Source organism: Ambystoma mexicanum, chromosome 9 (assembly GCF_040938575.1).
Source record: "Ambystoma mexicanum isolate Mex_15411 chromosome 9, UKY_AmexF1_1, whole genome shotgun sequence".
NCBI classification, from domain to species: Eukaryota; Metazoa; Chordata; class Amphibia; order Caudata; family Ambystomatidae; genus Ambystoma; species Ambystoma mexicanum.
In genome coordinates this window covers 287,554,702-287,626,790 of record NC_090931.1, presented here as the reverse complement: position 1 = coordinate 287,626,790, position 72,089 = coordinate 287,554,702, and the positions used below count along the sequence as shown (strand labels likewise).

The 72,089-nt window shown below is 44.9% G+C and overlaps 1 protein-coding gene across 1 annotated transcript; it reads right to left on the bottom strand.

Moving 5' to 3' along the window:
* Window positions 1–20,082: 20,082 nt before the first annotated feature.
* Window positions 20,083–66,084, bottom strand: DYNLL2 (dynein light chain LC8-type 2). Its single transcript, XM_069614662.1, has 3 exons — window positions 65,949–66,084; window positions 37,405–37,543; window positions 20,083–21,829 (listed from the first exon to the last, which is right to left on the bottom strand). The coding sequence occupies exons 2-3, from the start codon at window positions 37,534–37,536 to the stop codon at window positions 21,692–21,694; spliced, it is 270 nt and encodes an 89-aa protein (XP_069470763.1). The 5' UTR covers window positions 37,537–37,543; window positions 65,949–66,084; the 3' UTR covers window positions 20,083–21,691.
* Between the last annotated feature and the right edge of the window lie 6,005 nt (window positions 66,085–72,089).

Here is a 72,089-nt window from a genome sequence, read left to right as displayed (position 1 = left end):
GATCTAGCTACAGGAATAACTTACAATAACTTTACCTTCTGTTGTTTTGAGTGTTATAAACGATTCAGCAAAGTAGGCCATACAGAGTCCCTGACCCGATAAGATGGTCCTAGAGTGTGCTTCCAGTCACTCTCAACCTTCAGAGCAGAGGCAGCGTCCTGGAGAACGGACGACAGGGGCTGGATGGCTTGCACTTGTTGGATCAGAGCATTCACTGCTAGGATGGCGTGGGGGCTTGAGGGGGGTGGTCACTATCTGCAGGGGCACAACTGGGGGATGTATGCCGTAAGAGCAGTAGTATGGACTATGCCTAACAGTGGAGTGCAGCAGGTTATAGGCTACTTCCCATGTCCACATGGGAGCACCAGTTGGATTGCAGGGCAAGCTTCTAGCTGGTGCATTCTGTCTGACCATTTCTCTGTGGGTGGTATCCAGAACTTATCACAGGTCTATCCTGAGTACGCCTACACACCTGAGCCCAGAACAGAGAAAAGTACTGAGATCCCATTTCTGAAATGATCTGGTTGGAGAAGCCATGAAACTGGAAGATTTCATGGAAGAATACTCTCGCCATCTGGACCGCAAAAGGGGTCGATGGTAATGGTATGAAGTGAGCAATCTTCGTAAAACAGTCCACCAGGACCGTAAAGCAGGCGTTGCCGTTGGACTGGGTAAGTCAAGGAAGTCTGTGGAAATAGTGTGCCAAGGATATGGGGGTCTTTCCAAAAGCCAGAGCATACCGGCTGGTCTTAGTCTGGGCACAGATCGAACAGGATGTAACTGTCTTTGACCTGCCGAACCAACCCCAGCCAACAGAACTGGTGCCGAATGAGTTCCAGTGTGACCTTTACACCACAATGTCCTGTGATAAGGGAATCATGGAAACCAGATAAGATGGCCAAGGATGCATCCGAAGGGGGTGGGGGGGTGTATAAACAGTCCTGATGGAACAGAAGACCATCAGTAAGGTGAGTTCAAGGCATTTTCAACAAAACAGGTAAGCAAAGTTCTGATGCCTTATCGATTTGTACCTGCTGGAGAGAGGATTTAATGGTGTTGTGGAAATGCTTGATAGGCAAAACTAACATCAACAAGGCCTCTGAAGTTTCTTCATCGGACAGGGAGCGGTAAAGAGCTTTGGCCGTTCTGGGTAGCGGGGATGTATGCAACAGTGAAACTGTACGGGGAGAAACACATCTGCCCATCGTTCTGTTCAGTGGTTTCTGCACTGCAGGGAGCAAAGCTGCACGTTGAGGTGGTCTGTATGGGCTTCTACAGAAAAAGGCTCACCCAGAAGGGGGTGTCTCCATACCTCGAACGCCTCTTCAATTGCCAACAGCTCCTTCGCGATAACGGCGGAATTCCATTTTGTAAGGGTGCAGAAGTAAGGCTCAGACAGAAAGGTGACAATTTTGGTTATATTAAGCAGGAAAAGGGTTAGAAAAACAACCGCTCTGTCCCTAAAGCTACGAGGGATTTCCCTGTCTCAAAGAAATCTAAGGCAAATTACAGGATGTCAAATAAATAGTCACTGTTGTGCCCAAAAACCTTGCTTCTTATCCCAACATTAGTAACTTAAATCTAATGTGCAAGGATGCCATCTTCCAAACTAAAGTGATGAGAACAGTTCTTGCCAACCGAAAGTTCCTAATGTCTCAGGTTGTCAAAACACAAAACAAGTGTTCCTTTTCCACAACGCAACACTCCAATTATCAGGGTTTAGCTCCTTTCCCCTGGAGTCCTTGTTCTACTTGACAAGTTACAAGCTTGTCTCCTCCTTATGTTGTTTCCTTTACCTTGCAAAAACAGTACAAAAGAAAGCGCAATATTCACTCAGCCAGGGGACTTGTCTCCATTTCCCTGGACTTTCCAAGCTTTCCCAAAGATGCACAACACAACTTTCCCGGTAAGACCTCTTCTTTGTTCATGGAGGGTTTATGTCTGGTTCACCTGGTTCACTCTCCTGCCAAATACACCCCAGAAAATTAGAACAGATAGTTTGTCAAACTCTTTCTTTTATCTCTTTGGGTCCCAGACCCTATACTTTCTTGAATGAGCTTCTGCTTATTCTTAAACCTTTATATGGGTGCGAGTCCCAGACTCGCAGTGATGTATTTTACCAGCTTAGTGTACTCTCCTGCCAAGCATATGTTTTCTATTGGTCTGTCTTTTTTGGTTTCAGGGTCCCAGAACCTCTTATTCTCTGCCTCTCATATGGGTGCGGGTCCTGGACTCACAATAAGGTTTCTTGCTTGGTTTACTCTCCTGACAAGCATACAATTGTTTCTTTCTCTCTCCGTTACTTTCAGGGCCATAGTCCCTCTTACCTCGTGCTCTGTAGTTGTTCCCCAAATCCTCCCAGACCTCCAACACATCTTGGACTGCCTGCATACCAGTTTGTCTCTTTCAGGTAATTCCGAGCAGCAGTGCTCAGCTATGAGGCTCTTATACCATTCGGGTGCATTCTCTAGGGTCGGTGGTCTCTCTGCTGGTTACTCCTTTCTCGGGCTGTGGTTTGTCTCCAGGCATGTTTAGTTATCAGCTCTCGTCAGCGGTTGCTTCGCCAGTCACTGCTTCTTTCTCATGCTGCAGTCATTGTCTACAGCAGCTCGTCAGAGTTTGGGAAGCCCAGAGGGTTTCTGGGCCAGCGTTTGGAGTAGTTCCTTTGTCCTGGACTACCTCCATACTACCATTTGCCTCCGTGCACAGCATCTCATGGTGAGTTTCCCTGTTCAACGGGTCGGGGTTTCCTCGTCAGGAGATAGCTCTCCCCATGTTGGTTTTCCTCTGCTATTTTGTATTTCCTTTGACAAATTAAGTGCTGTGAGAGACTAGACCATTCCCGTCTGGTTCTCTAGAGTGATCTTCTTACGCCTGGTCGTCATCTTTACAGTAATTGCATTGGAACTAAATGGAAAGCCAATTTTGTTCTCTGGTCCCTTAGTCGGGTCTAACACACTCGTTGGAAGGAGAGTTTGGCTTTGGGAGGGTGTAACAAAGCAGGAGGTATATTGCATTCTCAGGGGATGATCATCCCTAATCCCAGAATGAGCTTCCTTTCCCATGCAATCCTCCTCCTGTGCACCACGCCCAGGGAAACTATTGTACTGTGGACGCACTGCCCTGGCCCCATGGGAAAGGCCTCCCCTCGGTGGGACAGGAATTCTAAGCAATGGGGTGTTTGATCACGGTAAGCACATTGGTTTGCAGGAGGAGGGCCCCAATGGCCACTGTGGAGGCATCAGCTTCTATGATAAAGGAGCATGAATCAACAGCATGGGCCAGTATAGGTGCAGAAATAAGAGGTTTACTTTAATGTAGTGAAGGCGGTTTCAGCATTTTCGTCCCAAAGAAATCCGTTTAGTGCTAAGCAACCGTGTAATATCCGCAGTTACCTGAACAAAGTTGTTTATAAAACATTTGTAGTAATTTGCGAATCCAAGGAAACGCAAAGCCAATTTAATATCATGGGGTCTTTTCCACTCCGATGGCCTGTATCTTCCTGGGGTCCAAACGTATGCCAGTAGTGCTGACCCCATAACCCAAAAACTCAATATAGGACTGATGAGACATTTTTCACCCTTAGCGTCTAAGTGGTGTTCTTCCAATCGAGCCAGAAACTTTTCCACATCCTGGATATGTTGGTCCAACGATGAGCATACCAAAATGTCATCCAGGTGGCGAGTCTGTTCAGGTCAGCAAAGAAGGTATCAATGAAACATTGGAAAATTGCAGGGGCATTACCATATATTCCAAGTAGCCCAGTGGTGTTTTAAATGCCATTTTCCACTCATCACCCTAATTGATACGGTATGCGCCACGTATATCCAACTTTGTAAAGATGACAGTGGACCGAAGGCATTCCATAATGTCCCTAACAAAGGAAAGGGGGAAGGGTGAATCTCTTTGCAAGTTATTTTGTTCAGCTGGCAGTAGTCACACAGCCGAAGGGTGCCCTTCTTGAGCAGACAAAAGGGCAGGGGCCGAGAAGACACAATATACCCCTTGCGTAAGCAGCCCACATATTGCCATAATTCCTCTAGTTCCTGGGCCATCACGGAATAGATCTTTCCATGGGTAATTGCCTGCCCATGGTTTCATGTTATTTCACAGTCATACAGATGATGCAGAGACAATGGTATATCCTCAAGTACAGAACACCTGCTTGAAATGGTGATGGGCCACCGAAGCAATATGCAAGTAGCAAATACGTTGAGTCAGGATCTCAGATGGCACCAACCACATTTCCATATGGGTATTGCCGACCTTGATGCATTCTCCTGAGCCAAAGTACAGAATCCAGTGGGTCCATTTAATGTACAAGTTGCCATTCCAACCAAAGGAGGCCTACAACAGGGTACATGGTTATTTGCACGCTAGCAATGGTTTAGTGAGGGTTGCCAATTAAAAAGGGAGAGATCCTTGGTCTGGTGTTGAATAGGTTCTGAAGCCAGTGGGATTGTATCAATATAATTCCCCAGAGGCGCCAGAATCAATGAGGGCAACAGTCAGAATCTTCAAGCGGTCTAATCAGAGGACGGTCTCCAAAGTGAAAAGGTTGGTGGGAGAAATCAGTGATACGGGTCTTCTGGGAAGGGTGTGGACTTCAGACGCACTTGCTGACCCCTTTAGGTCCGACAGCAAGAGGTTTAGGAGGTCAGAGACAATTTCCCAGCTAACATCCGGCCCCACCGCAATACGGTCAAACTGCTGCTGTCTACATTGTTTTTCAGCCTCAGACAAGGCCTGTCCCCAACTGCATGGGTTCATCAGTGGCTCCAGGGAGGTGCAGGAGCGACTCCTACTGGAAGAAATGTCTGCTGCGTCACCTCAGGCCACTGTGCAGAGGCCAACTGTCTGAATCTACTGATGTAGGCAATATCCCGATCTTGCTTCATCTCCGCCAGTTGGTTCTGCACACATGCTGTAAGGTTCGGGACTGAAAAAACGTCCACAAATGCCTTCTCAAACTCCAGAAAATTATTTGTATGGGACTATTGTCAATATGTATGAGGCAGCCCTAGCCAGCGCATTGTCCATTAAATTGCAGAGAATAAATAAATCTTGGCTTTGTCTTGATGGAAATGTACAGGGGAAAAAATAAAATTGTATCTTACAGTAGTTCCAGAATTCAACCAGTCTGTGCAGATCTCACTCAGAGTTCATAGATGCTGTGTTGGCCATGGTACTTTCCATGAGGCAACTCCCCCTCTGCTCACAACATCTCGTAACGTGGCGTTTTCCTGCTTCGGATTGGCAACTTCTGCACTCAAGGCCTGGACTTAATTCCTGGACAGCCTCCATGTCAGAGCAGGTGCTTGGGTATCATTCAAGCACAGCATCACACCTTTGCCTTGTACCCGATATTGCAGCAGGCTGTTCCAGGATGAGATTGATGATGCCAGCACCAGGCAAGAGACTATGATGGTGCTGGTGTATTATAAGAGTGAACCTCCATAATTCCCCTATAGGAGAAAATGGTGGGTGTTCAAAGACCCGCTCCCTGCACCAAGTTATGGCATTACCACATTCCAATGGTGAGGGAACAGTGCAAGCATGGAAAGGGAAGCCAGATGTTGGTCTCTCAGGAGGGTGGATTTCAGCTGATGTAGCATGTGGGGCAAAACAGTACCGGAGACAGGATAGACAGCCCTGGACCAAGGACAGCACGAGACCCCCCCACAGCAGGTGGCTAACCACCCCCACCTCACCTCTGCAGCTGTAGGAGGTACAGAGGGAAACTGCCAGGAAACATTGACACAGAGATGCAGGTCAGCAGACCAGGACACCACAGGTGAGCATAAAAGGGAGAAAATGCAGGCACAGGAAGCAAGAACTGGGCAGACCAGGGACCACAGGTCAATAAACCCTGTGGGACTGCTAAGACACCACGACTGCTTCCAAATCTGGTGGGTTAAATCTCGCCAGCCCAGAAATGCCGCTCTGCGACCATGGGCACATCTCCAAGCCAACAGGGTTGCGTTCCACACTGCACGCACAGATTGAGACGCTGGCTCCTGTACCCTGCCATCAGTATTGCTACAGCCATGAGGAACACCACTGGCACAGGATCCTCCCGCTCCCCCCCATCCACGCCCATTTGAGGATGCTGCAGAGGCTTCAGAATGATTAGGACGAGATTGTGGATAGGAATCACATTCCAGGAGTCAGAATAGGGGAGAGCCATAGGAAGAGATGTATAATCAGTAGTAGGAAGAGTTGAGTTGTCCGGAATGTTAAGTAACTCATATTGAGACAGGATAATGTCTAAATGAGATATGTGGGGTCATTTTGTAAATTATGTTAACTAAGGGCCCACCAAGAATTGGCAACATTGTCCGTATCGATACCCATACTACTGTAGTCACATTAAGATGACCACCGCTTTTCTCATACAACGGTCCAGCCTTTTCCAGGCTGTTGTCAGGACAGTGGCATATACAAAAAATTGACATGGGACACCCATCCGGTTTCTCCAGTCTGCTGTTCATGCCAGGAACTCGAGAACACATGTGATCTAAATGTCGGCATTCTTGAACATGCAGCACATTGCTTAGCGAACTGATGGGATGGTCTGTCCCCTCAACTTCGCCTGCATGTGGAAACTACATACACATTGAGAAACCTGTGAAAGAACTTTGGCCTACTTAAAGCTGGAGGATAACGATCCAAGCACTATGGAATTTTCTGTTTCAAGCCTCCCTTTTGTTTAGGGAGATGGAGTAACGATGATCTGGACTAGAGGTTAGCGTCCGGGTGATCTGCTAATTTCTAAATGCATTGTGACAGAATGATAGAAGGAATCGTTTTTTTCCTTATCGGCAACGATGTCTGTGGAGCAAATTTGAAAGCAACATTATAACCCCTGGTGAAGAAAGCGCTATGATATCTGAAACGCATCTGCAAGAATAAAGAGTCAGGGCGCATTAACCATGTGTATTAAAAAATAAAGTCTGAAAGCATTGTAAATACTTCTGCGTTTGAAAAACATTTGGGTTTATAAAATATGCAATAAATGCAACTTTTATTTTGGTCGAGATTAACCATAGATGTATCCACTGAAAAATAAATGCTAGAGTTTATGCATCAACATTTAATGTACCTTTATAACATTAAATAAATAATAAGTAGGGGATTCCCCCTTAGAAAGTGCATCAGGATTACCTGTTGGCAAACAGGTTTGGTGTGAGCCACCACAGGAGTGCCCAGCCCCTCCGTCTCTCATTGCTGACAGCGCAGGTACACAGAAGCAGCACATCCGCAGGCGCACATAATGACGCAACCAAGTCATCTACAAGGGTGTAGATGGCATGTATTCCAGCACCCACCATGAGGTCTGGAACTTCATTGGATAGATCAGGGCCTTGTGACCTTGGGTGCTCAAGAGCCAAGCATGCAGCTGAAGGCTGCCGATCCAAATAGAACACACTGCCTACTTGCCAATTTAGCTCCCCTCATTCATTGTTTAGGCATCGCTGATCAAGAACAGGCCTCCATTTTCCAAGGTCCCTTTTGGGGATTAGAAGATATCTGGAGTGTTCGATTCAATCAGGCACCTTTTCTGGAGTATTATTTTCACCTCTTAGCGGGACTCGGTTTAGTAAAGCTCCCGACTCTTTCAGACAGCAACCTGGGGGAAGGGCATCAAGATGTGATGTGGGACCTACATCACTAACCCTTTTCCACAATCTGATGTGCATCAAAACTTCATGCCCCCCTTCGCCCACTCCCTCCCCTGAAACACTACCAGCAGGGCTCTTGACTATCACCTAAATTATAAGATTCCTCAGTGTGTTTCTGCAGTGTGGATATCATACCAAGACACTGCTGAACCAATCTGCTCTGTCAATTTTAGCATAGCAAGGGACCCAAGTACCAGGCAGTATAGATTCCTTGAATTTCCAGAGTATGTTCAGCCTTGTGCCCAATTAGCTCAATTTCAGCCCGGATTCACCTGCATATTAGGCGAGAATGCCAACAGACATCCATCGTTTTGTGGAACATTTGGCTTTTTCCTCAGAGGTTTCCTCTCGAGGCCGCTAGCACGTCGGAGCGCCTTCCGATTCGTCAAAAACCTTGCAAAGTCATAATTGCATGTCATTTCTGCAAATGGTGCTGCTGCTATATGTATGCTATGGCTTGCAAACAGGTCACCTTTTGTTGGATAAAGCCAACCAATGTCTGCCCTTTCTGGGAGAGCCATTAGGTTATTCACCACACTGCTACTTTGCTGGAAATTACCCTGCAGAGAAACAAGCTAGTTGGATCTGGTCTGAATTACATGCTGCAAACAACAACCTCCTACCCCGTACATAGACGACAGTAAAACATGTATGACTAATACCACCATTGCAGAAATGTCACTGGTGTAAATTCGGTTAGGTATTCACAGCCGTACATGGTGTATATATCAAGCGCGCTCATAGGAAAAGGGAACATTGCGTCATGCAACAGTTGGGAAGAAAATCCACACTGCAGGTGGTCACTGTTCCCTTGGCAAATGCTGGTTAAGCAGTTTGTCAATTCAAAGAAAGAAAACTGTTGCTCATAGCAGGCCAGTACTATCCTGTCATACTTTTGGCAATTCCATAATACAGGATTAGTTTCAGTATAAAAACACTTGTCCCCTTTAAGGTCAGTGCAGTGCTATACAAGCGCCACCACCCATACCCCACTTGTAGCCACACCCTCCGGTCTTTCCAACCGCCAACATGTCCCAAACTTTGATAGCAAAGTATATTTGAGGCAAATTAAGGTCGGACATCTGGAGGAAAGGTAAATTGAAACTCGACTAGAAGCACAGTGATAACATTTTCTAACTCCTATGTCCAGTCCTAGTCATACTCATGGGATATTCCAAAAGCCATTCTAGTTGAGGTTGGAGGACTGATTGTCCAAATTGAGCATCCATTCTCAAGCTCATCTGGACAAAGCAGGAGAAACCCCGCTTGCTGTTCTCGTAATGAGCGAAGGACATTTCCAGAAGAAAACTGAAGCCGCTTTGCCCCTCACAAGGTGGGTATGAGTCCACTTCAGTTTGGGCAAACCCTAGGAAGAATAGCTTTAGAGGATGCACACGCTGACCCATCTTTATTTTTTTTCCATTTGTACAGCGCCTAAACCCTCAGGCACTGTTGCACATCAGTTACATTTATACACAAGCTTGATTCATAACCAGGGTATAACAGTGTTACATTGGGTGAAGACATTGTTAGGAGGGAGGAGTTTAGGCCATTCGGGACATGGCATGCATGCAGGGTGACATCCTGGTCAGCAATAGTTTAACAAAGAGCTAGGTGTATTTGAAAGGTCCAGTACGAGTCATCTGCTCTTATTCTGTTGGGAGAGAGTTCCAGTGGTTAACTGACTGTTGGGCATCTGGGACTGGGATCTAAATTCCATCTATCAGGAAGGATGTGCATTGCAGGCTGAGTTTGTAGTCCGGGATGGGGGGCTATCAGTAGGATCTCAGTCTGGTCACTGTTTAGACAAGTAATTAGATGGCATCCAGGACTGGATTATGAGAAATATACTCTGTTCAGCATTAATGTATGTCGTAAGATCCTGTTAAGGGGAGAAGGACTTGGGTATCACCGGCATAGTTTGTGTAGGATATGCTGAGTTTGTCTAAGGAGGTCAAATAAGGGTTTGGCGAATATGTCAGAGGGATGGGGAAACAATCCTTGGGGAACACCACATGGGATGGGGATGGGCAAGGCGCTGTCCATGACAGAGAAACACTAATGGTTTTCCTTCTAGGAAGGAGGCGTTCCAGATCGTGGCTTCCTCTGAGAAGTTGGCTGCGGCCGTGAGGCAATGGCAGAGTTTTGATGTTTACGAGGACAAACAGGTGTACGAGTGCTGTTTGCTCTCATCCTTAAAGGCATCCATATGGATGTCAAGTAATGCAGTCTGTGCCATGGCCAGGACAGAAACCAGATGGTCACATCCCTAGGATGCGATTTGATTCTAGGTAATGTTGCATCCAAATATAGGCTGTTCGGTGTAGGCTCTTTAGCAGGAAGGGTACTGCTGTGATGGGGTGGTAGTTGGGCAGTGGTGTGTGGGTTTTCTTCAGCACTGGGAGGACCCCCAATTCTTTGAGCTCTGTTGGGACAGGATTCATGACAAATGAGGCATTGAAGAATGGACTAGTGCTGAACATCATTAGGATTGATGCTGGGCAAATGCATTTGGTTGGCTTCAGGTTTGGGGATATTGTCCGTTTCCAGTTCTGTGACTTCTCTAAAGCAAAAGGAGGGTGTGATGTGAGAAGTGGCAGTGTGGGAGAGTTAATGGGACTATTGATTAGTTGATCTTCGATTTCTGGAGTAAGCAGATTTTGGCACACATGGCATTCTGTTGTGCACCACGTTTCATCTTTGTTGAGGGTTGTGAATGAGGGTTCTCACGTTTTCTCAGCAGTATGAACATTTCTTGCAAATTGGAGTTCACTTTGGCTAGTCCGACATTGTAGATTGCCGCTTTAGCTGTTGCGATGGCTTGCTTATATTCATATCTTGTTGAAGGTCAGTCTGAGGTGTTCTGCTCAGTTTTCCAGAGAGCTTCTGCTCGTCTTTTCTGAGGTCAAAGTTCTTGGAGTTCAGGGGTGAACCAGGGGGTTGTAGTGGTCTGTAGGTTTTGTTTTTTCTGGGAAGGAGTGGGGCTACGGTCTTTGGCTAAGCCAAATTAGTGACATTTGGGAACGGTCATGAATAGTCCAGAACTCTGTTGTCCCTCCCTTGTAGATCCAATTAAGGCTCTTGGTCCGAGTAGTGGAGTACTCTTCCTTCCTCTTATATTGGAGGAAAACCGCAACACCATTTTCTTGTTAATGGAAATCTAAGAAATGTCATTACACCTTTTTTTAATGAGTGCAGGAGGAGACGAATACGTCTATACCAATCACTATGCCACACATCAGTTTAGAATTGAGAGAAAACCGAACTTCATCTCTATGATGGTTTCCCTGCCTCAACTAAAAACAAAGGGGTCAGTCTGAATGTCCTTGTAAACTAAGGAGTCCACCAGCACATGCCACAAGCTCCAATTCTGTCCCTTAAGGTTGTGTCAATTTTCTTGGTCCAGGAGAAGTAACTTCCTTCTCCTGGACTGGGTGGCACAGCTGATTGCAATTTCTTAACCAGCAAATTAACCAGGGGAATTACTCCTTCCCCTGGCCCCAATACTTCAAAGGACTGCCAATGACACTATCAGAAAATGTACTGCTTATTCCAGCGCAGGGGGGGGGTGGGGTAGAGGGGGAGGGGTTAGAAAATCACATGTTCCCAACACTACTTATTTGCCAGGTGAATGACTACCTTCCCCAGGACTCAAGATTCTTTACACGGTTCTCAAATGTTAGAATTACTCCCTTCTGTTGGTGGCTTTTGTCCAACCTGGGGGAAATGACTCCCTTCCCCAGGCATTGCGGTGTTTCCCCATGGATGCAGCACTACCTTTCAGTCACTTCACCTTCAGCGATACTCAAGGGGGACGACTCCCTTCACCAGATCCTGGTTTCACAGTTTTCCTCAACAGTTCATATACTACAAGTATAGCACACTTGATCTCCAAATTATATCGTGGTTTGGGTGCAGGTCCGAGACCCATATTTCCACATCATGTAACTGATGTGCCTGCCAAACACTCATGAGGAAGACTACATCATCCCTTTTGTATCCCAGACTGTTATATCGTCCCAGACATATTATACTCACCTGTCAAATACTGTGACAAGATACATATTCTTTTGTTACAGGGGCTTGTTCCCAGTGGCTTCCAGCCTGCCTTTTTCCTCCAGGTGCACAACCAGTTCTTCCTGGGGTCCTTTACTCCATATCTTGGTTGTGCAGAAGGGTCTGCATTTGGGTTCTTTCCCCTTGCAGGCCTATTGCTTTGCACTGGCATCAGTATTGTGCTCTGCTTCCTGCCTTCGGGTCCCAATACCCCATTGATGCCATTGGGGGGAGGGTTTGCTAGCTTTCCTGAATCAGGGAGTGGACTGCTTCCAACCTCAGTCTGGTCTTCTGGTTGGCTGCTGCTCATAGTTGGTCCTTAGTTTTGGTGGGACTAATGAAACATGGCTCCGCAGATGCCTATACCACTGCAGTTCCTTTTGGTCAATCTTAATTGTTTGTGGGTTCCACCTCATCTCAGTAGTTCCCTGGTCAGTACTCAGTATTAGTCTTCTTTGTTTCAGTCATAATAGGGTAACATGGCAGTACTAAGGATTTTTCGATGTGATGGGGTTTGTGGTTTTGATATATTTTATTTACATCACATCCATACAAGTTTTTTCAGGGTGCAACAAGGGAGAAAAAAAAAACAACAATCTTTAGGACAGGACGTTGAGAACGTGCAAGTGCAGGGGAGAGGGATGGTGGAAAGCGCAACATGATCTAAACCGGTAGTGCAGCCAGCTGGTGGCAAGTGCAATAAGGCAGTCTATACGTGCAAGAAGAGGTTGTAGGGTTGCAGATACAGACCCAAGTGCAAGGGTTGCCAGGAAGCAGTGCTGGTATGTGGCTGGGTGGGCATGATCTGGGCCCAAAATCAGTTTAGCCAGGTGCCCAGTGCTGTAACTGCAGAAATCAGCAGGGGAAGAGAAGGCAGAAGCAAACATTAGGGTCTTGAGGTACTTCCGGAACCGAAGATGGTTCTCAAATTTCAGAGCGGCAGGGAGGCTGTTACAGAAGGAGGCTCCCATAAAAGAAAGATCTACCCCCAAGTCGTTGCTTGGAGAAGCAGCTGACCCTAAAGGAGGTGAGGAGCAAAGAGCTCGATTAGAATGGTATTTCCGAAGGGAGAATTGAAGATTTTGCAGACCCAGGCCCCATGAAGCCCTCAGGCGGCCTTGTGTACAATGCAAAATGTCTTGAACTTTATCCTTGCAGCCACTGGGAGCCAATGAAGCAATATTATGGCTAAGATATGGTCCCAGGGCTTGAGGCCAAGGACAAGTCTTGCAGTCCTGTTCTGGATGAGTTGCAGAGAGTAATAGCAGGTGGATTTCGAAAGAGGCTGTTGCAGTATTCCAGCATGGAGAAAACCAAAGCTCTAGAGACACAGCTTCTGGGGGAAGGAGAATAAAGGAAGAATACCTCAGAGGGAGTGCAGTTGGCAGAGACGTCAGATGTATGGAGAAAAGGAAAGCGTGGAGTGAAATGACTCTGAAGTTCTTAGCCTCACAGGTGCAAGCAGGGAGAGGGCCAAGGGAGACCAGCCAGAGAGTGAAAGGAAGGTGAAGGGAGTGCCAATGAGACAGATCCGTCTTACATTAAGTCAGAAGTCGTTGGCTGCACAACACTGGATTGCAGACTCAGGGATTAAAGGGCATGTGGTAGAAGGGAGCCTGAAAACGAGTGCAGGGTCATCCGCATAACATTGAAAATTGGAGGAGAGCGGCAATGCAAGGGGTGCCAGGTATTGGTCGACAAGCCAGGGAGAGCGGCTAGACCCCTGGGACCACCACAAGTTTCGTGAAATAGATGACATGCAGGACCAAAGTTGTCCCTTGGAGGGGGGAAGGTCAGCCAGGCCAGGGCCTCAGTGATACTCAGGTTATCAGGGAAGCAGATGAACATGATGGCATGGTTGACCTTGTCAAGGGGAGAAGCGAGATCAAGTTGGACGAGGACAGAGGGGAGATTAGAACAGGTCTTCAGAGATGTTCAGGAGAGCAGTTTCCATGCTTCTGGCTGCTCTGAAACAAGACTGATGGTCATGGAAACAGCTAACAGTGTTAAGATCAAGCTGGAAGATAGCCAGGAGTTAGTCCAGGAAAGGAGGGATAGAGAGTGGGCTATAGTTAGCTGTATCTTGCGAAGAGGGTGCACAAGAGTACTTCAGAGGAGGGGGGGGCTCCAGAGGCGAATGAGTGGTTGCAGAAGTCAGCCAGGACAGTAGCAAAGGTGTCAATATGGTTGACCCTACTTAGACGTTTGTCCTTAACCACAAATGGGGAGTCTCTCCCCATTAGAGCCTCCCACTGTACCACCCCCAGGGGGCCTGTTCGATAGCAGCCTCTTCGCTTCATGCGAAGGGGCTCCCCCTGGGGCATTCACAGTGCACAATACTACTGAAGAGATTGCAATAAGAAAGACTCCCATCCAGGATATCCACCATCGCCATTGGCTTGAACAAATTCAAGCAAGGACCACAAACCAAAGTGTCACACCCCATCAAAATGACCTGGATTAGAGATCAAATAAGCCCTGGTTACTGTTACATCGCACAATATAGCAACAGCACTCTTTGAACTGCCTGTATGTCACGTTGTTGCGAGATTACATTTATGACTTCAATGTACCTGCGTGCACAGCCAGTATATGCATTGCCGACACTTCACTGCTTGAAATGTACCCAAATATTTACCATGTCATAGTCAGCAACAGACTCCCATAGTGGCCACTATCTTCACTTTACCATCACTTGGATTAGTATGCCCTCACCCTGCACATCATGCTAATTGTCTCATATTACCAATCAGCTTAACAAACCATTTTGCAGACCACATATGCACCTCCCGGACCTCAAGTGTATTCCTGCTCTAATGTGTGCAATAATCGGACCTCACTACATTAACTGTTATCACATGATCATTTGGTGATCACATTAAAATGTTGGACTGCTAATCAATGTGAACTCTTGCAATCTTGAACTCCAACCTCTTGCAACTTAAACCATGTGCTTGCCAACCTTGGTTCTGTAAACCCTATGCTAAGCGGCACCAAAATCTATAATCTGTGTGTTCCCGTATGCTCCAACCACACGACAGCCTCTTAACTATGTATGGGCTACATCACATTTACTATGTATTCCTCCTGACCATATCCTCAATCTCTAAACTAACATTGCACGCACCTTGCATTTCTACACACAATCCCTCATCCCAAACTGGCATAGTCACTCCGGCTGCACTTAACCCTCCTCACTGAACTGCGCCCCTACATTTAAATCATACATTCCCACGCTGCATAGATTCCAGCCGAAGTACATTACACCCTGGATCAATCCATACTTGAACTCACCAGCCCTATGGCTCGAACAATTGCGCACAAACCCACGCCCATCCAACCATGTGCACTCAACCTTAGTAACCCAAGACTAGGCTCCATATTTAGCAAATCAAGCCAACTCTCCCCTCTATCTGAAAGTAAAACCCCCTTGACTACAACCCTATCTAACAGAACATATAACTCCACCTCTACCCTTTCAAAAAAGAACCACCAGCCACGCGAAAAGCTCGCCCTAGGTAAAAGATACCACGATTAAAGGGGCCCTTGTCAACACCAGATCACTCCCAGCGCATGTGCGCGACATCGCCGACGTCTACTTCCTAGCCGTCACCGAGACATGGCTGCAAGAGGCATCCGGACCATCATTGGCTTTAGCAATACCAGATAACTATGCCATCATTAGATGCAACAGGTACACTAACCAGTCAAAGGTGGAGGCGTTGCATTAATCTTTAAAAACTCAACCAATACTAGTTCAGCAGAAGGAATCTGGTTAAGTTACCTCTATCTCCTAATCAAACCACCACAGTGCATCTCATTTATCGCCCACCAGGACCCATCTCCTTTGCTGAAGATATATCAAACACCAAACCTAATTCTTAAATTAGACTTCGAGGACCTCAATCTTGGTTTCCAAGAACCGAATTACCTCAAAGCCCTGGACTTTTGCCAGCTCTCTGCACAATTTAGGTTTTGACCACCACATCCATGAGCCTACACACAAAGGGAGAACCCTCGATTGGATCTTAACTGCAGTATTAACCTGATTTCTATCACACCTTGCGTATGGTCTGATCATAAAATAACCTTCACTGTCAAAGCATCACCTTCAAATCCTAAACCTAGTATTGCACCTTCCACCCAAACCCACAATAAGAAGGACATAATGAAGGAGAAACTACCACTAATCCTTCCCCTTCTCAACACTGCTGTATCCTGCTCTGATCCAACAGTATTGATATCTACAACCAAACGATCCAAAAAGCATTAAACTCTATGTATTGTCCCTCTAAAACATGTGCCCAGCTCAACTCGTGGTTCACACCAAAGCTGAGAGATTTACGCAAAGCAAAAAGAAATGCAGAATCACAATGGAAAAAGTCATGCACCAATAAAAGTACGCCAATTACCACCTCTTCCAACTAAAAAGGAAGTGATACTCCGATACTCACAGCAAAGGATGTTTACAATAAACGCATCCTGCAGGCAGAATTTAATACTAAAGAGCTCTTCAAGATTTTTAAAGAGCTTCAATCTCCCATAAACCCCATTGTCAATGCACTACAGACACTATGGTACATTTATTGCATTTGATTATACGCCCAAACCCTTGGGCATCACGGTATACATCTTAGTTTGCTAATATCCAAAATGCACCTCGATAAACTACACGGAAGACTAAAATTAAAAAGAATGAGGCCTGCTTGCAGACCCACCCTCTACCACACCCAATCTCAATCACCTTGCACCCACCCATCCTGGCAAACCATTCAGTTTCTCCCCTTTGTCTATTTGGGAAGTGGAAAACCTCATTAAAAAGCTCAAACATACCAACTGTCAAGGCAATTCTTGCCCTGCAACTCATCAAGGAAGCTGCCCATGACCTAGCCCCATTTATTACCGTCATTAATGCCTCATTCAAATCCGGTACTGTCCCGGATAATCTCAAAGATGCGTGCGTCATCCCCTAATCAGAAAACCTACCCTTGATCCAAGCAACACCTCAAACTACAGGCCCATTACCAGTGCCTTTTCTCTTGAAAATCTTAGACCGAGCAGCACATTTACAAATCCAGGACTACCTCGAATCTAACAAACTCCTCAGTCTCCGGCAATCAGGCTTCCACCCCAGACATGGAACAGACTGCCCTCATTGACCTAAAAACACAAATGAGGACCTTAAAGACCATGGCAAGCTAGCCTTACTAGACCTCTGCAGCCTTCAACCTGGTTAACCATTGAATTCTCTGCCATCACCTAAAAACGGCTGCCCACTTCAGACGAAGCCACCTCGTAGATCAGTTCCTTCTTGGCAAACAGAACCATGCAGGTATTCCCCTTCTGCATCCACCAGTCACGTGTGGTCCCGCAAGGATCTTGTGTTTCACCCGCATTGTATAATGTGTTCACAAAACCACTATTTGATATTTGACTATCTGGATGGCACCTACACTAACTATGCAGATGACACCCAGATACTCATTCCAATCACTGGAGACCAGGAAATCGACTCTAAAGCTCTTATTCAGTCATTCAGCTGGATGGCACATCACAGACTATGCTTAAATGATAAGACTGAGCTAATTATCTTAGGTTCCCACCTTAAACTTAACTGGACCCCCCCCCCCATTAAAGCTTTCAGCATTGAAAGGAATACCATTAAGGTTACAAATACCAAAACCATTGGCTTCCATCTGGACTGGACCCTCTCGCTGACTAGACAAGTCGATGCAATGGTCTCAGCATCTGCATACACATGCAAACCCCCCACAGCTTGCAGACCGTTCCCTACTGCCTCAAACAGCATTATCCTTGCAAGAACGCTCCTGGCTAAAGTTGACTACTGCAATGCCCTACTTGGGCACCAGTCACATCAATAAACTACAAGTAACTCAGAATAATGCTATTAGAGCAGCCCTCAATATTCCTAGAGCATCTTATATCTCCGATAAGAGACAGTGTTCACTGGCTCCCGGTTGCACTCAAGCTCACAAAACTCGCACTTTGTTTAGCCAACCAGGCACCCAATTACTTGGCCAACCGCCTCACAGCACACGGCCACCTGACCACTCAGATCTGCACAAGCCCATTCACTTGCCACACCCAGATTTAAATTACAGAAAGCTGGGGGTGCCCCGTTTCCCAGTCCTCCCCTCCAAACTATGGAACACACTGCCTAACACTCAGAGCTGAAACTTACCTTGCTTTCAAGAACAAAGCTAAACTATGGCTCACCGAGCAGGACTTCGCCTCCTCCACCACCTAATGTAAAGATTCTTTAAATTTCTGTAAATACTTTAGCAAAATTGGGACCCGATGTTATAATCTGTCCTACTTTGGCAACTTATTCTCTGTAAATACCTTACATGCCGATATCTTTCTCTAAACACTACAAATGGGTCTGTATAATATATGGAATATATGTACCACTTTGTACCTCCAAGACCTGTATTGATATTATCTGTAACTTTGTAAGAAATGCGCCCAGATGTCCCCAGGCCAGGTGTGCAATATAAATAAAGTAAATACTAACTACTAAATAAGATTGAGTAGTTATGTATGCCCAACACTGTATGGCAGGATGCCACCTACCACCCAAAACAGACTGTCCCCACCCCCAAACCGGGGAATTGTCCTTAGCCAAGCTCCAGTTGCAGAATCTAAGCCACTTGATAGAGTTAATTGCCGATGACCCAGAAGTTCACGTGATAGACCAAGTGACCCAACTTCAGGACCCATGTTGCCAAACTCAAGCAATCAATGGGAGGGGTACAGGAGAAGAGCCTCCTCCTGAGCCAGTAAGAAGTCTTGCTAGGTCTAAAATGGTGTGCAGGCCCATCTTGTTTGCTTTTGGCATAGCAAATCGAAGTGTAGAAAACACGAGGATACTTTAATTGCCTTCATTTGGCCACTCAACCCTCAGAGCAACGTTTCTCTACCCAGAGAGAACCTGGAACATGCTTTAAAAACGGGTGCATACAATGATTTAATAGTGTTGCCTTAGTCACAGCCCAATGGGCCTAGGCTCCCAAGGTAATGCCCTTTGGGGCTGAGGTTTTGCTGTGAATTGAGGAAGTTTCCCAGCTTGAGCTACATGAAAACCTCTGCAGCACCAGTGGAATGTTCCCTGCTAGAGGGATCTCAGGGCCCCCCGGTGAAATTAGCCCCACAGGAGGCCTGTGTATAGTGCTCTTTTAAGCCACAGGAAACCTCAGATTTTCCCGATAGTTTTATCAACCCCTGGCAAGAGGGCTCCTTGGCCTTGCTGGTGTTTGTTTTCCTAGGGATTCTTCTATCACCAGGACCAGTCTTGGAAATCAGCCCCCAGATGCGTTACCTTAAAAAAGGAGTAATTTACTGGTCTCTTGAGTGAATTTTTCTAACAGGTCAGGCAAAGCCTCCCTACACAAAAGCTGGTTACCAAACATGTACCAAGAAGTCATTGCAGTACAACCAGGTGTCAAAAATCAGGACCAAAACATGTGCGACAGCAAGTGGGGTTCAATGCTGCATAGAAATTTGCACAAGCAAGTAACAACCAGGAAAAACCAACTGCAAAGCCCAGGCAAAGGTAATGCGACTAGTGCAAGAAAGAAATCTGCTGGAGCCACGCATCCGATCTAGACCACAGAAAATACCACAGGTAGGTTTGTATTGCAACTAAATTGTTTGTTCCCATCCCATGGAATATCCCAAAGTTGGATGAAAACTGTAAACACAATGTTGGATTAAATCCTAGCTCCTAAAATGCTCAATAGTCAAGAACCTGTCATCACAAAACTAGTTTTCTTCAACCTCTCAATCCACCTGCTTGGAGAATTATTCCCAGGAATATTTTGCACCTGGCTGCCTTGTAAAGATCATTCCATGCTTTCAACAGGATGCAGGCTGGTTTTGGAAACATGAGACATTTATTATCTCCATCGATGGGTGACAAGGGTTTCAGAAGCATTTGATAAGGATAAGCAGCAAGGAGTCATTTTTGGGATACAGTTATCAAATGTCGATTAGGAGGCTATGGTCGAAATCAAGATGTGGTTGTAAACAGTCCTTGTTTAATAGTTGTAGGATTATTGCAAATCTTTTTAGAATGGGGTGCTTTAGTAAAAATTAACACTATTTTAGAAAGTACTGGATGGTGGGTCAGCGAGTTCCATTAGTCATCATACAAAAAGGCAATGCTGTCCTAGTGAAGGTTGAACATAGACCAAGAGCATTTCAGTCACTTTTAAGTAACTTTAGAGCTCCAATGTCATGATTTTATCAGGCACTTGGTAGTGTGCATGGGTGTCAGTAACTGCCAATACAATCCCTTCCCCCACAAACAGCATTTTAACGCAGGTCAAGGAAACCAAATTTTATTCAGCCTGTCACAAAAGAAACTGCTTTACATAAGAAAATAACCAGCATACACGTAACACTCAAACTAGTACAGCTGTTCTTGTGCTATCCGAGTGACTGCAGATACCAAAATGTAGTACAAACAAAAAACAAATACATTCTAGAACACCCAAGAGCTAGTGATGTCACATCAGGTGCAAAAGGTCTAGTCCGCAGGGCAGCAGGCACAAAAATGATTCCCACAGGCACAACAAGAGCAAACTCCTTGGTGACATCTGCCCTTCTACATTAGGCATGCAACTGCCAGGAACTGTACAGAAAAACAATCGACAGTTAAAATAAATACTGATTGACATAAACCTGATTTGAATGAGCACAATAAAATAGAATTTTCCATAATCTGACCAAACTAGTGTACCTACTAGTCTGCAGATTAGAACAAACAGTTAAATGCCTCCAAAGGTTATTGCCTTAGTCCACATTGGCAATGTATTGCCATATCCATTGATCCACAGTGTTTATACCTAGTAGGCATCACAGGACAAAATTACCATGAAAGCAATGGGGCAGTGGGCTACTGTAGTTGAGATTAGTTCAATGAGAATGGTGCAGCACAAATGAAGACATGACAGCAACAAAGATTAGTGATTTGCAGATGGGACACCTTGGCAAGTCAAGGCCGTAAACAAAAGGAGAATGTCATGTAACAATAGCTTGCAAGCACCATTAACCCTGCCCCCCCCCTTCAGTGGCAAAGTTTAAAATTAGCCAACAAGACTCAATACTTGCTGCACATCCTAGTGCTCTAGTCTCATGCAAGCCATACCTTTTGGAAACATTAATATCAAACTGTACATCAAAAATATTAATGAAGGATTTCACTCACATAATTGCCATGTGTACATAATTTCGGACAAATCTAACTGATGAAGACGAGGCAAACCTTTCTGGTCAAACAAACCTACCGGACAAGACAGAAGCAGAAAATGGGTAGTGGGATTGAAGTCTTTAGGCTTTCATCACCAGCTGGCTGGTTCGAAATGGACTCAGTTACCCATCACTTACAAAAGTAGAGTTTGTGAAATGAAGGCTTGGTCTGAAATATATAGACCAGTAGTGAAATTCATAGATGTGCCAAAGACAGACATGTGGAATTCAGTATTAAAACTCCACCCAATTTGTAAAGCAAACTGCAATAAGCAAGTGTCTAAACATGGTAATACTTTACCAACCAATACCAGCTAACAGCGAACGTGCACTGGTTGGGATGACCTAAACAAAGTACAAAAATTCACAACGTGTGTTTAGCTACTTGCTTTGGTATGTCCGAATAGAAATGTTAACAAGGGTTAATGGAGTAACACTTTATTTTCTCACCATTGAAAAGGCCATTGTTGAGCAGTTACATTGTTTCCTAGTGAGATACAACTGAAGAAAGCAACAACCAAAAGGAAAAACAAAATGCTGCCTTCTTTTCAGGCAACATTACAGTCATTGTACTCTACATACACATTAAATTACAGTCCATGCAGCTGCACAGCCATTTTACAGGTGGTTCTGGCTTCAGCCATCAGTGCATCACAGTCCAGGTTTCACTCAGTCCTTGTTGCCTATCCAGATTTGAAGAGCAGAATTGCAACTTGACCCAAATAGAAGTAGATGAAGTGCTTTGTCTCGTGTGTTACGTAACTCCCGAAATTTCTTCCCACTATGCAGTGCCAAGTTGGGTTGTACTTCTTGTCAAATTCCTGAGACAAAAAAAAAGTATATAGTTTGATTGCAGGCAGTTTACATGTTAAAGTAATCTTTGTTCCTGCGAACTAAATAACTAGGAATCAGTAATGATCTAGATTGGTTTCAAGTTTATTTTGCCCATTAACCCACTGCCTTCACCCCCCCCTTCACTTGTTTCTGAACGCATTACCCAGTAACGAATAGCCTTTGTTGCGCTCAATTCAAGTTGTCTCAACATCTGACCTCTACTAGTTTGGATCACGCACGGGTCTGCAACCTGATGTTTTGACAACTGCCCCCCCTCCCCATAACTCCTCAGCATGGACATTTGTCCAAGACTGAGGAGTATTGCTAAATAACTGCAGAATGTACCAGCTATTGGCATGAGCCATTAATGTATAGCAACACCTTATCCACCCAACTGTAATAAAACTAACTCCATTAAGACAAAGGTAGGCAGACAGATTCATACCTGAGCATTTGCTCTTGGGAAGTGTATGCATTTGCTGATCGCAAAAAAAAAGGCAGCTGCAAGAAGTTCATTTTCGTAATGCCATTATTTACATGGAGTAAAGTATGCACCTGTTGTGAGATTACTGGACTAAGTGGATCATGCAGTACATCACACACAGACCTGATATTTGCATAGTGTAGCTAAAGTACTATTCTAAAGCGTGACCACACCATTTGAAGTTCAATTGTAAATGCCGAAACATGTACATTTAACATCGCCATAAGCACCGGAGCAGCAGTCTTGCCAGTCGGTCCCGAGCAGCCAAGGAAAGTCTGCTGCTGGATATTAAAATAAAGGAGAAACTTCTCCCGCTTGCCTTGGTATTAGGCACATGTGGGCATGGCCTTTGTTTTAGTTGGAAGTGTGCACGGCCTATCTGGAAGCCATAGTAAATGGATGGATATTGGTAGCAACAGTAGCTCATACGTTAATCCGAAAAGTAGCCAAATAAAGTTACTGTGAAATAAAAGTCAGACCAAGAGGTTCAGTTTTAACTTGAGATTTTTATTTTCCTTAACATAAATGGCGAGAAACACTTAGTGGGATATTCTGATTTTACATTACAGCCACGTTTTAAGACAATAAATTATGCTATAAAGGCACAAGACCTACTTACTGCAAGACATAGGTGTTCCAGAGGTGCCGACTGCGCGCACTTACGACATGCAACTTTTGCACGCAAATGATCTATACCTGCAAGAAACAGATGAAGGGAAGGTTGACCCCACAAGGTGACCAATAAAATTGATATATTCAAAGGATGTGCAATTAAATATATTTGTGTTACTTGATTCAATTAAACAATTTTTACAAGAGCCATTTCTCTTCAAGAAACAGTCATTTCTTCTTTTAGAAGTCTTTGTCCCAGGCTTACTCGGTGTCGGTAATCAAGGGGGAAATTAGGAACGTTTTGATAACCTGTACCCATCAGGTTAGGAAGCCAATAGCTTGAAAGAATCCAACTACCACGATGACCCAGGACGTTTTTCCCCCCCACCATTGAGGCAGCACCACCAGTCCTCTTCATCATAGCAGCTTAAGTTTCCAAACAAGTGTCCAAGGTGTGTAGAGTGGCCGGCTGATACCCCCAGACAGTGCAATAATAAATTTGACGGATTCCAACGCATTCGAAGGCTTGCAAAATCTGCATGTTTTTTCTTCGGATTGCTTCCTTCTTGACAATAAGAGGTTCAAACACATTCAAGAAATTTGCAGTCTCTTATTCGGACATTTCAGCAGATAAGATGGATTGATTCGTTTTGGTCCAGAAGAGGGGCAAGTCTTGTGTCAATTTAGAGGATGCTGATTTTTCCAGCATATCAATCCAGTCTTTCTCCAGGATATGTTCACTGGATTCTGAATAAGTTCTTCGCTTGAGCTGCCCACCCAATGCAAAATCGTTTGAATCCTTCCCACCCAGTCTTCAAGCATCTTGCAAGATCCTGCTAGTATTTCCCGATGCATTTCTTTCAGGATTAGTGGAGCGCTGGGTAGCAGGATTTTACGATACAGCATGATTTCATTCCATGCCACAATAGATCCAAAGGACTGGAGTGAAGGCTCTCTTCTGATCAGAACAATTGGAAGGGACTGTGGGAGATTAAGGACCTTTCTCCAGTACAGCCCTTTGACTTTCAGCCAGAAATGTATGGGAAGTTCAGGTAAAGCTTCGGCCCCATAGGTTATACTAGGTACAACTTTAGTTTTATAAAAAGTTAGTACTGGGACAGTGAAGTGTCCAAATTTGTTTGACACTGCTCGGGACTGAGAAATTAGGAGGCAAGTTTGTCAGGTTGTCCTGCATTGGCACTTCCTTACTGCTTTTATTCAAGATAATGCTGAGATATTTGAAGTGGTTTACAATTTCCAATTGTTGATTACCCACTGACCAAGTGAATTTCTCAGTGTTCCGGATATTCTTTCCCATTGTCATGATTGATTCATCAGGCGGCGATTTTCTTTCCAGGTATGCATCTAGGTTGTTAATCTGCCTCTGTAGGCCTATCGGCGTGAGGTCCAGGAGAATGATATCACCTGCATACAGCAACCTTGAAATTTTTCTCTCCCAATGTAGTGGGGAAAAGAACGAATTCTGCCCTCACAATCCTTTGATGGGACCAGTGGGCGGCCTCGTTTAACCCCTCTCCTCATGTCTCAAGACAGGGAAAGTTGGACTCGATTGTTCAGGTGGACACAGCGAGGCTTCAGTCTACGGGGCCTTTATTGGGTCCAGGATCTCAGCAGGGATGGTGTAATTTGGCCCACAGGATGGATCTACCTACTCGATCAAAGGCCGTATAGATTTTAGGACGGCCCTCCAGGACTTGGCTTTTAATACTCAGACAGAAGGTTTGTCATCCCGACAAATCCCTCCTGTAGTGGGTCCATCAGGGCAGATGTAGATAGCCAAGTTTGTAGACTGTCCAGGATTAGGGCTCCAAATTGGGCGGTAATGTGAAGGATTGTCTTTAGAGCCTTTCTTAAAGACTAGCACCACGATCGCCTTCTTCCAGGAGGGAGGAATTGCTGATGACTCGTGAAGACCTCCTTTTATGAAAGCGGACCAGGATTCTATGTTTTTTTTCAGGTCGAAGTTAGTGATGCCGTCCGGGCCCACAGCCCTGGATCTGTTGAGTTATTTCCCATTGGATCATTTCCAGGTCAGTCGGAATGGCCCAGGTATTCCTTGATCCAATAGGCTGGGGGTCCGTCCCAATCTCTGGTATACCATAAAGATCTTAGTGTGATTCCCATGTTTGTACCCCAATGGAGTTTGAGCACTTGGTTCATCAATTGCTTTGCCTTTTATAAGAGTCCGGAAGTCTTGAGTGTTTTTTCCACAAATTGTGCAAAGCATTTGCTCTGCGTCTTCCTGCAAGCGTTGGAGTTAGTTTTTTGTATCCAGTTAGATTTTGCAGTGTCCCGTTTTCTCACCCAACTTTTGGCTACCAGTTTGTTGTACATGTGAGCAGGACGATTTGTCTGCACTCTTCATTCCTTTCCTGGGTCTAAATACGGATAACACTTGTGTAATCAGCTACATGTTTGGCCTCAGTAGGTTCTCTGCCCTTTTCCTCCATACACATCCTGGTGAGTTACGATTGCTGTTTCTGGCAATCTTAGCCTCGTGCCACTTTGATTAACTTCCAAGTTAGGGGTGGTATAGCTGGCCTCTGCCCTGTTAGAAGACCAGGTAAGTGACAAGATGTTATGATCGCTATGTTTAGTCCTGGTCATTTCAAAAGATTCCTTTAAGGTCAAGAAGTTGCATGAAATCCGATGTAGATGGTGGCTTTTTGGTTCTCTCCCCCATGTCGGGATTTGTTCCTCTTTGGGCCCAACCTACTGCTCAAGATTCGAAATTTCTCGATTTTTTAAGATTGATCCATCGAGACCCACCATGTGGAGAATGGAGACCCGAGTTATGTCAAGGTTTAAGTCTCCCACGATTATGACATGACTTTCGTCAATTAGAGAGTCCACTTGGTTGATGAAGTCATTGGTCACCCGTTTAGGGTTCCAGTATATTAACAGAATCTCAGCCTGCGGATTGGTTAGCATGGGATTCAGAGTGGTAGCCCAGGCAATGGTTGTTGCCAGAATAAATTCCAATGCTTTGAGTACTTTAGTCAGGTTTAATCTGCTCCCTGATCTTTTGGTGGTAATGAGGCCTGATCTAGGTCTGCCCTTGTTTGCTTTATGGGCTGGTGAATGGGCCAATTGGTCGCCAAAACCGGTTTTTCCATCAGCCATGTTTCTTGTAGACAGTACAGAGCAGGCTTGTCAATAGCTCGGCCAGTCTGCTTGTCCCTTGTGATGGCCATTTCCAATTGCGCTATAGGGACTTTCATCCGGTCCCTTTTTAGATTGTTATTGAAAGACAGCCTTCTTGCCTCTTGATCCTTTCCTGTCTTGCGGTGGATCCACCAATTGGAACCGGTGGATAGAGCAGCGAGTTTCTGCCATTGGAGCTTCCCAGTCTTTCCTTGATTTCCTGTGGTGGTGGGGGGGGGGGGGGGGGGGATCTAGCTAAGTGCTGTGTTTAAATCGAGAAGTGGAGTCAAAATTTCCTGATCTGGGTAATTGTCTATCACTCTTGCGTTGAATACTTCCTCGAAAAGTCCGACCATTGGCGGGCACAATCCTGCCCCTTAAACCTGAATAACTTCCGATTGAGGCGTCCTTTCCGGCTGAGATTTCGAACAGATGTCGCCTAATGTTCTGGTCAGGTCCCATGTTAGTGTCTCTCGCGCTCCATATTTGTTGCTGGATATAGATTGAATCTATGTAGGTAGGAGTCGTCCTTCCTTCCATTAGGGTTTGGCTCTATTGATGTTTCGTAATGTTGATATGCGAAAGGCGATAATGCCCCACGATTCAATACCCAATTGTCCGGCTCTTCTTGGTCCTTTGCTCAACGAGAACTTTAACTTCAATCATTTGCCCCGTATCCCAGTGAGTGCGTCTGAAATTTTCCTCTGAGTGACTGGGTTTGTTCCACAGAGTCATGCACTCTGGATTTATAATGTACTTCTGTTTGTCTTGGCAAACAGCTCCGCTCCTTTGCGTTTTCCTGGTGATTGTTCGATTGAGACTTTTCTTGAATTCCTAATTGACCAAGAGGGGCGTCCCTATGAGGTTTTCCATCATTACTTCGTCGACGCTCCCTCTCATCTCTTGTCTTGAGAAGGTCATTCTGCTTTGTAGGCCGGAGTCCTGATATGAGTGGGACTTTCACACTCTGCTTCTAGATTCCCCTTCATCTACTCTGGCGCATCTGAATAAGATCAAAGCGGTTCTTCTGAAGTTCTATTTTCTTGAGATTCGGTTTTTCCCCTTTGACGACAAGTGGTCGGTATTTCTGATTCTTCCGGTGTAAATACTCATGTTCAATAGGTCTATTGAGCTATCAGAGGCGTTGCACGGCCTGTCCCGACTGGAGAGCTCTCTGGACTTCAGTTTGAATATGCTTTTTTGGAGTGTCTTTTTCGGTCTCGTGTTGCTTTTATTGTCCTGAATTGGAGGGACTGTGTCACTGCAACCCTTGGTGCTCGATTGAGCTTTTTGCATCTTACTTCTCTTTTGCGTTGGTAATGAAGATCCTTTGTGCTGTAAGATTTGGAAAGTCGAAGGGATCTTAAATGTTGGAGTTTGTTTTGAGGCAGGTTGTATTTACACCTCCTCCGGCAAATTACAGATCACTGAGCAGTTTTTTCCAAGGTCTTGGGCTGCGGATCTGATGTTATTTGGCTGTCCTTGGGTTGTCCTTGAGGCAAAGAAATCGGATTATCGAGTGGAGATGTCGCTCGCTGGGATTTTAGGGCCAAGGCCCCAGCCAAAGAGGCTTTTCCCCGATCTAGGATCTCCCTTCATCTGATGTTGATCAGTTGTGAGTTCCTTGCGAGGATACAGAGATCATTTTCAGATCAAATAATCCAGAATCCGGCCCTTTAGAAGTGTAAACTGATCTTGTAGATCCTAGGTGCTCTCGGCCATCGTAACAGCAGGATCGTGATGCAGACACAAAACCTTCCAAGTAATTAGGTTTAGTGTGCATGAATGCAATCAAGGTATTTTGGTCTTTGAGTGTCATTGATGGCTTCATAAAGCTTCCCAAAAGGCGCCAGAGCAATTGTTTGGATAGTCCTAGGATCCAGCTTTTTGTAGGCATGCTGTATCAGCCTTTGCATAATTTTGCTCAATCGTCTCTGCTTCAAAGGAGATCTTACACTACGAGCCAGCCCAGGGTTGTGTCTTTGAAGTTGCCAGATCCATTGGTTGATATTCCATAGTTAATTTTGTTCGCTCGAGGGGTGCTGTTGGGAGTCAAATTGGTTGGTGGAGGAGCATTATTTCCTTACCCCCGCCAGTGGATTGGGGCAAGCAGAGGTCAGTCAACTCGCTAGATGGCGTAATGTCCTTGGACTGCTATTTCAGAGGAAGCGGGACTGGATCCAGAGTATGCTCAGCAGTCTGCCTCTTTAGGCCCTCTTGTGGCCTCGGCAGATGGCATTAACTCTTGGGGGAGCCTACGTTGTTGCATGCACCATTCGCCTCAAGATTAGGCCTTTCTTCAAGGGTGGAACCTTTCTCCAGAGGGCCAATTAACCCTTCTACCACCGTTCCCTCAGTGTCTCCAGGCCCTGGGGGGGGGGGCTTTCCAAAGTGCCATTTTACTGGCCCTATTGATGGACTTAAATAGGGCTTCTTTTTGCTATTAACCTCTACTGGAGGGGAATTCTTAGAAGGTAGAAGTGGGACAAATGAGTCGCTGTTTCTTCCACAATAGCCAGCAACTCGGCATCAGAAAAGTCCTGTTGGCGTTCGCCCTCATGACGTTTTTTTTCCCCAAAAACTCCTTGATTGTATTTAAGGAGATTGAGACATTCGAGTGTGAGAGTCTTTCCCACCCACCATCTTTCTCTTGTATGGCACCTTTGGTCGAACAGATCTTTTAGAGATCTGTTTATGAGGATTACCTGCTACTCGCAGTGAGTAAAGTTGTGCAGGAACACTTGATGCCTTAGGATCCACTTGCTAGGGGCATCTGATAAACTCTTCAAGTTTACCGAAGGACAAGGACTCTGAGATGAGGGTTCGCTAGCTTGCTGTCTCGAGGGGGCGAGGGTAGGGCTGGCTCCCTGTGGCGAGATTGGACTCACCGCCAGTAACCTTAAGAGAAAGCAATTCCTCCCTTGAGGGAGGAGAGGTGGAGGGCGAAGAGCGAGCAGAGGAATGGCAAACCTCCCCTCCCGGCGGAGTCTTCAGGTCTTCCCAACCCCTTATGTTGTGCATCATTGCCACTGCTTCATGGCCGGCACTCGCCAAGAGCAGACAGCTCCTGTGGGGCCTCGTGGGCAGCGCAGCCGCCCGCCATTTCAGCCGAGGGAGGCCGCCACAGGGGATCCACCAAGCCCAACGGTCGTGAAGTAGACACTGCCTCCCAAGTCACACTGGCCTCTGGCTGCAGAACTCCACCCAGAGGGGGCTTCATTTGAGGCAAGATGGGAAGCAGTCCACCCACCCTTTGTTGTCTCTAGGGGTAGGGAAGGTGGGGGCAGTGATTGAGTAGTTTTGTGAGAGCCAGAAGCCCCTTTACTTTTTTGAAAGTTATTTCTGGGATTTAGTCCCACCAGCTCTATTGGGGGAAATTGAAGGCACTCACTGCATGTGGATGCGGTACTCTCCCCTCCGACGGGCTTTACAGCCGGTGAGGATTTTCCTCTTGTGGGGCGTCTGGGAGGCGTCTTGGTCGAGGCCCTCTGAGGAAGCGAGCATGTTGTCAGAGAGGCCCAGCTGGCGCAGTCTTCCACTCCATAGGTTACGCGTTTCCACCGCGTCAGCTGGTGGTTTCCTTTTGAGTGACTCCGGAGCTGCTGCCATAAGCATCAGAGGCTGGAGGCAGGGGACCTCGAAAAAGGACTCCACGCAGTCTGATTTTCCTCAGCTCCGGGCCAATTTCCCAAAGGGAGAGTTCCAGTGGAAGTAGTCTCCCGACACGATCATGCAGGATCGCGGACTGCCGACTGCCTCGTCAGCCAGCTTCGCAGGGGAAAGTGTTCTGAAGCTCAAGGCTAGAGGCTCTGCACACGCCTCCAGAAATAAACTGTAGAAACACTGCGCACAGGTAGCGCTTGCTGCCAGTACTGCTGACTGCCCTTGTCCCCGTCAGCCCCTTGTGCAATTAAATCTGATATCAAGGTCAGACCGGGTCCATTTTGGATACCTTACTTTAAACTGGCTTCTGTTACAGACTACATATCAGTGGTACGGGATATGCAGCGATTGTCAAAATTAAAACCATTTTAACGAACCCAAGTCTAAAAAACTAATTTTTAAAAACTGTCGTTGGGAATGGGAATACTAGTTTTGGGTGGTGGGGAAGTATGAATTAAAAAGGGGGCTTGGTGGATCCCAAAAACAAGCATTTAGACATCAACAAGTCACTGTTGTGATTAATTTAAAAAAAAAAATAAAAAAAATAAAAAAAAAAAAAACACATGTAACCATACTCTTTTCCTTGCCACTGAAGATGGGCTTCTTAGTAGGCCAGACCAAGGAGTTTTTTTTTAAAGCACCCCATTTTTGGTTCTAGGGCGATTCAATTACCCTACAAGGATTGTTGGCAGCTGTGATTTAGCTCTGATTTTGGAGGCAAATCGATTTATACTTTGCTGTGCTTCAATGTTGCCCTCCTACGGGGGGGGCTTCAAGCTGGGAGGGAAGTGCGGGGAAGCCTGGCCGAGTGTTGTGTCGTCACCATACCACCTAATCTTCGTATGTCCTGAGCACATTGTCGTGGAGCTGTTTTTGCCAGCTGCCTCTGTTGCCAAGCTACCTGCATTCTTTGGCTGGGTTACTTGGTTTTCCCGATACCAGTGCTTCTTCCCCTGTGCAACGTGGATTCGATTTGCAGGTCTAGGTTGTAATTCGTCCTGGGTTGATGTCTGGGTACCAATCCCCATGACTGGTTCTGCCGCTAGTACTGAGCTGAATCATGCATGGCTGTCATCCTGGCCCTGGAGGAAATGGCTTGGAGGCCCATCCACCATATCATCGACTCCTTAGTCCCAAATACACCCTTCTCCAACTTCTCAAACCTGAAGCAGGAACCCCCCACTTCGTTTCGCCTCAGGCCAGACAGTAGCTCTTGCTTATGGGAAACTTTTATAGTGTTCCTGGAAACTTCAGATTCAATGAGCAGGAGCTTAAACCAGCTCATGGTTGTCAGGAAAAGCCCAGCAGGCAGGACCTACTGCAGAAGAACCAGGAGAGTACACAGCGACCGCAAAACCAACTTCCACACGAGATACAAACTAATGTTGCCCATAATATACATGTGTCACTTAACACTCAATGTCATATGCATGTTTGTAAGGCACTGGGGAAATTAGCTCCTAGTAACTCTTGGTTTCAAGTGAACCAGATTCTCCTGGCCTAGGAGCAAGAGCTAAATAGCTCCCAGCAACCAGGAATTTAAAACCCCAACTTTCTACTTTATCTGACTTTGGGTTGGCCCACTCGGTATTGTTGAATCATTTAACCCCCTTACCATCCGCGGCTGTTCGCTAGGAATGGATGCAGTCCAACTGGTGTGGGACCAGACATCTTGGTATTAGGTAGCTCACCTTTTAATATAGACCTGTGATACACAGCTCGTTAGTGTGACTGAGCAGCCAGGCTCATCTTAATGGGGTAAGGTGAGCTGTACAATGAAATCTATAAATACAGGTATCCCAAGTAAACACTTACATGTATAAATAATGATATATACACAAAGATATTTAAAGAATTCTTTAAAAACCAGCAACTAATGGTAACATTTATCCCAAGTTAGGATTTAAGTAAAAAAGTGAATAAAGCCAGTGAGCAATTCTTTCATGGGTTATACATCCAGCACATGATGCAATTTGAGGTAGTAAGAACCTTCTGCAGTATTGAGTTTATAGTTCAGAGTATAGTGGGGGTTGCAGGCAGTCTTATCCAGCAATAGTGTTCAACAATTAAAACCTGCAAGTTTTAATATGCACTATAGTCAGTTCAAATAGAAAATCACAGCAACTCAGGAGTAACCTTGAAGCCCAAGCTGAAACGTGAGCGCGAGTGCGTGGAGGTCAACTCTGACGAGGTTAAAATTACACTCCAAGGTAGGAAGCACCACAAGATAAGCCCCACGTGAACTGAAGAATTTGTTCCAGCTGCATGCCTTCTGGTTGTAGGGCAGCAAATCCTTGTGCCTGGTCCTTTGTTGTGGTGATGTCTGGTAAGCTCCTGCAACAGCACGAGAGGGACCCGCAGCAATGGATTCTCTTCGATTCAGCAGCTCCTTGTGGTTTTGGTGCTTTTTTCAGTGCCAGAGGAAGAATGAACAGCTCTGAAGTGACTGGATACCTTGGTCCTGGACTCTGGATTAAGATTTCCTGCTTCTCTAGGATCCTCTGGATGGCCACAACACAAGTTTTTGTTAGATTTGCTGCACTATGATGGTCAGGGGTCCTCGGGTGGTATTCTGCAGCCTTGAAGTCACAGCAAGTTGGTGGTTGCGCCAAAATGGAATTTTGTCTTGAGGCTAGTTGGCACCACCAGCCTAAGGGAGGAAGTCATCCTGTGTGGGTCTTCCCAGTAAGAACGAAAACAGGGTCAGTACAGTTGCAGGGCTTCACCGGGCCCTTCGTGGTCCGGTAGGGTGCTTCTAGCGTCTCTTCACGTCTTTGTTGGCTGCTGTCCCTCCAGTGGTCGACTGCTTCTAGTCCCCAAAACCTTGCCTTTTAAGTTCCCATTCATTTGCAGCTCTAAGCTGTCAATCACCCATCAGGGTGGCAGTCCACCAAGACAGCCAGCCAATCAGAACGGTTTCACTCAGGCACACCTGGAGACATGGAAGTTTTGGGACCCTCCCTCACTTCATGCCTTCCCCAACACACTGGAGCCTGGTGGGCTTCACGGCTGAAGCCTGCCCAAGGATTCAAACAGTAAAAGCCCAAGAAATGGCAAAAAAAGGAACATTTCTGGTCATCCTTAAGTGCTGTACTGCAGCCGAGGATTCAGCCTGCAGATAAATAGCACACGTAGTAAAAAAGAAACCACTTCCAACAGCTCTTCAAGTGAGTTAGTCTATGTTACATGAGAAGTGGGATAATGACCTCTGCCCCCAAAGGTCTCCACATAGGGGGTGGTGTGGAATGGACCCACTAAGGAAAAGACAGGGGTCATCAGTAGTTAACACAAGATAATGTAGTCAAAAATTAAGTCCAAGGGACTTCAGTGTCACTGCACAAAAGGTGCTGTGCGTCAATGCAAAACAGCAGATGCCTATGGAGTTTACCAGACTTCACAGTAAAACAAAATTCCTAGTCAGAAAAACAGTGAGGAAAATTTCCCACTCAGGATTTAAAATTAAAACACCCCGAGTCCAGCAAAAGAGCTGGGGGTCTAAGGTTAAAGGGAATATGCCATTGCTCCTCAGGTGGAGCCTACTTCTCTAGTGAATGCCCAAGCAGTACTACTGCAATGTAACAAGCTAGACTAACTAAAGGCAATAGGCACTTCAGCACATACAAAATTTTAACTGCTTGGCTAGCACAGGCCAAAGACCATTGCTGAACTTGCAGATTGTCAAGCCCAGCAAGAATTCTACTTAAAATCACCATAATCCATGAGCCGATCAGTGGCACTAGACCCATACAAGAGCTGTTCAATTCCTTGAGACACTGGACAACTTGGTTAGCTGACACCAATCAGGTGTGCGAGCTTCAAAAACAGACAGCAGGATATTCCCATGCAGGCCACTTGAAAACCCTTCCCGCAAGAATAGCAGAACAATTACAATTCAGGAAGCTCCTTAAACCACATCATAACCCTTTTGCCACTCCAAGACTGTTCACCCTACCACCCTCCCCCCCCCCCCCATCTGATCAGAGGCAATTTCAGTCCAATACATTTTGGCTGGTACCATCGACTGAAGTCCTGCTTAACAGGGTGCCCTCTCCGTTCAAGACTTGGTAGGATTTTGGCCTTATGCAAACTGTACCATAAAGCAATACACATTGACCAAACTGTTCTTGAAGTTTGCAGATGCCTATGGTAGCAGGCCTGGATCAACAGTTTATACTATTTTCAGGCTGGTTTTTAGCCTGTTGTGGATATATTATTAAGACATCAAGGGGCATACAGACCCCCCTAGGAAGGGTTGAGGGTGCATGTATATACCTACACCAGGGATTAGGTGGACCCTAGCTCAACCACGATCACCTCCACAACATCTAGATGTTCGGTAGACTTTTCTGCTATGCGCTGGGTCTTCAAAGCCTAAAAAGATAAATTGTCTGGACACGAGCCTCAAACTCACCATGCTTATTTTAAGGATCACTTCTGAGCACCCCCACTTTGAGGTCAAGGACAGAATAGTTCTTGAAAGGTTCTTCTACAGTGTATTGCCAGTAGCTTAATGGAAATACATTTGTGAAATTGTTCAAAGTGTGTTGTGGCACGATCCTTGCTATAGGTGGGTTAATCTTGTCTTCATGAAGGGAGAAACCGACTTCCCACAATGGCAGAGTGCAGCAGATTTTCACGACTTCTGCAGTTGGAGCACCAAACCCCCATCTGGAGAGTGCATGTTTTGATTGTATGGCACCCTTCATCTTTTCTAGGCTCTAGTAGACAGGGCAACTTTATAGGTCTGACAAGTCTTACTCCTGGGACATTTCAATTGGTCTCAAGGCAGCCACGGTCACCACTGCCAGATACATTTGTAGGGTTGGGGGCACTTAAGCACAGTGTTTTCCATTGCCTGTGAATACATGTGTATTCCAAATATAAGACAGCTACCCATTAACTGGCAATACCATTTCAGAGATGTAGCTAGCATATTTGTTGGACCCATTGATGCAATATCCTCAGAATGAAAAAGCAAATACCCTTTGACAAATGCAAGGCGAACACCTTAGCAGAATCCAGAGGCAGACATTTTGTTGTAGCCTGACCCATGACAAGTGTCCACTAATGTTTAACATGCGAGTGGCTTGGTCAGGTGTCAGCATAATTAGATTGTGATGTTTGATTGCTTGGACCTGCATTAAAAGTTCTTCCTTTGCAATCTCCGGTCATTCTACTTTGGACAAGTATGCCAGGTTTGTTGACGTAAATTATGCTTTTGCCATTTGGTCACCAAAAGGTTTGTGTAATCTAAATAGTGACATGTCCACTGCTAGGACATGTAGCACACAGATGGCAAAGAAACAGATCTTGATCAAACGCTGGACGTGTATACCCTGCCAAAGAGGAATGCATCATATGTGGTCAGATGTCGGAGATCATTCTAGAGCTTTGGCACCAAAACGCTAAAGGATTGGCCTCTCATGCTGGCATTTACAATTAATTCTAGCAGATCGACTGAGCAGATTGGCAGAAGCCAATCTTAATTGTCTGCTAGGGGTGCACCACGCCAAGCGGTTCCAAATTAAGGCCAGTCCCCTACAGTAAATGTGTTGTACCATCTTAAATTGCATCTTTATTGCCACAGGCAACCAATCCAAGTCTAAGGAAAGAAGAACTAAGAGCCTGCCTGATTAAATAGAATCAAAGTCTGGCAGTGTCCTTCTGGATTAGTTGAAGTTTAGAGCTTTGAGACAAACCAAAACAAATTGCAGTAATCCAACTCTATTTAAAAAGCACTCTTGCTGGAAAGGTAAAATAGTTGAGGAACCTTTATATAGATTTCAAATTAAAGAAACTGCTTATGAGTTTACTCGATTAGTAATAGTCGGGTCCGAGTGAAGCCAAATGCCCAGATTACAGACGTTATAGATGCAGGAAAAGTACCCAAATCAAGAAGCCGGTGCTCTATTGGATTAGGGGGGAAGTCAGATGCATGAATCTGTTTTTGTAGAACATTGGAGTGGAGTGTTTAGTGGCAGCCAATTAAAGACATCCAAGACAAAACTTGCTCCATGCACGATACCCTCCATTGGATTTCGAGTGGTACCATTCCATTCATAGGATAAATGGAGTGGTTGCTGCATACATGTAGAAATTCCTTCCCAGAACAAGTTCCGCCAAAGGTGTCAAATAAAGGAGCGGGCTCATGAGCATCAAGAGGGGATTAAACTGCATCCTTGGCAAATGCCACGACTAGCTTTACATGCCCAAGAACACCATCACCTACTGCTTGCGATCATTAAGCTATGCTTGCAATAGTGATGTGCAATATTGCTTTGGGTACCAAGATTAAGTGCATCACTGCCATTATCTTCATGCCTAGGTTCAGGACTCGTATCATGGGCTTCTGGTAAAAGGGAAATATGAAGCTGCTGTATGATTTACAGGCTATGACCACTTTGTACATGACTGGGCTCACAGAAATGTAGCATCACAAGTAGATCATGGCGTGTCCCCCAACAGCCTTCCTCTGCCAATAGGACAACATATCTATGCATTTCCCTACACATGTGCAGCCATCCAACTGAACACTCGTGTCAATTGGATCCCAAATAGGAGTGCTTCCAGAGAGCACCAACATGTCATGACTAGGGATCATAGGAATGTGATATCAATGGCAGAAAAAAGGCATTTCAGTGCCAACGTCAGCAACCTTTAGAGCTCAAACTGTATGACGGAATGTATTCACACCTTTACATCCTACAGACAACGTGTCCGTCCACAAGGTAAAGCTGGCATGTTTAGGTATCAAGCTCCCAAAACTTGAAAATCCCTTCAGAAGCAGTATGTTTTATTGTATGGACTATGCTCCAAATGGCAGCCACGACCAGTAAGCTGTGCATAGCACACCCAAGCCCCTCCCATATTAAAGTTTCACGTTAGAACATCCTGCTTAGACCCCTTCAGCCATCACTGCGAACCAACAGGTAGGGTGGGTAGCTTTCAAAATACTTTCATCTGAAGCAATAAATGCAGTTACCAGGCATCACCAGATCATGAACAGAACCTGAAGTTGCAAATAGTTAACCATGTCCGAACTACATACTGTATTAAGGTGTCTGCACTGCATTGCGAGAGGGATTCTAAACTAGCTTTGTTTTAATCCTATGCTGCACAGAAAAGGGCAATACTTAAAATCCCTCCAACTTCCTTAAACTCCCAACCAATTTTGCAGAAGACATTCAATGAGAGGCTTATAGGAGAATTTCTGATGTGGCTATTCGTGTGAAAGCAAGGCGCTTGCTGGCATTAACTGAAACTAATACTTTTACACTGCAGTTCTAGAATGTTCAGTGCACAGGCTCAGAACACTGGACAAGGGTCAACAGGTTTACATGGATGGACCAATGCAGGGTTCTGCAACCTGTGGGCTCTGGATGTTTTGGCCTACAACTCCCATGAATTGACTAGCAAAGGGCTAATTGGAGTTGTAGAAAAACATCTGGAGAGCAGAAGGTTGCAGACTACTGAACTAAGACTGATTGGGAGTAAAAGGTACAATAAACGAACAGCCAATAAGTTACAGAAAATGGCAGGCTAGGTTTACATCAGATACTACAGATTTCAGCACATTTTCAAACCCAAGAATGGGAGGAGTGTAGGAACAGGTAGTTGCCTTCAGCACATGGAAAATACCTTCTTGATGTAGGCTGCAATGTCCTTCTCAATGTTGTACTTCTCCATTGCCTGTGTGGCACAGTCGACTGCATCTTGCTGCATGTCCTCAGACATGTCTGCATTCTTGATTACTGCCTTCCTGTCAGACATTGTGACCCTAAAAATACAAACGTTACAGGTCACCTTTGCAGCACTTAACTGTCGAACAATGAGCAGTTGCCAGTTTATGTAGGGCTGAGGCCAGTCCATTACCCTGCTTACATTGTTCAGAAGAGAACTAAAAATGCTAGATTCTGCAGCCAATGAAATTGGAACCACTGTCTGGTCCCTTATGCACCATGCTACCCCGCTGCCAGATATCCAGCAGCTCAATTTACAGCAAGCAGAAGTGCAACATAGCTGATTTGCATAATTCTCTGGGGAGGTTGCAACAGGTGGCTTAAACAGAAAAGGACTACCTCCTGCCTAAAGGTATACAGCTGGACTGCATCAGGCAAAGCAAGTGAGCCTGCCACCCCAACAACATTGCAGTAGTGTTAGCCTAGTGAACATAAACGTCCTTCCCATGCTAAGTAACTCAGCACATGTCTGCTCTGCTGGTGAGGAGTGCAGCAATACATTTGTACATGAATGCTCCCAGAAGCAGCTTTAATGAATCTTGAAGTGAAGAATTGTGATGCATGTTGTACTAAACAATACAGAGTTCTAAATCTCAGAAACAAATTGCAGAACAATCTGAAATCCTGATGGCATGGATAAAGTTCTTTCTGCAGTACAGTTCTTCTAGGACAAAAAAACCATCCCTGATGAAGTGCTGATAATTCTTGGTCATCAATACCAGCATCAACCGTATTGTATGCCTTCTGGACAAACAAACGCAACCATTTGTAAAAAGTAGCCCGTGAAGTGCAGCGCTACTACAGCTAGGACCTTGGCAATATTCAGACTGAGGGGAAAACCATGTACAGTTGATCTCATTGAGATTCACCTTACGAGTGCTCTTGGGTAGGGATGAGAAAGTTAACCTCACGACAAAGACATGCCTTGAATCTTATGTTATTGGTCATTGCAGATTTCACCCGGATGAAGAAATTTAAGTTCATGATGCAGCCTGTTACCTGCACCCACCTTTTGTTCGGCCTATATTGACAGGGGCTGCTCTCGTCAGGACCAAAGGAAAGTGGCTTTGCATGTTACACCCCCACCACATTAGTCAAAACACAACCCTGCCCGCCCATCCTCCCCCAAAACCCCTTCCACTTGCTTCTACCCTCAGTTCAGCTATTGTATTGTTAGTACCAGCAAACCAGTGCCCCAGGAATGTCATTAGTGCATAGCATTTACAAAAACAAAGTTACTTGAACGGATGCTGGGTGTCATTTTACACCCCTAACTTCACTCCAACTTAGTCTCTGGCTCTCCTTAACTGAGGCACAGAACTAGTTGCAGCAAATCGAAAACCCAGTCAGAAGAACCCTCACATTATGCAGCCTACCACCACCAAATAAAACCATGTCCCCCAAAACCAGATCCATAGTTTAGCAACCCAAGGAGATTGCAATGAGTTCTGGAGGGAGAGCCACCGATTAATAATGCCTAAATTGCCATGAAGTAATTTCCATCCAGAGGTTCCACTTCCCAACTTGAGTAAATAGAACAATTTTAAATGCAGGGGCAGCAAGTAAAGGTTATCCATGCTTTCTGATCAAAAGCAACATCTTGCCTTGGAGAAAACAAAGCATGCTTGCAGAACACCTGGGAGTAGCGCAGATATCATACCAACAGATCACTGAAATGGGCATGTGCCGGAGTTACCAATCCTGTCTCAGATCAGGTGGAGTTGTCGGAAAGAATTGCAAGGTGCTAGCCAGCAATAAAAGCAGCCTGCCTCAATTCTACACATGTATGCAGCACACATTTTAGTTGCTACAAGAATCCACTTGACAATGGGTAGTGAGAATTTTGAGTCTGATAGTAGGGTTTACAACTTAGCAATGCATGGCAGTCCATTAGGCAAGAGTGACCTTGGCTGCCTTAAGCCAAGGTCAATGTGGAGTGCTCAAAGGTTCAGACCTGCAAAACAGCAAAGTTCTGACCAAACTGGAAAACCAGGAGGCAGCAGCAAAACAAGTAAATAAAATCAGTGAGGGTTCGGTAGCGGGGATCATTTGTTCCAAATCCCAGTTGTCGGTCATGAATACTGCGGCTCGTATCTTCCTGGTAAACGTAAAGATAGTCTTCCAGAAGAGGTGGTCATGATTACATGAAGCAATGTTTACCTTGATACTCCAAACCCAAGCTAATACTACGTTTCCAACATATATACAGATGAGGGTTTTCAAAGTGTCACCTGATGGGCTTGTTCTGAGAAAGAATTCACATCCAGGTTAAAGTACGCTGCAATAGTCGAGAATGTCTGAAAGCCAAATGCCTCTACTGGCCAAATACAGAAACCAAGAGCATAAAATGGCTCTTCAGATAGGCTTTGGTCACAATGGAAGGGAGGGGTGGATAACCCCCACCCCATCCCAATACCGACATGAAGATCCGTGATGACCCCATTCTATACCACAAGTGCTATGGATAGCTCAGTCATCTGTATGCGTGACATTTGCAATTAATTTCTGTAGCAATCTGTGGAAATACTAGAGGCACTTGACTGGCTAGTGCTCAAGAGAGGCGCCTCAAAGTATTCCAACCTCTTGTATGCTGCATCAAGTATTGGAGGGATCCCACTACTGTATATCTATACCAACTCTTGGTGGAGATTTTCATTGAGAGCGACAGGCAAGTGAGCTAGTCCTCAGTATTTATGTCAAACTGCACCTGACCACCACCACAGGAAGGTGTGCCTGAAAAACAAGCCAAGGTGCACTGCCATCATGCAGGTTGATCAATCGTACCTCCCTCGAAAGTGATGCATGTGCAAGACTATCCCCAGCCCTGCAGGTAACGGTTGCATCTGCCACTATTAATAAATTACTCCAAATACTAGAAATAAGGAGAACTACTCCAACAAAAACTAAGACATGTAGAACCTTGCCCCCTCTTTCACCCACAAAGCTCCAAAGATAGGTCGAACCATTAGTGCATGTAGTACCACAGGAGGAAACTATTCCTGCCTTGGAATTAGTAAACCTTTATATTTTAATGTACATGATTAACTAGGGGCAAACTACTACAAACATTTCTAGTTAAAACAGTTCGACCTGCTTATAAAATACTTCTATTGGAAATTGGATTTACATTCATTTTCCTCCCAAATTAAAATGCTCCCACCTCCAACATCTGGAACACCGACGATCCCTGTACATGAGCTTTTTAACATGATATAGGATATGCTAGGTTATTAAGTGTGGACTTGGGGAATCAAACCTGTGATGCTCCATGTCGTCTTGCTTCCAAGGCAAACACATGCCCCAGAGCTATGCTCCCGAGCATAACACTAGGTCATATCTCCAACCTCACCTCCCCCACTCCTCCCCCCCACACCCCATTTCCCCTCCCCCAACACTTCACCCCATTCCACCACACAAGCGGTTTCAAGAGCTTTGCAGAAACAGTCTTGCCAAATTAGGGTTGTATGTCACTGCTGGGAATTCCCGATCAGACTAAACGGAGGGAGCCCAGATGTCTAAATTTGTGTAGACTAGCTTCTTTGGCCGCCATGACCCTCTCCCACCAAAATACCCCACACCTTCACCCAACAAAGGGGCAATACCGGGCCTTCAGGAGATTTCCAACATTTTGCTATTGTAATCCTGGATGCCAACAAACGCTGGGATATAGGTTTATCCGTTCTCTAGACATCAACCAATGGCACGCCCAAAAGTAGAACCTCTGGGGTCCTGGGACGTTTAGTGGGTGACTGCTTCTATGGCCACTAACACTTCTCAAAATGAGGATGAGCGGGCAGTCCCACCACATATGCAGATATAAGCCCTGCACTTTCCTTTCCACCAGCATATTGACTGCTGAGCTACTTGAAAGTGGTGTAGCTGGACTGGTGGGTAATGCCAACTGAGTTTCAGGGCACATTCGTTATTAGTTCCTAGACCAGGTGTCCAGTCGGTCCTCCAGTGGACCCCCCCCCCCCCAAGTGTTCCACATATATGTGTTGGTTCGCCAGCATGTCCTCCAGATAGTTTAGCTCAGTGGTGCTCAGGTTGCCTCACCAAAGGCAGTTTAGAGTGCTGCAGCTCACCCATAAGAAAACCTAGCCAATTCTGAAAAGGCCTCTTTGCATTAAAGGTATGTGGTTGACCCTCTCAGAGCTTATATGAAGTTTGTAAGCCTCCTCCCCACCCCTTTAAAACTCCCAGGATGCATCCTTGGGGAGAATGCTGGTTATAAAAGATCAGGGAATTGGGATTCAAACCTCTAGGGACCTTTTTCTGCCGGAGTGCCCGCTCCCATGCCTACAGTCATTCTGTTAGAGGTGAGGAATTCTGGGAACCAAGGTTTCAGCGTTGGGGAAAGGACAGCAGGGACCGAAGAGGTATTTGAGTCCAATCTGTTCGATGGTAGCCCATTTGGGAGGGGGGCGGGAGAGGTCCAAGCAAGGTGGTGTGAGGTCTGCCCTGCAACATAACATCTATGGAGATCCGGCACCCCTAGCCCACCCCATTGGGAGACCCCACCCCACACCACCCTTCTAGGAATTCTAGCCTTCTTGCCCTACCAAACAAACCCCAGCACCTTACGCTGCAGACAGTCCATGTGAGAGACAGGTAAGCAAGTTCATCTTAACTGCTGTAATTCATCCCAAGAACAAGATTTCCTGTTTTGCCCATGTTTCCAGCTCTGCCTCCAACCTTTTAAAAAGTGGCAGGAAGTTAACGCCCAACACTATTCAGGTGGAGAGGGGGTAATCTGAATCCCCCAACCCCCCAGTGCTCCATCGACTTAGTCTCCCATCTGATGGGGCAAAGGGACTGCAGGGTGTGCACCTCCCCACCACACAAACCCACCTCTAGTGCTACTGATTCACTAGAATGTATTTCAAAGCAGACTACAAAGGATTTTAGTTCCTCCAACATCTGAGGGAGATTACAAGTAGTAGCACATCATCCACATAGAGGGCTACCTTATGCCGAGAATCCTGAATCTTAACCCCTTCAATGGAGGAGTTGTAATGGAGGCTCTGAGCCAATGGCTCCATGATCAGGGCAAACAATGGGGAAAGAGGGCATCCCTGCCAGGTTCCATGCGTTGGGAGAAGAGTGTGGTGGGTACACAATATTGCTAAGTAGTGGGGCGCTAAGGACTAGCCTTGGATTTCCCAGTGGCAGCAGGGCCTAGATTATTTGAGGTCACTAGGAGCCATATATTGGAGCTGGGGTTGTCGACAAATACCAGGATTTGGGATGCATGGTTGAGCTAAGGGTTTATCGAGGTTACTGTATTGGATGGTGGAGGCCACTAGTATTTCACCAATATCTGTATTCCATGATGCCGACAGTTATGAGGTGTGGAGGAGGATTCATTTGTTAGCATTTGCCCTACTGAATTTTGCTTTGGAAAAAAAGATTCTCATCACCATGTCTTGGTTATTCAGTTTATTATAAAATCAATTTTAGGGAATAAAGGACATGCAATAATGGGAACATTATCAGCAGCTCCTGGGTCACTCAGTTTATAAATTCATCCAAATAGCTGAGCGAGATAGGACCTGCAGAACTCCCCTGCAGAAGAACTCCCCTGAATGTCAGCCCAATTACAGCTGTGAAAACTGCACAAAGTTTGTTAGGGAGAATCAGTTTAGTGCTAAATTCCTCCCACCTTAGAGACCCCCCTGCTCGTGTGCTGAACTTGGGACTTTGAACTTTTAATTATGTGTTTTCTGTGTGTTTTTTTGGTTGTGACACTCCACATGCATCATCTTTTACATGGTGTGACAGCACCTTCAGTGCAGTGACACAGGAAAGTCTGATTTCCAAGGTTTAAAAACCCTCTTGTATAAACTACAAGAGCACTGACACGAGTAACTTTCTAGACCCAGCACACACACAATCTTACAATAGGGTGCTGGAGGGGTTACTTAGTGCTCCCTTTGTCTAGCTTCTCATGTAACATTTGTTACCCTTTCCTCAATGAATGGTTGGTGGCAGTAGTTTACTAACGACTGGTGTGCATTTACTGCAGGCTGCGTTTGCAACTGCAGTAAAGCACCCAAGGGTGCCATTTGTCAAGATGGCCAGTCTTTTTCACCATCTTTGTGGAAAGGTACTTCGAGATTTACTCTATGCACCAAACCAGGTTTGGTCCCTTTGTTCGTTTTGTCTTTGGCAGGATTCATGAGTGAAGCACACCTCTGGCTCCAGGGTGTCTGGCGAGGGAGGTGCTTCTAGGAGACGGCAATGTATTGAATGGCCCGCTAGCCGGCCGGCAAGGACAGTCACCCTGCTGGGTGACTGACAGGACTGACAGCTGGGAAGAAACCTGCAAAAAGGAGAGGCTTTTTAGCTTGGAAGGCAGAGTCGACCACTGGACGAAGGATGCCTGCTGCAACTCCTGAACTGTTAGTTTGCCCAGTGAAGCCCTGCCGCTGTGCTGAAACTCCAAATTTGTAGCCAGTAGAGAAGCCCCTGCAAGGACGACTTCTCCCCTCGAGTTGGTGGGACCAAACAACTCCAAAGTAAGCCACCTGGACATCCTCTCGGAGCTGGTTCAAATTCCACTGCAGTTGCTGCTGGAACCGAATAGCCAGGGAGAGTAACAGATAGTGTGCGTTGCTTTTAAGCAGGCCAAGAGCTCCAAGAAAATCGCCCGGACTCCCAGGAAGCAGGACTGACCAAGCCTGAACCACCTTAACAGAGCGCTGGACCCCAGATGCAAAGCCCATCTTGACAGACAGGAACTGCAGTCTTGCCATTTGCGGTAAACGCGAGGAGCTGAAACACCAAAGTGCCACTTATTTGAAGATTGCCAGTTGTGGTGGCCATCCCATTGCAGTGCAGAGGTCCCCAAACGTCCTCCCTCTTGTCCCCATGACAGACCCAGAACACCAGGATCTTCAGAGCTGCACAGAAACTTAAGTCATCTGTTGCCCTTTTTCTTTAAAGGTACTGTACAGTCCAAGATAATTTAGCTTGTGTAACTGCACTTGTTCTTTGTTGGTGAGACCTGTTGTGGTTGCTCTGTAGAGTTGCCGATAGCTTCTTTACTTCCCAGGTCTAAACAGCTTATGGCAGTGCGTTGAATTCTTTTCTGCAAAGATTGCTAAAACATAGTGCAAGACTTTTACTCACCTACAAAAATGCTTCAGCTCACCTAGACTTTTGCCCAAGTGACTTGGCCTAGCCTGGCTCCCTGAATGACTCTTCTGGCCTCTGACATTGAGTTTAGTCTTCCTTCCAGGAAGGAGTGAACTAACTTTGCATTGGGGTTACCAAAAGGTACTTACCTGCTTCAGAATATTTGTATGATCTCTTGTTCTAATCTTGCTTTGCCGAACTCTTGCATCCGATTCTAAATGCCAACAGTAGTATGTCCAGTGTCCTAGTTACTAAAGTCACCTGAGGGTGTAGGAAGTGTGTGCCATCCCAAAAGGGTACTTACCGATTTAGAAATATTGAGTGGATTTTGGAGTGAATTTGTGTGTTATTATATTGCCAACTTCTGAAGGCTTACTCACGCACAAGGTTTTTTGATTAAACAATTAAATTATGTAAGTTTTTTATTTCTTTATTTGTATTTGGTTATAACAACTTTTACAAGAGAAAAATTTTAAAAAGAATATTCAAGAAAAAAAATCAAAGTATAAATCAAATAACGAATAAGTAACGAACATGAGGTTTATACAAAGCCTAAAAAGTCAATACAAAAGAAAAAACCCAACCGACATAATAGTATTCATTATATACAATAATTTGATATGTTCATGCAGTAAGAGTCTATTGCAAACACTACGCAAGCTAAATTCCGTATCTCAAAAAGGTGCAGCCAATTGACACTACTTTACGAGCCTCATTTTAAGATCTAATGAAGCACACCGAGAAGCTAAAACTAGATTAGAGAATATTCATCAGGCTACTCGCAGAATCCCTTCACTAAGGAGCCGTTCATTATTCCATCCTCGGTCTCCAGAACATGTTAATTTGCACACCTTATTTAAAAATCCAACTACAGCTATCTGCATAGAGGTCCTTTTTCCATGTAACATTTGCCACCACAGGCTATCCAAATTTACATAATTGGACCAATTTTTTAAAACATTCTATATGTTCTTTCAATGCAGTACAATCAATTAGTAAGTGTTCCAGAGTTTCTGTTACTCCACCAATAGCACAAAACCTACAGTGTGAAGCTTTCACTTTCCCGAATCAGTGATCTCTCGTGTTAAGAGCACATTAAATTTAAAACGCATGAACTCTTGCCACATACACTTTTCAGGAAACTGGGTCAAATACGGATCCCCCACATTTACTCTGAAGAGTTGGACTTCCCTAACAGTAATACTCCAGTCCATCCACTCATTTTTCACCTTAACTGGATTAAAAATAAGGATATTAAGGGGCGCTGCAATCTTGTCCAGATATTCCAAACTTTAAAATGGTCAGTACAGTAGCCACTTCCCAGGAGATCGTACAGGGAACCCTTGGGGCCGTAATTAACTTCCTAAAAAGAGAGACCCTTCGCCGCATAAGCGCGTTTCCTATAAGCCTAATTCATAGTGTATTGCGACCAAGGGAACACACTTAAGTAGACAAATGACCGTAAACATGCTTCATACTCCCAAAAAGGGACTAGCTCAAGACCATAGCATAGCTGAGATATTGGGCCTCATTACATGGACGGCGGTAACCATGGCGCTAATGGTTGCCGCCGGTATTTTACCGAGTCTGCCTTGGTGAATGGGGGAATTACCACCCCATTCCAAGGTTGGCGGGGCGGTAATTCCCCAAGGCCCTTCCCCATTCCCATTTGAGCCCCCATAGGGCTCAATGGGAACGGGGGAAAGGAGCAAATAACGGTACTGCTATGTCCCTCAGCGGGTCCCTTCCTTAACGTGTAGTCTGGCCACACGTTAAGGACGGGACCTGCTGAGGGACCTCGTATGGTGCTACGGGATTACCGGTGCCCTTATCGGTCCCGTAACCCCTTAGCGCCATCCGTGTAATGAGGCCCATTGTCTTACTTTTGGAATAGCACAGAGTTGGTGAAAAAGAATTCTGTATTTTATGTCAATTTTTTTCAACTGCACTGATAAACTAACCTTACATTTCAAGTACTGCCGGTAATATTCTTTATCCCCATATATGTGGTAACCTAAATAGTGGAAATAGGAACTAACCACCAATTTAACATGATTCAGATACCACAAGCGTTTCTGAATATATTGTCTCGAATACAGCCATAGGATCACCGTTTTCTTAAGTGTTTATAATTTGCCAATGTATAGTCTCTAAACTTACTCAGTTTTTTGCAGGCCTCACAGGGTTTGGTCGAACAAAATCATCCACGTAGGCTGTCCACCCGATTTTTACTCCCTCCACCACAGGCGGAGCAACTGCACTACCATCAGAAACATACAAATTGAAGATAGTGGGCGCAAATACACAACCTTGTTGAAGTCCATTAGAAGCATTCCAGAATTGTTGGTACACCTAGACCCTTCATGCAGATGGAACATTATTGATAGCAAAGTCGATGGCATGCCAATTTCTTTCAAAGCAGGCTTCTGTCCACCATATCAAATGCCATTGTTAGGTCGATCGCAACATATTGGGACACTTAACATGCAGGAAAAAGCATGGAGGGTTAAAAGTCCTCTGACATCTCTGCCAATGTTCTTTCTGAATCCAAATTGGAACCTGGATAAAATATCATGGTATCCACCCATGTTTGAATATGTTTCAAGACCAGAATGGATAATATCTTGGAATCGGCATCAAGTAGCACTATCAGCCTATAGTGTTTTGACATGACCGATCACCTTTCTTATAGATAGGAACTTTATAGGAAATATGCCAAGATAAGGCATGTTCAGGGTCCTTACTATGTCTTTAAATAAAAGGCTGGAATTGGGACCATAAGTCTGTTTCTTTAACAATAAAATTAGCCAGGCCATTCCGGCCCACAGCCCTTGATGAGGATGCTTCTGTATCAATGCTTTAATGTCACCTGTATTATATCAAGGTGCCAAATCACATCTATGTTAATTGGGAGCAGATCCTTAATCTTTACCTGGGCATATATGGTTCCAAAATGCCCTTCCCACTGATTTTCCAGCCACAGACTACTCTACAGAATTAGGGCAATGCCCAAAACGATCTCAAAGTGTTATTCCCCTAGGGCGGATAGCATATTTTCACCATCCTTCAGATATAACATTGCACGATGCATCTTAAATTTTATTCTTCCATTTGGTTTTTGCCTTTAACAGTACTTTCCCACTAGGTGGTAAATTCATTTTACAACTTTGCTGCATTTCCATAGATCTAAAATTTTTAGAATCTCACTACCACATCATAAATATGCATTTTCTTTTTATTAGGAATGTTTACAACATTGAAAACCTTTAGTCAGAATGAATGCACATTGTGCAAACTAAACATTTAAGTTAAGACTAAACAAAACTTCCACTGAAAATGTCCTAAATCATCTATCAACATTGACATGCGTGTGCATTTTCTAATGTTCCGATGAATTAGATCTAGTTACTCCAGAGCTCTTCTGATCTCATATTTAATGGCACATGTTCAACAGTCCTTCCTGCGTTTTTAGGTCCCATTCTTCCCTTGTGCCAGACGCTTCCAATTTCGCAGCAATTGCAAACAGGAATTTTGCTAGTGCCAACATGTGAGTTTTATCTGCTTCAATTAAATCAGCCACCACGCATTTGCTGACTGATCCATGCTTTGTGATAATGGGTCCCATTTCTACATGTTTGATATTTCTATGATTTACTTCCAATGGGGTTGCTGTATTAATTATGTTTTGTGCAGCGACAAAAGCTGTCAGTGTAGCGTGAATGATTTCCCCAAGATTAGATGCATTAAAATCAGAGAAAATAAAACTGCATTTGTTCTACACATTATCACTATCCCAAACAATTGTTTTAGCTGAATTAAGTGCTGCAGAACATAATCCATAATTTACTGCTCGTCATTCTCCTTCAAAGTTCAACTCAAGTACCTTATGATCACTACTATGTATGTTAATCTATAACCAGTTGCAAGATCCATCAATGGTTGCGAGAGAACAATGTGATCGATTGTACATTTCCCCCTAAACCATGTAGTGTGATAAGTGGTATTACTTAAATCTCTAGCATTATGCATGCCCCATTTGTCAAAAATAGCCAGACGCCAATAAAGATTCGAGAAACCTTTGACAATACGACCCAAGTCCACTCTAATTGCAGTCAGACCACCCCGAAGGTCTACCTCGGGGTCCCTTTGTGGCCAGCACCGAGTAATCCAGGACATCTGGTACAGTTAACCACGTCTCTTGTAGACAGATATCAATTCAGAAGAAGTCATTAAAAACCAGTGACCGCTGGTGTTAAAACGTTTGGTAAATTAACCCTGATATGTTGTAACTGTTGGGTTTTAGTCCCTGAAGCTTGGAAATAGAGTCACACTGAGAGTCAGCCACCTCAGGCTAGGTTCTTTCAAATCACCTTTGTTAATCCTGCCACATAGCCCCCCATATTATTCTAATGACTTTCCCTTAATTTAATTGGTTGTACCAATTACAGATCTACAGCACCCTTACTGGTTCTCATACAGCCGAATCGATGAACTGCCTCAGCTTCTCGAAGAACAGCCTCACAAGTTAAACATGAATGGAAGGCTATCCGTACAAAATCGTAATGTTTGGGGTGCACAAAGTCTACCAGTTTTGCTTCGCCAAATTAAATTAGCAAAAAGGCTCGGAAATGAGGGCCAGAACTCTCCAACAATTCAAGGAAGGCAGACCTCTGTAGGAAAAAAGATACGACACTGGGGTTCTCAGGATAGCATGGATTTCCTCCCCAAAGTCAAAATTTGTATCTGATGTAAAGTTACTAGGTTGTGAATCAGTTTGGGCAGTAATGCGTAATCCATCCTCATAGCACCCACTCAAATGTTCTGGCCCCTAAGGTTTTAGTAGGGGGCTGTTCATATCCAGACTGATTTTTGCATGCCACTGTTTGGTTATCCAGTAAGCTTTCCATCCCTATGATGTTTTGGGTTAAGACTTTCCCCTTAGAGGGCATTAAGTTGGGTACCACAGGATGTTAGTCAAGCATTATCTTCACAACTTTCCTCATAATCCCCATCACTGCCCCCCCACTTTATCCTCCGACTCATGTTTGCTCAGTCCCTCCAACATGCCCCCCTCCTTTCTGACTGCTTTTCATCATCACCACCACATCTTGCCATAGTCATGGTGTCTGATATAACTCACGTGAGACATTTTGAATCTCAATGGCATTATTGGAATTGGGTTCCAGATGCTATAATTTCAACTCCTTTGCTTCCCGTCGAGTCGTAACAATTTTCTTAGGAAAGAAATGTAATAAACTTCCTTTAGCAAAATTGCTCTTCTAGGTTACTAGAAGGCCCCGATTTATTAGGTTTCCCTTTATTCTTTAAATTAGATGTGATGAGTCTGCAGCCAAAGTGCCCGCCCGACTTCACACAGATGCCGCATCATCCATGTCCAAGTTCCCCACCAAATTGGAGGTGACTCTTATGAGGTTTCGCCAATTGTTCTTAGTGCCCTTATTTGGCCCTTTCCCCTGCTTCAATTTTTTGAAGTTATTATTTTGCGCCTCATTTTTTGCATAGGGGCTATGTTCGTTCCCTCATTCATCCCAATCCCATATTCATTGTGTTTCACTTCATCAGAAGTTTTGTATAAGTCAACTGGGGGTTCCAGGGTGATATTGGGTAGATACTATGTTATCAGCAGAGTACCTTTCGTCATTATGAAACTGAAACCGTATTTGTGCCAATGGAGTAACTTATAACTTACCACTGTTTACACATGCACACTTTTGTAGTTCAACTGCATGCACACTTTTGTAGTTCAACTGCAGTAATTAGGTTTTTAAACATTGTGTGCAGCCGAAGTTTTGCCAAGAAGCAACCATTACACCACCGACACCTTGCCATTCATTACTCCGACCTGGGTCCTGTGCCAGTGTTATTTTCCATTGGATACTGTGATAATGCAAGTAAGGAACTGTCAATTTCCAGTGTAGGTGCCCCCATCTCGATTAGATTATCCATATTTTCTTGCACGGGTGGCTCTACACATTTGAAGTGGTTATCCTCTCCGGATTCAATCAACAATGTGGACTCGTCCAGCCTTTCTCCCATTTTAAAATCATTGTGATGTCCATGGAGGAAGGGCGGAGAAGTGCAAGGGCCATTTTCATAGTGCCATGCACCAGGGTAAACACAAGTGGAGCTGCCAAAAAGTCATTGTAAGCCCGAACCCCAGCCATTGTTCCCCTTCTGGTCACTGGACCACTCCTATATGTCTATTGACAGGTTTAGTGTATTCAGTATTCTAATCGCAGCCCCAAACACCACTTTCTCTTCATATAAGCATACCTTTGACAATGCCACTTTCCAACAAACCAAAAATACAATTAATATTCACAGTCTGGTCATCTTTTCAAGCTTTTTCGTGTTACTTGTCAACTTCCAATCTGGAAACCATTCAGCATAGAATAGTTATTGCCGAATTCCCTTACCCGCAGCCCTGCCAGCCAAACACTTTTGGACGCTTCGGTGCGTGCGCCCAGAGGTAATGTAGAGGCTGAGCTTCGGTGGGCGGGCCCACGAGCAGGACTGCAAACAGAAAAGCAGGTCTTAATGTAGAAACTGAACTTAATGCACAAAGCCGACAGTGCTCTGCACGAGTCCCAGTGATGATCACAGATTGAAGAATAAGGACCGTTTACTTGTAGAATGACAGCAGGCTTATCCAGTAGCGTTTCCACTCAGAAGGCTTCCCCGCAACTTCTCCACACCGACAACATTGGAATTTAGGAAAAGGTTTCAGAGTTGCTCAAGCGCTCCAAAAGGGAAGCCAAACAGTAAAACACTACTTGTCACTGTGAATCTCTATGCAACTCCCCTACAGCTCACATTGACCCCTCTTGAAATAAGCCTGGCTGCTCAACACGCTACCAACCTGTGTAGTACAGACTTATACCAACGTTTGGGTTCCATTGCCAGGTGGTCAGGGTTGTTGTAGTGCACCCAAAGGGTACTGCATACAATCCTGCCTAACAAAGTTAAACAAACTTTCACAGAACTGGACAATAGTTGGCAGCACCCAAGCTCGGCAAGTGGAGGACATTCACATGTGTGGATATGATACCAGCAGTCTGTACCATAGTTCAGATAAAATACGACGTCCTTGGTTATTGCCTACACCAACAGCACCATTACTGATGCACATGATGTACAGTGTTCTAACTTTTGGTCCAGCATCAAGGCTCTGAATACAGGGCCCCTTTTGACTTAAAAACCGGACTTATGGCACTTCAGGAAGAGCATGCTAGTTACTATGGTTGCAGGAGTCCAAAGTTGTCAGACAGGCCCTCTGTGCAGTCTTGGCATGGTGCAAGTTTCTTGTGGCCTTTGGATCATGCCTCAATTCTAGACGTGGGCGAGCCCGGCAGGGCTCCAGCCGGCCCTAGCCCCACCTAGGGTTCTGACCTGAACCCCTCTGGCCAGAGACTGCCCAAAGTAGGGGCTGGCCAAGAGCCCCACCCGGGACCCATAATTGCTCAGGGAGCCATGAACGTAGGTCCAAAAACTAAGCCTGGGAAACCGGAAAAGAGTGGCAACTCTGGGCACTTGCAGCAGAACTGGCCAAATGGGCTTTCAGCACTTATGTGCCAAAACACAAACAGCAACCAGTTTCTATCCTAGTGCACAGGGAGGGGGGGGGCTTTAAAGAGGAGTCATCAGGCTAATAATGGAAGCAGCTCACTGGAAGGAGTAGGGTGGTGGGGAATACAGGTTCACCAGCTTGTCTCAGCTGACCCCCAACACCCAGAGAACAAACCGGCCTGCCTCATGCGTTTTCAGAGGAATAAAAGCAAGCGACCGGCCATAGAAATTCTTTCCTCAGCTGTGCCCCTGACAGTGACAAACTGCTCTGAGCTCAAGCTCTTCTGTATTCCGGCCCTTTAACTGCTAGCATCATGAAGGTCGCAGCTTCATTTTTTACCCCGACACAGGCTACCCCTTGTTTTGTGAAGCCATTTCCCGGGCTCAGCCTGTGGTGGCCTCATGACCCAGGCCGGACCCCCAGGTTCGGCCCTATCTGACTCAACACTACTCAATTCCAGCACTGTTGGGCTGAGTGTCAGCTTCCATGGTTAGAAATGTCCAGGTATGGACGCAGCCTTAGGTTAAAGAGGAAATGCGGTAGCTAAGTGCGCAATGCTTCCAATCACAGATTGGAGCCTTGCAAACGTTTGGCAGCCATGAGTCCACATTTCCTGTACTTACTCAAAAGTAATCCATCACATAAATCCAGACATCAGCAGCACTCGCCCTTCCAAGGCAGGCCGAAGCCATAAACAAATCGTGCAACAGTTGCATTTTTGAGAAAACCGCTGCGCGACTCAACCCTCTAAAGCATCACCACAACCAGGGAAAGGTCACCCAGTATACACACTGAAATTTGACTGAGCCTCAGGTTGCACGCCAGAAAAAGGCGTGACCAATGCAACATCTAGATTAAAGCACGCATACAACCATTACACTTTAAAGCTTCACTTTGCCTGCGCACTACGGCACAGTCTGGCTTAACTGCTAGCCTCCATGCACCTTATTAGCCACTGGGAGAGTCCATTTATATTACAGGCAGGTCTTCGAAGGCCAATATTGAACACAGGGGCCCTGGGCATCCTCACCAAAGGTCTAACCTCACCAGCTTTCTAGATTTAGGTTCTCAGCAGATGCAAACTGTCATTTGCTGTCCCTGGCACAAACGTGTACCCTGCAGAGGCAATTCGTGTAGTCTTCCAGACTGGTGGGATTAGCTTGGACAAGGACCAGAGCCTTAAAGTTTAGCATCAGAGAAATGGCATCCTTCAGGGACCAAGCCCAATCAGTTGGCCTTCCACGGATTTCACAGGTCCACGTATAGAACGTGACCATTTGTGCTGCACAGCTGCACATGCTACCGTTCCTTACATCCAGAGGTAAGGAAAAAAATCCATTTTCCCTGGCATTACTGACACGTGGGGAGGAAGGTTCCACGCACCCTCAACTTAACCACTTTTTGGTAATGGTTCACGAATTGAACTCAAAATGTTAAAAGCACCCGCAAACAACGATGTCGGTTTACAAGTGATGAATACTTATAATCCAGATTTTCTGTACACATTCCAAAGCATTATAATGAAGTGCTTCAAAGTTAAACTGAATCTAAATAGCGTTGTCGTCCTAGGATATAAAGGGAGTTGTCCTAGAAACCAGTGAGTGCTATACACCTAGTCCATTCATTGGGATATAAACTTTGACAGTTGTTGGTGAAGGTATTCACGGGTGTGAGTAAAGTCATTAGTCAGACAGTAATACGAAGTATGTAGATTAAGAAAATTAGTACAATGATTTACATTGATGTGAACCCCTAGACGAGACAGAATAATATTTTATTGTTTTTACTATGATTTCTGAATGAATTTGAATAAAAAATATTTATATTAAAAAATTGTATACTCTATTTGCTGCAACAAAATACAAATCCTGTGAGTTTATAATAGCCGAACTAAGGCAGCAGAATTGAAGGTTTCACATCACCCACTAATACAATACAGTAGTTTTAAGATGCAGACTGCCCAAGCGAAACATGAAGCCTGCACAAAGACTGATCCACTTATAAGCACTCAAGCTCGATGATAGAAGTGAAGTACCCGCCATCAGAGAGCCCCTTTAGATTTACGATTTTCATTTCTTGGTCACCTCCTACCCTTAAGCATCCTTGCATCTCTGCAGAACCAAACAAAAGATTCACGAACGGCGAGCCATTGGATTATATAAAGGAAGCATCGAACCAAACTGCACTTATTTGCAGTGGTTGAGGCATTCATTACCTTCAGGGACCAATATGGGCCAGCCCTGCCCAAGTACACTCCCCCTAGTTGTTAAACTGATCCAATGCAACGAAGCAAAGCCTGTAGAGAGCTCACGCTAGGACATGAACGCCAATGTCCTCTAAATATTACGTTTTTTGATCACTCCCTGGCATAACTTGCTAAACCGGCTGGTGGTAGTTCACAGCTGAACATCACTACTTCAAATTTTGAAAGATGCCCACCAGGGTGTTCCTTTGCATCTCAACCAACTACTGTAGCCTCCCGTATTGAATCCTGTGCCGTCAGAATTCTGATGCTTTGTTGCCAACTACCAGACTACTTGACATTCAGGTCTGTCTGTATCCAACAATAGCACTCCATTCCTAGACCCATCTGGCGTCTGCCCTAATCACTCCTTGAGGCACAATTCTTTCAATAGGGCTTCTGAATGCTATGCATTTCTGCCCCATTACCCAAACAGATTAGATTTAACTTGTGACAGTCATATGTTGATGCAGTTTCACGGCTGTGCTTTATCTAGTGGCCCAATGCCCTCTGGTATGGGCACCCAATAAAATTCACAAAATTGAAGCCCACACTGCTAGCACAGGCCAAGCAATGCTGGTCTCCATTACAACTGGGTGATGCTTTCAGGATCACCATCTGGGGCTGAATTGTTATCTAAAAAGGATATTACCGAAGTTACATGGAAGATAGTGTTAAAATGGGTCTTATTTTGTAAATCGCCACATGGCCCCCAACATACATGCTGCCACAACCCTATATTTCCATGCAGGGCCATTGCCAATATATATTTGGAAAGATGTTTTAAACAATTGGCCGGCGTTAAGTACCACAGAATGTAGTTAGGTGATGAAATATTGGATTTGCTTCCAGGAGAAGTGCTTATGCTGCACTACTGAAACTTATAGTCAACACTAATATGTTCAATGGATGAACTGTACAAGTGTGCCAGTTCTCAGTGGATTGATTCTGTGGCAGTGTTATGAGGGGTGGCCAATTGGAGACCTGAAAGTTCAGGCTACATTGGCATAAAACAAATTGAGGTTGTGAAAAATCACTAGAGATCCCCAGTTTTGCGCAAAATGTAATGTACAAGGCAAAAACACCACAAAACTAAGTATGCTATGGGAGCAAAGAACACCACAATGGAACTTGCTAGTACAAATCACAAAGAATTACCATGGCTTTAGGGTGCCCTACCAGCATGTACTATTGGTCACAAAAGGAATTTTAGACCACATTATGCAAGAGCATATAACGAATAGTGCCCCGAAAGGAGTATAATGGGGCAAGCAGTTTATTGCGCAAGGGGAAGATTGTGAGATTGTGGTTAACATGAAGTGTATTTGTGTGGTGTTGCCGTGACTAAAAGAACGACTGCTCTGCAGAAGTACAGGGATGAGTGGAATACTCGGGCCCACACTACTAAACCAGCAGTGATACCAAAGGTGAAAGGCGAAGCACCAAATTTATACCTCCTTGATCATTTAGGCGGATTTAAGCCTTGATCATTTAGGCGGATTTAAGCCAACAGTAGCAACCCCGGCAATGCATGTACAGTGGTTGCAAAATAAAGTGTCCAGCCAATGATCTATAAATAGAAACAATGCAAAAATAAATGGCAACCAGATAGTTAGAAGACACTAGGAACACCATGTGGGAAAACCAAATTCCGACTTACAGACATAGGTAAATTAGCTGGGGTCTTCAGGAAGTCGGATTGAACAACTCAAGGTTCAAAGTGAAGTTCTTGAAATAAAAGTGGAGAGAAGGGGGCTTACAAGTCACGTTGCCTCAAAATGGACGGTCTTCAAATACCTGTCTTGTTCCTCAACATAGTCAAGCTAGGATACATTTTAGCATCGGCTTTGGGAACTCCTTGTGGCTCACAAGCATCAATAGTATGTAGCACAAAGTTGTGACAGGCAAGCAATGTCAGGATGTATAGCTCACAAGAAGCGAGTCTCAGGGCCCACAGCTGTGCTTTGGTGTTGCTGGGAAGCCCAATCCTAGTCTCCAAGGGAAAAAATAAATAAAGCAATCAAATTATAAAAAGAGTCCTCCAGTTTCATGCTTCCACAGCAGATTATCCAGCGTGGGGTCCAGTTCCCGTACCACAGCCAACAGAGGCAGATCTTAGTCAATAGCAGTTCACAAGGCATACAGTAAGTCGTGGTAAGTTTGCTAATTAAATTGGTGTAGCAGAGGTAGGTCAACCTGTTCAATGAAGGAACATCACATCCAGCATTCCTCTTGCCTTCAGGGATCTCCCTGCCCTCTTCACTGCAAGTTCAAATGAGCTTATGGGGAGCGAGTGCAACAGAAATCATTTGCTTCACTCTTAGTGCCAAAGGCCTGTGTGGTAGTGCTAAGCAAGATGTTCTTTTATTGACGTCAAGTGGGAGGGTAGAAGATCTAGGGTACATTGGGGAGACATTCTCTGAAATGGAAACCATTATGTGTGGCGTCCCTCAGGGAGCATGCCTGTCACCCCTGTTCTTCAATATTTGAGTTCCACTTTGCAGAGAACTGGAAAAGTTGGGCTTTTTCTGCAAATTATGCCGACGATTTCCAGCTGTCAATGAGACCATCTGGAAGATCAGTACAAGCTAAATGAGGTCTACAGAGTTATAAAGAACTGGAGGACTACAAATTGGCTATGCCTAAATGCCGGGAAAACGGAACTTATGATTTAGGGGTCCAAGAAATCCCAAGAGGCCTTTGTCCCTGCTTTTTCCAGCTTCTTGGTTGAGGATAGCCTCATTGGAGTGGTCGATAAGGTGAAGACCCTGGGTGCACACCTGGAGGCCTCCTTGGATGCAGGGGCTCAAGTAGATGCCATTGAAAAGAATACCCAATACCACTCGAGTACTGAGACAGGTCGCCCCACTAATCTCTAAAAATAATCGAGCCAAATTAGTCAGGGCCATTATTTTGCCACGTCTGGATTACTGCAATGCCCTATTGGGGGTGCTAGCAGAGAAGATATCCTCAGACTGCACGCATCGGTGTATAATTTATGGCATGAAAAGATACGAACCCACCTCTTGCCAGAAAGGAGTTACACTGGCTACCTATATCAGCCAGGATCTCCTTTAAAATGCTGACCCTGTGTCACAAGTGCATCTATGGGACAGCTCCATGCTACCTAAAGGACAAGATCACTACATACCAGGCCACAAAAAATCTTCACTCTGCCTCCACCCAACTCCTACGGGTGGCAAGGACCAAGAGAGCTTGTGGAAATGGACGCTCTTTCCCAGTGCTTGCGTCAAAGGCATGGAACAATCTACATCTGGCGCTCAGAGAAGAAAGCAAACACTTGGCTTTTCGAAAGCTTTTGAAAACGGCACGTTTGATCTAATCTTCGTTCATCCTCACTGATCCTTTTCTTTGTGAAGGAGCGCTTAGAGCCCGAGGGCTTTGGCGCTATAGAAATGTTATAACATGTGAACACTTGAAAGTTTACATGATCACACATGCAAATGCTTTTGATGACAATCCAGTTCTGCTGGTGGCATCTGTGCAACTGATGCTCAATCCACAAGCTGATCCCATACCTTGGACATTTTATCTCATTGCTCTGTTGATTTATACCAGCTGCCATGAAAGTAATTTGGCTGTAAACTACACCGTTTTACCTAGGGTCCAGTTTTCTGTGTGCTATGCCATCCACTCCGTTTACCTTTTCTTCCCCATTTCATTATGGCTACACAAAGCTAACTAGATGTTTACGCAAAGTAAACATCAATAGTTCCATCCACTCAGCTATAACACTAGTTATCCTCCAGAGCTCTATATTATAAATTAGCTTGTGCAGGAGAGAGTTAGCCAAACTGTTTTCCGAGACTGTCATATCGTGTCCATTCATGCAGCTAATCATTTTACAGACTCATCCATGGCTCGCAAAGTCTATTAACCCACTTATGTAGTCGAGTACATTTTATGAAGGGTGAATATCATGTGCAGGGAAAGGTTTAAACTTTTAACATGTACTTTGCAGAAAATGTCACCATTTTCACTGTGCATGGCTGGCCTCTGGGTGGCAGCAGTATGCCAAAAAGTGGCCGTGTGGTGAAATGCATCATTTCAATGTTGTCATCCATTGCCATAGAGTGCATTTCTCTTAGATCAAGCAGGTAAGTTACTCAACCTGCAGGTCTAGCAGAGTCAATTAGTGTGCAAGGTCTGACTCAAAGAGTTACTTCACAAAACTACTGTATCGGGTCTCATTTTATGTCTGGGGTACAAACAACTTCTGGTAACCTTAAAAATATTAGAATATTGCTTAACAAGTTTTTGCCAATCAAGAACATTTTAATTAGCCAACTACTAATCAAGGTTAGGCCTTGGTTTACACCCACTGGGGTGGAGTAGACCATGGCCTGGATGTCTTTTGTCTTCACTGGTAAAGGCCTCTGGATCAGACTAGTTGATAAACTAATCAGAATGTGCGATGCCCCACTTTGAAGGCAAACTGTTAGATGATTGGTCCAATGAAGGTCGTTACAAGTGCCTATCTTATTACATCATATCCGAAGTACTTGTCTGAAAGGAAGAGCCTTACAGAAACGTACATGGTGGGACCCTTTCAGCCCACCTTCGCTCTCTGGCTACTCCAACTCCATTTTCCCAAGCTGACTGCAAAGGACTACAGGGGTCAGCAATCTAGTATGAGGTTATTTATGTTAGAGGTGCCTCTTAAGCACTAGTTCCCAGGAAACTTGATGGGGTGGAGAGGCTTTCTGTGCCCTGATAAGTGTTGCTTCCCTGCACAGGCTTCAAAAGAGTCAGCATCTTGACCGTTGTGTCACAAAGTAGCTGCGAGTCAGGCCAGACAGTCCCGTCATTGCCAACCCCTGCTCAGAGCCAACACTAGCAAGATCTCAAATTGCTGTAGCTGTTTGCCACAACCAACTATAGCTTATATACCCACTAGAGCAAGGAATACAACAGTTTTTAAAAGCCACCTCTGCCTGGAGAACTGCATTCCTGACTGCTGCTGGAACACAATTGATCTTTGGACCCACACTGCCACTGCAAAGCTGGCGTAGAGGGCAACTTCCAGGTATCTCAGCAAAGGCACATGATGCACTATGAGCTGAAGGTGCTAATTCAGCGCCAGATAAGGAACGCACCTAATAACTGCAGGAGTAAGAAGATTCACTGTGGGGGCAGCCAATGGGAATTCATTTTCTGAACCACAGACAGTATAAAGGACTTCACTGGGAATGGTAGGGGGTAACAATACATTAGATGTAAACTTGTTCCAACACATGGCTCCGATTAGATAAAGGGCAAAGACAAAAATAGCACAATCAAAATCGAGTAGTGGGAAAGCCCTTGGAACTGGAAACGTTCATTCACACGTAACCAACAACCGAAATGTGCAAAGTGGGTGGGGGCTCAATTTACTAGTCATATGGGAATTACGACTACCAGAACTGGGTGATGTAACTGCAGGGCAATCAGCCAAACAAGCTGCCTTGCACAGTAGCAGGAAGGGTGGCACTGCACCAGTCACATTGACCGTTGATGCCCACTAGCGGGCAGCCGTGGGAAGGGAACACTGGACGGAGTGGTATTCCTGGTAGGACCAATCAGACTAAGTTCGTACGGTCCGACGGTGTGGCCAGCCCTCAAACTAGAGTCTGCGAAGGTGTGTGAATGTCCCCAGTGTACCGAAGTTCCAGCAGTCAGAACAAATGTTGCTTCAACAAGATGTTCTGGGTGGGTTGTGAAAAAATGTACCACATGGTGAGGTGATAGGAAAAACAGGATTGCTCTAATGACGCTTTCAGTAATGTTAATTATCAAGGTAATTGCAAACCAATCAAATTCCTGGGAAGCACAGAAAACGCAATTCTGCAACTTGCAAGTGTTTCTCCCAACTTCTGACTAATACTGTAATAGTCCAGTCAGATGTCCGGCTCCTGGTCAGAGCTAATCCACTGTTCTGTGCTCACCCAGCTGTAATGAACAGTTGCTTCATGCCTGGTTTGTGCTCCATTTTTTGATTATGTGGTCATTATGCACTAGTTAGTGGACCCCTGACTACCATCTCATGAAATGAGGTCAGATTAGCAGACCTTGCTTTCAGTGAAAGAATTACTGCATCATTTTAGTGTGCAGAATCAAATCTCGTGCCTTCACGACCTGGTAGATTGCATCCTGTCAGTTACCATAAGGAAAATGTGGCATTGATGCCCACAATGTTGCATCTTGTCAGTTACCATAAGGAAAATGTGGCATTGATGCCCACAATGTTGCATCTTGTCAGTTACCATAAGGAAAATGTGGCACTGATGCCCACAATGTGTACAAGTGCCAGCTAGAACTTTTTTTAAAAAAAACACAAGACAGTGAAGGATGCTTGTTGTAATATGCACATGCTTGTGCATAGGCACACTGGTCCAATGTTGATGCATGTTTGGCAATCAACATTCCACAGTGGCCGTTGAGCTGAGGGAGCCGTAGCAGCAGGCTGCGGGGTCTCGCAATAAAGACACATTATTCCACTTACCTGTGTGTGTGTGAAGGAGTTTATGACAATGCTCGTGTAGTTGGACCCTATTGGCATGGCAACGGAAGATGCATATCGCACTAAACCAAATGTTACTGTTAAGAGACCCATTGTGGTCTCTTAAGCAAGATAAATTGTGTGGGGAAGTCAGAGGAACCAAAGGATTAGGGAACAGTACACAGTTCACTGCATGAGATACTTTAAATGAGACTGTTCAATGGGGCAGGCCACTATAGTTCTGGTTTGTAAAGTAGCTGATGTATACAAGTTGAAATTGACAACTTGTCTACCCGTCATACTGACAATTAACTACCCTCGGAAATAAGGTTTAGTGTTGCAAACACCGCTCATGACCAACCACACCTGCCTAAAGTATTTCACCTTGCATCAGACATCTGCTAGGACAGATTTTGTATAGCTTTTGGTTGATCTAGAGCAGTTTCCAAGGGGGTTAGATAATGCACCACATGATCTGTTGCCACACTGGAAGATAAAACAAAGCTGGGCTAAACAGTCAAACAAAAACGTAATTGTGAGTAAGGTATTTTATAGGACACCAAGATAAGCATTTCAAGATCAGCTTACTCAAAATAACACTCAATGAGAATGGATTGCCAAATGCAGACCACGAAAAGGAAGCCAGAAGGGTGGAATTTGGTCTGAAATACAGTGAATATTATGGCCATAGTTCATGCACACCATAATGGATTCTCTAAAATGAGGATATGATTAAACTTGAAAATACAAGCTTAAGGAGGAATCTCAAAGACAATCTTAGGGAGGAATCGCAAAGAAAGAATCTGGTGACCCACAATACATTGTTAAGATCACCTTTTCTGTGTGGGGTGCAGGGAATGGCTCTGAAGCACAATCCACATCCCCAACCATGAACATAAGCTGTACCCCGAGCCTTAACAGCAAGCCATGCAGCCTGAGAAGAGCATGGGGTACAGCAAAACCCTTACAATATTGTCCTGTGGACCAGAGGGCCAAACCTGTAGCGAGTCAGCCAGCCATCAAGGAAAGCAGCATGTCTTAAGTCCCTGTTAATGTGGAAGGATAAGATGTGGGGCTGCTGCAGAGGAGTCGAACTTGACACAGCAAGAACTCCAGATTCTGGTAACTCGGAACAAGATATGGAACCTAACTGATGGCACTGAAATCAGGACTCCAGTCCTTGGTTCTATAGCAACCGAGAAACCGTGCAAATTCAAAAGGTTTTGATGATAAATGCGTACCAATGTTATACACCTCAAATATTGCTTCCAGATGAAGTCCAAAATGCTGAGAGACATCCAAGCTCGCTATACTGATATCCAAAGTGCCCAGGGGCACTAATCAACCTGAAGGATTAGAGTTCCCTAACACCAGACAACCAATACAAATGTTGCCCTCACTTTTTGAAGTAAATGACGAAATAGCCACCCAGTGTACCAGGGAAGTGAGAGACAGGTCATTTTAGAAGTTGGTGTGAGATGGCAAGTTTATAATTGCCCGGATGGATTACCTTTCAAAGTGGAAAGATTTAAAAAGTAACAAACGAGCTACCCCAGGGGTTCTTTTCTAGGTGTGCTCCTAAGGGAAGATGTTCTAGTGAAATGTTGGCCGTCAGGTAATTTGGTCTCAGAAGCTAAATCAGATTCCAGGAGTGCTACAAGACATTTGCTGTTTCGCATCTCTGAACAGCAAGTGGTTTTGTGCAATGTGCCAATGGGAGTAAACAAGCAACCTTTCATGGAAAAATCTGCACATCTCATTATCTAGATGCCTGCAGAAGCATTATCTTCACCTCCTGTTAGACTTCACCTCCTGTTAGACTTGGACTAAAGACCAATGGATTTAATTCAATCAATAAGTGAATCTTTGAAATGTGATGAATTGATATTTTGAATGGATGAAATATGAATTGATACAGCCAATTTATATTTAAATGTTTTTTTCTTGTAGAAATGTGTGAAAATGAATTTTTGCCCCTAAGGAGTAAAACAAACTCGAAATGTGTTGGGCTTATCACATCAAATGTATAATATTTATAACAACTCAAAAATGGTCAAATGTTAGTGTCATTGCTGAAATTACCTTATGTTAATGAGGTTTTAACTGTCTGAAACTAACATAAACTAATCGGAAAATGAGGATGGCCTGATCAGTAGGTCCTACATTGGAGTCTGCAACACCAGAGCCACCCTCAATACAAATATACATACAGGCCACGGCCCAATTGATAGTATGCAGGTGACGCGGGTTTCCTACCTAGGAAATCTTTATATTTCCTAGCCTGGATACCAAGGCTAAGCATCTCTCCCCTGCACCTTTAAAACCTTTACCCGATTACTAAAAACTTTGGCATCTGGTAGAAGTTAGCCAAACTGACTCTTGAATGGGTGTGCTTGGCGTTTTTTGGTTTAATCTAGAATCTGTATTGGCCGTCATGCCTAGAGGCCCAAGCTACATTCACTGATCAATGAACAAACATTTGAGGTTGCTTGCGGTCAAATGCGGAAGGGGTATAACCTAGTAGTTAAAGCTACACTGCATCTTTTGGGGTGAACCAAGAGCTCTGCATGTAATTTTACTCTTTTGTAATGGCATGCTGAAAACCTGAAGGTTTCAGCAGAAAACCAGGGGTTGTGATTAATTCAAAGCAGTCCAGCCACAAACCTTCAGTTTTGCAGCTTACTGCACCACTAGTGCCCAATATGTCGCTCATTGAGAAAGCGAATTAGAGCCTTTCCTCAAACCACACTGGATTTGGAAATTCCATGCGTGTAAATGTTATATTGGAAACCTATGAATGCTATAAAAGAAAAGAAAGTTTTGAGTAGGCGCACTAGGTATGTGGCCAACTGAGATATAGAGTACAGTGCCATTCACAATGAACAAAGTATGGCCACATGGGAGCCAAGGAAATATGGCAACTTACAAGGAGCATGATGGATTTGTGCATAACCAAAAAGTCAATTAAACAGTTGGGGCCAGCTTTGTAAGACTTTTCCAAAACACTGGATTCTACCTTCAACATAGAGGGACAGAAGCAACAATACTGATCGTGTGAAGATCACTCTAGCAACAAGCTCCCTACTAGTAGAAACTCCAGCGGCAATATCCATTTTCCTAAAAGGAAGATGGATATGGAAGAGAAAGCTGTAAATGTAGCTTTATGGAAGGCTATGTGGGTTACCTTGGTAACATGACGATGTAGAAGCTTGCTAGTAAGGATTCTGAAGTCAGTTATGGCAGAGTACTTTACAAGTGCGGGAATACAGTGCTACAAATTACTCGTTTAAAAGTGTTCCTATATTACTTTGTAACACTAAGACTATTGCTTCAACAGAAGTATAACATTTCAAGATGCAAGCTACTAGCAAGGCCCGATTGAGATCACTCGCCCCGAGGCATCTCCAGTAACAGATCATTGCTTCCCCCACACCCCTCAAAGGCTATTGAAGTACCCACATAGTTTCGCCTGGCCGCTTAATACCTTAACAGGCTGTTCTGGTGACTTGAACTATTCCAATGCTTAACCTACAGCAGATAAAAGCCAAGGATATCCGTTACAGTCTGACGAGTTGGGTGTGTTCCAGAGCATGGAGGTTAAAGTACTGAGACCATTATTTTGGTTCCTCCTCACTATGGAAAACGGGGGTGCTTAGATAATTTCTAAAAAAAAAAAAGGGGGCAACTGTGCCCATGCAGCAACAGAAGAATTGCCACATTTTATATTTGCCCTCATTCACGCCTGGGTTGAATAACTTGCTTCCTTCGGCTAAAAAGGCGCGACTAGTGGGGGTACCAGACTTGTTTTTTAAGGTAGTTCATCGTAAAACAAGATGCAGTGGCCATGTGTTGATTGTGCATGCCATAATTGAACTTTTTTTAAAAAGCAGTATACCACGTGAATTTGATTTCTAGATCTTGCTTTTGGATCAAAATGTGTGTATGCGTTATAAAGTCCGAATATACATTCGGTAAATGACTTCCAAATCTATCATTCTAATATACACATTTATCCCCCCGGAACAAATAGTTACATGGACAGTATACATCGTCCACATGCTAGTCCTGAGCTGGGCAGCTGTCCGTTCTCCTGGTGCAATCATTGGAGAGCGCGGGACCATCCTTTAATGAGGAACTAGGAATCATACCAGATGGCAAGGAGGCAGCCTTAGGCAAGGTCTGGCTGGCCGGTTGCAATAAGGACGAAGAACCTGCACCAACTACACCGTCTGCAGTCTCTAGGTTCAAACGATACCATTTTTTCTACTAGACTGCTGCGCCCACCCTCCCAAACCCCAGCACACACTGGAGCTTTGCACGCGTCCTCCTCACTTCGGCGGTGATGCCGCCTCACGCACTAGCATCCCTTCCCCTGGACACCTCCCGGGAAAACACCACACGCCATCAACGACACCCTTGGGTGACACGCCCACCGCCCGCCCCGCACCTTGGGAGGACACCAAGCACCATCTGTTGCGGGGGCACCGCAGCACCCCTAGATGAGCCGGAGCCAGGCCACCCGTCCCAGTACAGCGGGAGGACACCCCCTCAGATACCTTACTGGCAGATTTGGGCGACACCACGCAACACCGCCCTCAGATACCTTACTAGCAGTTTTGGACGGCACCACGCAACGCCTTCCTCCACGCACCGATGAGTGGCAGCACCCACACTTTACCACTTGCTCTTCTAGGCTCGGGGGTGAAAGGTTTACTAGAGCCCCCGTGGATAACACCCTCAGCCATCTCTACACGCCAAACCCCACCGCAGGAGGTGAGCGATTAACACCCTCTAGTGGTTCCTTTGCTCAACATGGCCCTGCCACTCGGCACCCTTGGGTGACAATGCTTCTTTCGGCACCCTTGGGTGACACCACCCCCTTTTCTGGAATCTCATGGAACACTGACTCCCCTTGGATAACAGTCACGCCGTACATTTCTCAACGCCCCCTGGTTGCCACACAAGCCGAGCGCCCACCTGATTCAGTGCCGGAGCCTGCGATGTAGCCTCTCCCTCCTCCCCAGCAGCGACCGTGTCAGCTCCTTATCACCCCGGCAGCAGCAGCAGCGCTGAGCCCGGCCGCCCTGCGCCTCTGAAATAGCAGAGCCCCGCCCCTGCAGCGGCCGCAACGGACTGAGCTCCCATTGGTTACGCCCTGGCTACGCCGGTTCGTCCTTACCTGCCATTGGCTGAGCGAGATCGGCGAGGGCATTCTTCCGCAGCTCCACTCTGCCCACATCTTGTTTCATCCCACAATGCATAGCGACAGCACTGCAGGCAACCTTGCCTTCCCTTAAAGCGGCAGCGCTGTCAAAGTGGACGGTCAGCAGCAGGCTAGCATCCACCACGCAAATGTGAAATAGCCCATAATATAACGCACATACACTGCTTGTGTCTGTCCGTCTGGTGATATACTCTGTATAATTTCCAGCTTGGGCAGTTTTGTCAAATCCACTGCCCCAAAATAACTCACCCACATTTTAAAGGTGTCAATTTCTTAAAACCATATTTACTCTCCAAATAAGACACAGTCACTGAACTAACAATCCCCAGCAATTCTTCACCCTTCCCAAATAAAGCCCCAAAATCTTGACGTGAATGGACCAACCTGCAAAGCAATCTCACTGCGCTCATTTGAGACGCAACAGGTTAATAGGTATCTACGCATTTATAAGAAATAGAATCCTCCGATTCCACTTTAAAAGTGTGTAAATAATTCTCCTTTTACAGGCTAGCTGTGACATCACTACGGACCTATAATAAGAACATTAAATCCGCGATTAAATCACCGCTGCTCTATGATCAACTATTACGCTTCCATTTTGACGTCACAATGCCTGCTGCAGTCCAGCCGTCTCTGAAGCACTTAATTAAAGCTGTGACCGGCTTTTTTTCGTATTAACATTTTTATTGAAACAGTTATATAACAATAATGCCGACACGCAGCCCATACAAACAAAACGTGGAGTTCGTTTATGTGACAAGTTATACAACTTCCTTTCTTCTAAAATCGGCCTTCTGTGACACTTTATAGCCATTATCTGTTAAGTAACTATTTATGATAATATGTTTATTTATTGCACTGCTGAAGTTGAACACTTGAGAGCAAGAAACTTCATTTTATTGACCTGGTTACTTGGGAATCTTTATCACTCCTAGTCCTACTCTTACTTGTGAGGTTCCCGACACCCATCTCAGGAATCCATTCCATCTTTTAACCAACGCCCATACCTGCCCCACCCCGCCAGAGAGTACAATCCTCCACCCCCCCCACAACATGTGAGTTTCAATACACCCTAACACATCATGGAATGTTTTTCACACCACACCAGAGTGGGCGAGGAAGTTGATATGTACTGTGATGAGGAAGAGTAGGACTAGGAGTAATGAAGATCATGGGAAGTAACCATGCCATTACAGCCACGTGCCTCTACCTCGTCCCAGTACTTACTTGTGAGACATAGGGCCTCATTTCACGGATGGCGGTAAGGATACCGGTGCCGGTAAATCCTTACCGCCTTACTACGAGGTCCCTTTGCGGGTTGGGGGATTTAACGCCTGCTTTTGGAGGCGTTAAAAACCAACCCGCAAAGGGACCCAGGGAGCTAATTACGGTACCGCAATTTGCGCTACCGTAATTAGCGCCTTCCCCATTCCCATTATCACCTATGGGGCAAAAATGGGAATGGGGAAGGGAAATGGTGGAAGGGGGAATTACCGCCCCGCCAACCTTGGAATGGGGCGGTAATTCCCCTTTCCGCCATCCGTGTAATGAGGCCCATAGTCTATGAACCACACCATGACTGCACCACCAAAATCTATTTATCTCCAGAAATGATTTCCCTTTGTCACTGTGATTGCAGTCAAAAGAAATGTATTAATTCATTGCCCCATTTGTTTACACGTGTTTCGACCTCTCAAGGGCCTTTGCCAAAACAGAAAGTTTTCTGAGCAAGTTAAATCATATTAATGCTCTAAAGATAGTCATAAACATGAAATGAAGTATAAATTATATTCACAATGAAATAAAAATGTGTGTGAAAAGGAGAGGAAAAATCAGGTTTGTAGTCACCATTGATTGTCAAACACGCACACACACATAACAATACAGGAGACAAAATAAAACAAAAAGAAAAAGCAAACAGAAAAGAGAAAAATTATATATATATGTATGTGTCTTTGTTAAACAGGATATCATATTGTGCCTCCTTTATCGTATATATTGGCCTAAACCCAGTCGATCTGCGAAGAAATCTGCGTTGCTAAGTTCTGACCTTAGATCGACTTAGCCGCCATTTTAGGTCCATCCGCCATTTTGATTTCCATCTCAAAGTCACTCGGTATTCTAAAATGGTGGACAGTGTTCTCCTACTCATAATCTAGCCGCCCTGACCTTCACATAGGTTAATGTCTAAACTGCCCGTAGGCTAAATGTTTGGGCCGTGTAATGAGACCATGTCCTATGTTTGACCTTTAGATCAAAGGATTACCTGCACCAATAAGTCAGATCCGAGTACATACATAGAATAACAATGTTGTTTAAATACTAAATGTGAACACTTGTTGAACTACATTGTATAAGACATGTACCAAGGTTTAATGTTAAATTCGAAGATAGATTGTTGCCATTGTGACTTGTTGTTGTATAAACTAGAAGTAATCCACATGCATATAGTTGGGCTAACTAGAAGTGAACTCGGCACGAACCCTAGACCGAGAATAATTAACCTGCAGAGGGGCTGTACATTGTGATTGAAGACTGTATAAAAGATGCGAATATTTAGACGTCCAGTACCTCTCACTTCTCACACCGAAAGGGCTGGTATTCGCTGTGACGTACTGAGGGCCAGATAGCTATATGATACTTTGTTTCTTTGTAAACTGTACATTTTTAGAATAAAGATCTGTGAATCTTTATAAGCCCGTGTTTGGTGTATTTCCTTTTGGGGTATTCAGCCTCGATATTTCCTTTTGCTTTTACAGATGGCGCCCGAATAGGGACCCTCAAGATTGATGCCAGCTTGTTGAAGGTTGACGCGGCTATCGGACCGGGATTGGACGGTGTAAAAGGGGGCACCTTTCTTGGATGAGAAGCGACACCTCAGCAGCGCTGCACGACCCGATCCCTGGACGGTGAGCATGCGGTCAGAGTCGGCATCTTGACGAGGGTCCATATATCGAGGTGGGCAGATTTGCCGAAATCACCAACCACGTGGGACCTTAATTAGAAAATGTGTAATCTGATCGGACCTCCTTAGGATTTGATCAGGTGAGTCGTGACCAGATTCTTAAGTATCCTGATCATTTGTTTTGGCGTATTACACTTGCAAGTGCAATTATTGACCAGGTAACACCAGTGTTCTGATATGCCTGGGAAATTGTCTGCCTGCTTCAGGGCGTTATTCCGCAGTGACAGACAATCTTTGGAATTTGGCCAACTGGCGCCAATGGAGGGGTTGCTGGCGTGTACTATGTACTGTAAGCACAGCATTGGCAGTATTGTATTTAATGATATTTGGCACAGACAAACTAGACATGCTTCCGAACTTTAGTGGCCAATCAATGGTAGTTTTGAAATTCCTCGTATTGAATACTTACAATCCATATTATTGAAGAAAAAGGCTAGACCTGCAGCATTCGATGTATTACAGAATTGGAAGAAAGAAGCTATGCAGCAGCTTAAGAGTAGAGAAAAGCATGCGTGCTGTCATATGACGAACGCCGAAAAAGCATTGTTATATGACCAGAATAAACAGTCTGAGTCTGTTAGGAACATGGATAGGGCTTTTTCACTTGGTGTCCAGAAAGTGTATCCTTCTAAAGAGTTTCATATATCTGATGAATTTATCGATAAACTTCTAAATGAACGAAGGCCTGGTGCCACTGCACCACCTACGTATGTTCCTCTTCCAGCTGTTATTCCTCTTCTCGTTGTTCCTCCTGCTCCTCCTATTGTTCCTCTTAATGTTCCTCTTCCTCCAGTCGTTGTTCCTCCTCTTGTCGTTGCTCCTTCACCTGCTCCTCCACCTTTGCCTGCTGTTACGGGTCCGGTGGGCGTGCCTGCCGCGCCAGGGATAGTACCTCTGTATCCGGATGTTCAAAATGTGCCTACTCTCCCTCTTCCAAGTGGTTCTGTACCGCTTGTAGTAGATCGGGGAGCGGGATCGAGGGTTGTAACTCGTAATATTGTATCTTCAGAGAAAAAGTGTGAACTAACTGCGTGGGCTAAGGGTTGCATGGAGAAAGGTAAACGTGCTGATGTTTTTGCCACACTTTGTAATTTAGACAATTTTCCTGAGAAAAATGTTTTTATTGAAGGATTAGGAATTCATTTGTGTGTAATGTGAAACAGGCTAAGTGATATACATCACCCCCAAGGGTTAAGGGATTTGAATACTTTAGCGTTTTCTAGAGATACTGCAGAGAAAGTACAAGAGCATGTTGAGAGGGTTCTTGAGTATAGAAGGGAGTTGGAAGGGTTAAAGAATGAAGACATAGATGGTGATAGTTTGGATGTTATGTTCGTACAGAAACGGTTTTCCCCTTGTCGTGAATCGATAAATGAGGAAACACGAATTTGTACGAAAGACGCAATTAGGTGGATCTCAGACACATTGATAACTCCTGTTGAAGTATATGACACGCATAGTCAGTATACGCCAGAAATGCAGAGGAAGGTGATACAGGTAATGGTAGAGTACCTACAGGATGAATGCGTAAAAAGGAAGATTTGTTGTCCCGCAGAGTTATTGAGTATTTATAAGAGAGCTTTCTCGCTTTACACTTCTTCAGCTGCTTTAGCGCTCGATTTAGCCCTGTTGCTTAGTAAGCGTTCGGAGTTGCCTACTTCTCAGTTTCCTATGAGAGAGGTTCCTCCGACATTTGTTCCAAAAGTTGAGATTCCAGCTGATGCCGCAGCAGGTACACCTGCTCGGGATATTCCTGCACACTATGTGTCACAGTTTGTTCACGTCCCGTTCTCGAGACAGGAATTGAACACCATCAAACAATCCATCCCAGATATTAGGAAGAATCCGACAGGGTTCTACAAAGAAATAGAGTCTGTCTTACAATCTTCAGTATTCATCTTAAGCAATATTGATTTGTTGTTTCCCGTACTCCTGCCTGCCTGAAACAGATTAGGACTATAGATGATGTAGAAGGGTTAGGAGATTCATGGGATACTATGGCTAGACTCGATAGAGAAAGGCCAGCTGGCGAGAGACAACCACAGGTAATACTAACTTTGCCTGATAGAATAGTTACAAAGTTGAAAACTATCATTCCTGAAAGAAGGATTATTTGGGACAAGCTTACGGCCTGTGTCCAAGGAAAGTCTGAGGGTGCTACCGAGTTCTTTAACCAGTTCGAACAAGTATTTTCAGATTACAGTGGGCAAGACTTAAGCATGGAGTCTGGGAAACGACTATTCATGGACAAATTTGTGCGTGGATTGCTGCCTGACATCCAGTCGCAAATTATGTCCCCACAGAGCGCTTGGTAAGCGAAGACTCAGTCAGAAGTACTGCACATGGCTCAGTACCTTGAGAATCATGTCAATAACGAAAAGGAAAGAGTTGAAAAGAGAAAAGGTGACTTAAAGACAAAAGTACTATTGCAACAAATTTTTAGAGGCCCTAGAGGGGGTAATTCGCAATTTAGGGGTCTGTATGTTCCACAGGGAAATGCGCCATTGCGTCCTGTAAACATAAATCAGTGTGCTTTTTGCAGACAAGAGGGTCATTGGCGTGCACAATGCCCGATCCTCCAGCAGAGGTCGAATAACGCATTTGGGAATATGGGTAGACGATCCAGAGGCCGCCCGGGGATGGGAGGTCCTGGTAGAAGTCAGTTTTCACAAGATTCACAGCAACTTTTTTTGCAGGACAATCAGGCACTAAGTGTGGATAATAGAAACATTTTTGATCATCCTTCTGCTTTTTACCTCTCTGAAGAACTTCCGTTCAACGACATTCTGTTTCGTTAGGATTGCCCGAAGCAGGGTTTGGAACCAACGCCTATTCCCGTTGATCAGAAAGGTCCATACGTTGAGATGATAGTGGGAAATAGGAAACATCTATTTTTGATAGATACAGGGGCACAGAAGTGTTCCATTGA

What these genes read in the sequence shown, in the direction of transcription:
- DYNLL2 (XM_069614662.1), bottom strand. Translation starts at nt 37,536, where the DNA reads ATGTCTGACAGGAAGGCAGTAATCAAGAATGCAGACATGTCTGAGGAC. An exon ending in TTGCAGCCTACATCAAGAAG is followed by an intron (nt 21,830 to 37,404) that starts GTATTTTCCATG and finishes TTTTTGTCTCAG; the next exon opens with GAATTTGACAAGAAGTACAA.